The sequence below is a fragment of the Populus nigra genome, chromosome 15 (assembly GCF_951802175.1).
Source record: "Populus nigra chromosome 15, ddPopNigr1.1, whole genome shotgun sequence".
Lineage (NCBI taxonomy): Eukaryota > Viridiplantae > Streptophyta > Magnoliopsida > Malpighiales > Salicaceae > Populus > Populus nigra.
In genome coordinates, this window is record NC_084866.1 from 12018675 (window position 1) to 12088936 (window position 70262).

General features: G+C 34.0%; 8 protein-coding genes across 13 annotated transcripts in view; 2 read left to right on the forward strand and 6 right to left on the reverse strand.

The window, feature by feature from the left end:
* Positions 1–7564: 7564 nt before the first annotated feature.
* On the reverse strand, positions 7565–20300 carry LOC133674911 (probable cyclic nucleotide-gated ion channel 5). Its single transcript, XM_062096206.1, has 8 exons — positions 20054–20300; positions 19413–19505; positions 17569–18151; positions 16410–16622; positions 15636–15928; positions 10711–10822; positions 9399–9635; positions 7565–8476 (listed from the first exon to the last, which is right to left on the reverse strand). Exons 2-8 carry the CDS (start codon positions 19475–19477, stop codon positions 7775–7777), a joined length of 2205 nt encoding a protein of 734 aa, XP_061952190.1. The 5' UTR covers positions 19478–19505; positions 20054–20300; the 3' UTR covers positions 7565–7774.
* A 2009-nt stretch (positions 20301–22309) lies between these two features.
* On the reverse strand, positions 22310–26199 carry LOC133673758 (APO protein 2, chloroplastic-like). Its single transcript, XM_062094649.1, has 4 exons — positions 26043–26199; positions 25797–25951; positions 24011–24363; positions 22310–23311 (listed from the first exon to the last, which is right to left on the reverse strand). Exons 1-4 carry the CDS (start codon positions 26068–26070, stop codon positions 22480–22482), a joined length of 1368 nt encoding a protein of 455 aa, XP_061950633.1. The 5' UTR covers positions 26071–26199; the 3' UTR covers positions 22310–22479.
* A 1845-nt stretch (positions 26200–28044) lies between these two features.
* Positions 28045–29392, forward strand: LOC133674721 (aspartic proteinase CDR1-like). The gene is made up of 2 exons (XM_062095930.1): positions 28045–28272; positions 28382–29392. Exons 1-2 carry the CDS (start codon positions 28045–28047, stop codon positions 29390–29392), a joined length of 1239 nt encoding a protein of 412 aa, XP_061951914.1.
* Positions 29393–29590: 198 nt separating this feature from the next.
* LOC133674552 (transmembrane 9 superfamily member 9-like) lies at positions 29591–33641 on the reverse strand. Its single transcript, XM_062095730.1, has 7 exons — positions 33309–33641; positions 32126–32290; positions 31923–32032; positions 31727–31835; positions 31527–31639; positions 31258–31411; positions 29591–31148 (listed from the first exon to the last, which is right to left on the reverse strand). The coding sequence occupies exons 1-7, from the start codon at positions 33435–33437 to the stop codon at positions 29991–29993; spliced, it is 1938 nt and encodes a 645-aa protein (XP_061951714.1). The 5' UTR covers positions 33438–33641; the 3' UTR covers positions 29591–29990.
* A 4458-nt stretch (positions 33642–38099) lies between these two features.
* On the reverse strand, positions 38100–41512 carry LOC133674194 (uncharacterized). Of its 2 annotated transcripts, XM_062095212.1 has the most exons (8): positions 41330–41512; positions 41079–41172; positions 40744–40785; positions 40088–40170; positions 39877–39979; positions 39560–39773; positions 38690–38784; positions 38100–38617 (listed from the first exon to the last, which is right to left on the reverse strand). In XM_062095212.1, the coding sequence occupies exons 2-8, from the start codon at positions 41098–41100 to the stop codon at positions 38349–38351; spliced, it is 828 nt and encodes a 275-aa protein (XP_061951196.1). In that variant the 5' UTR covers positions 41101–41172; positions 41330–41512; the 3' UTR covers positions 38100–38348. The 2 variants fall into 2 exon arrangements, with proteins under 2 accessions (XP_061951196.1, XP_061951195.1); XM_062095211.1 differs by having other exon boundaries at positions 41079–41512.
* A 1361-nt stretch (positions 41513–42873) lies between these two features.
* Positions 42874–48341, reverse strand: LOC133674406 (leucine aminopeptidase 1-like). Its single transcript, XM_062095491.1, has 10 exons — positions 47936–48341; positions 46909–47323; positions 46625–46819; positions 46225–46450; positions 45822–45948; positions 45552–45647; positions 44720–44797; positions 44375–44435; positions 43704–43891; positions 42874–43204 (listed from the first exon to the last, which is right to left on the reverse strand). The coding sequence occupies exons 1-10, from the start codon at positions 48167–48169 to the stop codon at positions 43076–43078; spliced, it is 1749 nt and encodes a 582-aa protein (XP_061951475.1). The 5' UTR covers positions 48170–48341; the 3' UTR covers positions 42874–43075.
* Positions 48342–57446: 9105 nt separating this feature from the next.
* LOC133674779 (uncharacterized) lies at positions 57447–62398 on the forward strand. Of its 4 annotated transcripts, none has more exons than XR_009835266.1 (6): positions 57447–58795; positions 60244–60301; positions 60413–60496; positions 60651–60792; positions 61497–61931; positions 62226–62398. XR_009835266.1 is itself a non-coding variant. In XM_062096012.1 (6 exons), the coding sequence occupies exons 2-6, from the start codon at positions 58300–58302 to the stop codon at positions 61857–61859; spliced, it is 1143 nt and encodes a 380-aa protein (XP_061951996.1). In that variant the 5' UTR covers positions 57447–57699; positions 57757–58299; the 3' UTR covers positions 61860–62139. The 4 variants fall into 4 exon arrangements, 2 of the variants coding, with proteins under 2 accessions (XP_061951996.1, XP_061951995.1); XR_009835267.1 differs by having other exon boundaries at positions 62235–62398; XM_062096012.1 differs by lacking the exon at positions 62226–62398 and having other exon boundaries at positions 57447–57699; positions 57757–58795; positions 61497–62139.
* Positions 62399–64609: 2211 nt separating this feature from the next.
* Positions 64610–70262, reverse strand: part of LOC133674567 (probable WRKY transcription factor 32) — a 6083-nt gene continuing 430 nt past the window's right edge. The window contains exons 2-5 of one of the 2 annotated variants that reach the window (XM_062095754.1): positions 70152–70201; positions 68427–69130; positions 68153–68308; positions 64610–65244 (exon numbers count right to left, since the gene is read on the reverse strand). In XM_062095754.1, coding sequence (XP_061951738.1) covers positions 64881–65244; positions 68153–68308; positions 68427–69130; positions 70152–70201 — 1274 coding nt within the window. In that variant the 3' untranslated portion in view covers positions 64610–64880. Of the gene's footprint in view, positions 65245–68152; positions 68309–68426; positions 69131–70151; positions 70214–70262 lie in introns of both variants that reach the window. The other variant, XM_062095753.1, reaches the window with a different exon arrangement.

Genomic DNA, 70262 nt, shown 5'->3' on the forward strand with positions numbered 1-70262 from the left:
CCGTCAAGTTAAGTTTAATAACCATATTTTACGACCTAAATTTTATATATAAAAAAAAACATTGAACCACCCCCGCAACATAGCATGTACCGGGAAACTATTATCCTCTACATCGTGAAGAGCAAACTCTTTCGAGATTTTATGCTTACGATGAAGACTCCAATAATTAGAGACGTATTAGTGAAGTACAACCACTTGTATGGGGAAAAACAGGATGCGCTGCACCAGGGCTTCTAGCCCAGCTGCAGAGGCAAGGTTCTTGCCTCTGTCATTTGGGTTCGAGCCCTAGTGTGCATGTCTGTTATTCCCGTGGTGTCTTACATGTTTATTAGGCTTGCAGGGTGTTCAGTGGATCCGGAGATTAGTTGTGGTGCGCGTAAGCTAACCCAGACACTCCGGGTTACCAAAAAAAAAAAAACAGGATGCGCCTCCATTTCATCGATCAATCAATATTCTTTTCCGACAGTTATTTCCATATATTTCAGAAGGATTTTGTATGCTTATTGTTCTCAAGACTTCACAATGCATTTGATTATTTACAGCGCTTCCATCGACCGTTCGTGTCGTAGGTGGTATAAACTTGAAATGTTGGAGTTTTGTACAAAGAAAAGAAAAGGGCACAACACTCACACAATTTCTTCGAACTCTCTATTTATTAATGGCTTACTTAGACAACGTAGAATACATCGTATTTACAGGCTTATTTGAAAATGCTAGTGGTGATCTTACAGAAAAAAGAAAAAAAAAACTGATTTGAATGTATTTTTAATCCGAAAACAACGTAGAACACATATTACTTTTGTTAATATTCATATTCATAGAATAAGTTTAATACCCAATGGTTGAAAAGGGACATCTTCTGGAGTTTGAAGCAACCTCTTCATTGACGTCGAGGGCAGTAAAAAGCTGCCTCTTTCGAGAGTGTTTTTCCGAGATCATGAATGCAATAAGAAAATGTACCGAAAATATAGCTCACAATCATCCTATGAATGTGTAGGAGTATTCTTGTATATCAAGAAATTCCTTATTTCGATGAGGATTTATCAATTAAAGATATTGTATGCTAATTAATAGATATTAACAAAAACTTATACCTCGGTGGGAAACTACTGTAAAAATATCTTGATTCATTACGAATTAAAACAATTAATTTATTTTTTTTGTTTTTTTTAAAAAAACTAAACTATCTATTAAGAGATAACAAGGTCTTTTCATTAGATTCTTTGTCCATTATGGAATTGATGACGGAAGCCTTTTCTTTTTATTTTTTTTTACATAGTATAATTATTTAAATATTCTTAAAAACAAAAAAAAAATAAAATTAGCAGAACGTAGTAGTGTTTTCAAAATTTTACTTTTCACAACATAATTACCTTTAAAATCAAAATTTCTTTAACTTATCTCTTAGAGCTTATTCGTATTTCATCTTGGTTTTTTTTGCTATAATAAATATATAAAACAAGAAAAGTAGTTAGTATGCGCAATACAAGTAAGTCATCTCGTCATGTTCAGGCAGCATGTTTGGTGGCTTATGGTGGCAAAAAACAATCTTTCTTAGTGTTTTCTGAATCATCATGACAGGGCCACCTCCCTAATCAGTGCTTTTTGGGTAATTCTCTCTGGTTGGGTGCTGATTGCTTCTTTTTTTTTTTCCTTGATTTTGACATCCGACCGCCTAAAATTTCAAAGCAGTCTTTTAATTTGTTTTTCCTTCAGTTTTGACCCTTATATTTTCAATTGATATTTTTTTATTTGAATTCATTTATAGAATTAAAACTTGTTTTTATTTTTATCCTCCTTCAATTTTTTTATTGGTTAGATTTACTTTTGATTGATATTTATTTTATTCGAGATCATTTTTAAATTTGATTTTTTTTGCAATTTCATCCTCTATTTTTATTGCTTTTTCTTCTTTCTATTTTGTCAAATTTTTTAAATTGATGTTTTTTTTATTTCATCCTTCAATGTTAAATTGAGCTTTTTAATTGAGTCTAGGTCTAGGATTTAACAGCTTGTGAATTTGAAATATTAACCCAAGTTTAGAAGATTTATACAGGTTCATTTTCTTTCTTTCTTTGAGTTTGTGTATTCTCAACTTCATCCTTCAATATTTGATTGAATTGGAGAATGAGCTCCATTATTTTCTTACTTGCTTTCTATAATATTTTGATACTAATTTTGAAAATAATTTATATTATCTCAGGTCTTTTTATTTGTCACTTTGTTAAATTTAGTTTTTTTTTATAAAATTTCAGTTTTGAATTAAATTAAATAAATTGCTTAAAACACTACCATCTTGTGAGAAAATTTTTTTTCATATTAGAAACAATTTGATCTAGCCTGCAGCGCAACATAGACCACCCATCTAGGTTTGCTTTATTCAATTTTCCTGGGTTTTTTTTAATTGAATGTTTTTTTTTACCCTTTAACATTTGGTTGATTGAGATTGGACTTTCAATTTTGTTTTGATTTGGGTTCCATAGGGTTATCACAATCTCATACCTCAAATCACGGGTTTTGCATGGTTGACCCGGGTCGAGTCAATGTGTTGTTGTTTTCAATATTTGTTTTTTTAAAAAAAAAAAACATTCTATCCATTATATCACAATCTTAATATTTTAAATGTATTTCGTCTTGTATACATTGAATTTTTTACTTTATAATGAAGCATATTTCACATTTAAAGAGATTGTTGATGATCAAATGGTGAAACTGATGAGATAACATGTTTAGTTAATCTTAATGCACGTATTGGATTCGGTTAATATTCTAGGCTCAAAGAGGTAAAACTAAGATTTTGTTTCCACGACACTCATAGGCCATAGAAGAATTATGCTTTTATGATTTTATGCTCATTATGAATGGTAGAAGTTTTGTATTGAACAACAAGGAACTGAATTGTTATCACGGCGAGGATCGTTTTGTGAAGTATTATGCCAAAAGATAACCTAAAATTCCAATATTTACATTAAACCTCAAAATATCAATCCTATATATGTAATTATTAAGTCTTAAAGATAATTTGCAAGTTGATGAAGATCTATAAGGTTAATTAAGTGAAAGTGTCTTTAAGTCAAAAGTTAAATTTTTCAAGCACAAGTGAGCGTTGAATTAATTATGAGGCTCTGCTGTCTTGAAACAAGTTGGTTCAACCAAATCTCAAAGAATCGTCATGGATCGAGTAGAATGACACCTCTTTTTTATCACTTGATTAAAGGGCAGATATATATATATATATATATATATATATATATATATAGATTTTTAAACTAATATTGTACAAGATTCTTCGGAACATTGATAATGAAGTGGATAACCTCCGCCATAAAGAACTGATTTTTGAAGAAAAGATATTTTGCCAGTACTGAAGGAGTTTTGGCGAATATTGGGCAACTAGCATAGACAGTAAAAAGAATAGGTGAACTAACACAGCTGCAAAAAATATTCTGGTAAAATAATATGTAGTATTAAACCATAATAATTAATTGATATTGCTTTTCAAAACTGCGATATCAATTAAATTTTGATCAATAGTTATTTCATGAAAATTCAACAATAAATTCTTTTGCATCTAAATGTAACAAAAAAAAAAATGATTTCAAAGAATAAAAGATTCTCTAATTTTAAAAAAAATTGGGTAAAATTTTTCTTGTTCAAGAACTATATATACTCAATTATAGGACTTCATTAATTTAAAATAAAAAAAGGTTCAATTTGTCTTTATATTGATTCATCACATATTGGAGCATCAACTTAGTTATAAATACTATAATATTATATTTGTATATATCAAAATAATTCTCTAACACTAGGTGATGATCTTGTTAAAATGTTAAAAGTTAAATTTGTTATTAATTCCATGTGGGATTTCTACCCAACAATTTCTTGGAAATCATGACGGAGCCCTCCACAATTCTCGAAGAAAATAAAGCAAAATAGCCTATCCAAAATTTCTTGTACTTGAAAACATGTTGCTTAGTTTTACACAAGTTCACGTGTTAAATTAATTAGATGCTAGCTTGACAGTGCTTGGGAACGCGTGTTTTTAAAAAATTTAGAAATTTTTTTATTTAAAATTAATTTTTTATATTTTCAAATCATTTTAATATGTTAATATTAAAAATAATTTTTTTAAAATAAAAATAATATTATTATGATATATTTCAAGGAAATAAAAAACTTCAAATCACAGCTATAACCAAACTTTCAAATAATATTAAAAAAGGATCGATCTTTCCATACATAGCCTCCTAAAAAGAATAAAATAAAGGATTGCTGAATCGGAGAGCACATTGTAGTTGAGAGAGAGGATGAGATATTATGATATTACACAATCAATTAATAAATGGAAGGAGTGTGCTCGCCACACGAAGGCCACCCTTCTCTCCTTATTTTATTAATGAAAAGCTGCTCTTCACCGGAGTGGGTGCGTCTCTGTCGTTCCACTTTTCAACGTTCCACTCAAACACGGCTCTGAGCTTTCAGTCGGTGGCTTCTGCAAATAAAGTATCCATTTCAGCTAATAACAGAGGAAGTGGGAGACGATACGCTTCTCTCAAAATCATAATATATTCGAGGCTATTATTTTCGAGATTCTAAATTGAATTATTGGAGAGGTTCAATATATGAAGCATTGACTACAAGACATTGTATGATCAAAAACTGTATGTTTTTTTTCAAACAACTATGTATTTTTCTGGAAAATAATTGTGAATATTTTACGCTAAATTCTCTTAACTATTTATTGACATCACGTTATTACGTTGTCAATTCATTATTTTCCTGTTGCGTTGGGAGGGAAGATAGCTGCTATAAGGCGATGGAGCAATATCACTGTTGCCTCTGATGGCATGCAGTAGTACTGTAGAAGGAGGTGACTGGTGAGAGAGATGACTGACATGGACCCGAGCATATTTAAAGAGAGATATATCGGAGTCTAATTCTGCGGGTGACTTGGTTTGCTGATGCAGGATTTACACCACTTGAGCTGGATATTGCCTTCGTGCGTATTAGCAAGAATTCTACAAGCGACCAGTTTTTCACAAACTTAAATAACTGTGGATTGAAACGATAAAATCACTACTTTGACTTTCAGAGAAAAATCATTAAGCCTTCTAAATAGAAGTAGAACGGTCTTTTCACTATATTTCAAGAGTCAATTTCGGATGGAACAGGAGCTTTTTATTTTTTTGTTTTTTTAAGTACATTAAAATAACTCATTAACTCTTTAAAGCAAAAACATTTAAGCTGACGTCTAAGGGATTTTATGTATTTTTATATGGTTTTTTTAATAAACAAGTTGATTAAGGGATATTTTAGTAATTGAATGCATATAAATATTACTTTTTTTAAAAAAAGATAGCTAGTATGTGTATTGCACGTGTCAGTACATGAAATGAGATCACACCATTTAGGTAGTGCATAAGAGTTGGTCTAGTGGCTAAACAGTTGCTTCCAGGAAAACTTTGAATTGTCTCGAGGACCACTCCATCCTAGGACGGCTTGCGTGGTCAATAGACTATTGAATTGGCACAAACAACCTTTTTTTTTTCTTTTTCTTTTCTCTCTTCCCTTGGATTTTCACAATTTCTCCTTCAATTTGTTTTTTCCTTTAAATTTTGTCCATTTTCTTTTTATTACTATTTAATTTATTTGAAATAATTTACAAAATTAAAATTTTTTTTCAATTTCATAATTCTTCAATTTTTTACGTCTATCATATTTAGTCTTATTCTTTTTATTGCTGTTTTTTTTGTTCTTTATCTTTATCTTTATTTATTTTATTTTTCAATTTCATCCCTCATTATTTTATTTTATTTAGTTTTTATACCATATTTGGTCCTCATTTTTTTATTGATATTTTTTATTATTTTTTTTCTTGATTTATTTTTTAATTTCATCCCTCATTGTTTTATTTTATTTAATTTTTATATCAGATTAGATCCTCATTTTATTGATTGCTATGTGTTTTATTTTTTTATTTTGGATGATTGAGAATTTTGCTTCATGATTTTTTTTGAGTTTGTCTTCTATGGGGTAACCCGGGTCATGGGTTTTGAAGATTAGTTTGATTTCATTTCATTTGTTTTTTTAGGTTTTTTTTATTGATTTTTTGTTTCATTTTCATCCTTCAACATTAAGTTATTGGGTCTTCATCTTTGTGATTTCAGTCACTTCCTTTTCTATGGGGTTATCTCAATCTCGTATCCCGGGTCGCAGGTTAGTCGAGTTAACCTAGGTTGACTAGGTTTTTTTTTATTTCAGTTTTGTCTTTCATTGTTTTATTCAATTTCTTTCATATGAGGTTATCCCGACCACACAACCAGACCGCAAATCTGACATTCTGACTCAAGTTTGGTTTTTTTATCCTCTTTTAAAATTGATATTTTTTAATTCATCATTCAATGTTTAATTTGCTAGTAATTAAGCTTTGATTTTTTTTTTCTCTTTATACAATTCTCATTCTCATTTAATTTTTGCTTTGTTATCAAATAATATCATTGAGACCTTTTAAGAATATTTAGAAGATATCTTTTTATAATATTGACAACCGTTTATTTTTCATATAGTTATTGTTGTTTTTTTTATTGTTTTTGGTTTTTTTATATAATCATATTATTAAATTATCCGAGGTTATTGAACTCATTTGAATCAATGACACAAATCTTTTATTTTTCTTGCTCATTTAAAAAATGTTGTCATCATTTGAAGTTTGAACATTCTCTTTTATGTTAAAAGAAAAAATTTGAACTCATCATACGACGACGTAACGGAAGCTACCTATCTAGTATTCTATCTAAATCAGATTTCGATGGTTTTCGACAGTGAGATTTCATTTTGCCAAGGGAACTAATTTAGTGCTCGGCTCAAAGAGTCATGTTTAAGCAGGTCTCCCCAGTGCTTTCTGCATGGCTATTGCCTGTTGGTTCATCCAATCAAAGGAAACGTATGGGCCATTGGAATCGTGGCATGACAAAATACACGGGCATGGAAAATACATGTTTAATGTTTCACGTCACTTGGAAACTAGACCAACCGATATAACACGGGAACGCATACATTAGGAAGAGAGGATTACTATATTTCATCCATCTATCTTATGTTTATTAACCCAGTTCAGTTTATGAATGATGTAAGAGACTTAAATCTAACAATTTCTCTTAGCTATGACCTAATTATGAGTTTATGTTGCACTTTCTAGGAATTGACTCAACTTTTGGAGGCTTGATCGACATGAAAGCACAAGGAATCTCAAATGGAATGAAGGTGAGCTTATTTCGCGCAATTGACTTCCCTGAATTACTGATGTTGAAGAAACTACAATTTTAAAACCATGGATGAAACAAGTAATACAGAGACACTTCAACAGAATCACCATGTAATTGACCAAGAAAACACCCGAAGTTGATCTAGAAAAACAAGCCAAAGTACTGAAAAACAAATGTCAAAATCGGTCCCCTCTTGACCTTTGAATCTCTTCTCCTTCCATGGCCTGTAAAAACCAAGTTTCTTTACCATTGCCTTCTCTGGTTTCTGATTCTGAGATGTACAGATTGTGGGTTGATTTCACGATTAAAAGTATATTTTATATATAAATTGAGAGGACGCTGAAGGACTAGTTGATTTAACTTGATCACTGCTATGAGGACAACGCGGGAGACGCTAGCTCAACCGCCTAGAAAGAGCATACATTGTTCTAGCCCTTGTGAGCAAAGTTAATATCAGAATAACAGTCAGTTGACAGGATTTAAAATGAGTGGTCATCCGTGACAAATCAATCAGCATCATCTGCAGTAAAATCAGGTTCTGGGGGTTTCTGTAGTTTCACTAATTCCCTGGCAGTCTTGGCGTTCCGATTCCGATGAACACCACGGAGAGCATTTGCCGCAAACCTGGTTGCCAAAAAGGTAGCCCCAATACTATATGAACCTCCTCCACTCATATTGCTACGGTTACCATCTGCCTCTGCTTCATCCTCTTCTTCCTTCCGACGAAGCTCCAGACTCTTCCTCTTGGAATAACGTCGCCATGCAGCTTGAATAAAGCACGCAGCCCAAGTCCTCCACTGCTGCGAGTAAAATCGGAAGGTGTGCTGAACTTGTCTGCTATGAAGGCGCCTGAACTGACTGGCTACAAATTTCAACTCTTCAGCTATGAGTGCAAAGGCCTCAACCTCTCTTAATGCCTTCACTGTCCGAGTAGAAGAGGGAAGGTTGGCACCGGATTTGGGATCCAGTGCCCAGGTCAAAAGCTCCTCTCCACAAAAATCTCCTTCCTTGAGTAAACTGCGGTTGAAGAAACCACTTCTCCCACCATCTGTAGTCACACTCTCCAGGCGACCACGTATGATAAAAAGCATTTCATCAACTGGATCTCCTTCTCGAACTATGTATGTGCTCTCTGTAAATAGACATGGTTTCAGCCGCTCACAAATGGCATCAAGCAACCTCTCATCCATGTTCTCAAATAAAGGAACCTACAAGTGCCTCAAATCAGTTAACAACAATTAACAAAAACAGATGCCAGAACCTCATATACTTAAAATATGCAACGCAACAGACCGGGAGTAGGGAATGGACAAGAATGGAATAATTCGTTCCTGCAGACCATGAACAAAAGTTCCTACTACCCATTACATGTTGAAGTATAAATTAACCAAAGGTTCTTAAATTATCCAATCAAATTCTTAAAGTCTGGGTTCTAAACTCACTTTAACTCTCATCTCTTAACCAACTGAATCCTAATGCACACTTCCCAAGGCTCAAAAACATCAAGGTAGCAGGAGATTCTTGTTCCTTTGTTTGCAGAATGATATATGTCCATGCAAATGGCCATAAAAGAAAAGCAAATTGTTCCATCCAAATTGTTCTTAAGGAACAATTTTCTCCAGAACACTGACTTGGTTCCCCCAAATGAACCTGTGATGGCATTTCCTTAACATATCAAGAACCATAGGAGATAGTTTTATATCTGGAAATTTATAGAAATATGCTTGAGCAAACAGTACAACTTCACAGAGCCAGTTCCCACATTTTTTTTATAACTTCATACTTTTACATGCAGGAAGATGTGACTAAGCATTGAAATTGATAATATTGTGTATTTTAGGAACCAAGAAAAAATAAAAGGGCATTCTGTCCTACATACACATGGCACAAAAATTTGGGAACTCTGTAAACAGAACTGAGCATAGTTTTGTGCTACATATTAATATTTAAGTTTTAAGTTGCAGGTGCCTTTTGAACAGAAAACACCCAACAGTATTTATTACTTGTACTTTACAAGAATGCATGAAATTTGTTGTGGCGCACCAGTTGATATAAACCCCCAAACTATCTCCTGCTAGCACAAAACTTAGATACACAAACAAGGGAGTGATAAGGATTAAGAGGACTTACCCTCCTCACCAAAGCCAAACAAAGATGTCGTTTGATATCTCTCCTAAGATCCTTTGGAAGGCTCTGTACCAAATTCTCTTCATCCACCCCACGTGTTTCCAACCATTTGTACTGGTCATAGCGTCTTACCCGTTCCCTAAGGTCTTGAGGAAGTAGGCGATGGTGCATCCACTGTTCTGAGTCGCGCCTTTTGACTCTCATTTCTTCTAACCGAATAGTAAGTGACTGAAGATAGGTCTGTCCCAATAGCAGAAAACAACAATTTCAGTATCATCAGGTCATATCATACTTACATATTACATATCTATTTAACAAGCAAGTAATACAGTGATTTTTTTATTCTTAAGGCAGCAAAAGCAGGAATCAATAGCAGAAACCAGCAATTTCAGTATCATCAGATCATATCATACTTCCATATTACAAATCTATTTACCAAGCAAGCAATTAATTACAGTGATTTTTTATTCTTAAGGCAGCAGAAGCAGGAATCAGTTAGCTGTAAATTAATTTGAATCTACTAAAAATTGGATAGGAATACATTAGCATGCAAAATTAGGACATGTTTTCCCTCATAGACTTTGGTAAACATTTGGTAAACATGAGTAAGAATATGTGTAAACCTATAAGGAAGTTCAATAATCTACCCAATGATTCAGATATCTGTATATATTTTCCCAGTGCAAGTCATCAAATAGATTCTGAAATATTTAATTTATCAAATAGAATAGAGTGATGAGATACGAATTCGTGATCAAGTAGTCAGCAAGGTTTTGATACCATATCAAAGAATCATCTCAACCTAAAAGATTAAGATGTTAGGTGAAGTCTCAAGATAAAATTTATATTATAATTTAACATTTTCAAGGCACGCAATAGATTACAAAAGAAAAATATGGAAAAAATAAATGGTAAAAAAAAAGAAGGTATGTGTCACTCTTGAACTTATTTTATCCTTAATTCATTTACTATATTGTATACACCATTCTTGAAATCACACCATTATGCAACTAGCTTGGTGTACTTCTACATGTCTCAGATACACTATATAATAATAGGTAGAGCAGGAAAAGAGATCATAAATATGATGGCTTCACAATCACATACATCAAAGCACAAAATTTTGGTTTCCTTTGTCTCTCTGATGAATTACAACTGTCAGTTATTTCTTTTTCCCTTGTCTAGCCTCCATGAATTACAACTGATGAATTACAGCCCTAAATGAAAGAATATCCTACTAATTAAGCAGCTATATCAAAAATTAAAAATAAAATAAAATAAAAAATAAAGAATACCACAAATTCGTTCTACTTACCTGCATGTTGCCAATCAGAAGAGCAAAGAGAATGAGTCCAAAAATGGCTAGTGCTATGGAGAATATAACCTCTCCAGGATAGGTGCTGGTTTCAAGCCCCTGGCCGAGTGTACTATGATGAAATTAATGAAAAGCAGTGTTAGTGTCTACATAATGCTGATGGTCCAACACTCGCAATGAAAACTATCAGAAAGAGCAACATATATTTATGAACTAATTGCTAAATAAGGTAGGCATATTGCCTTATCCACATCAACAAAGTTTAACACAGACCCTGACATGGAGAACTTTCTTCATTATTCTTGGCACAATCATGTTTATTGCATTATTTCATTGATGGCTAAGATTTTAAGGTTTTGATTAGTTTGTGAAAAGTCCAAGATGCGGTTTGGTAAAACAAATATAATTTTTAATTCGAGCATTGGATAGAGCTGAAATTTGATGGAAGATTCTAAAGTTATTGTGTAGGATTGTCTTTATTTACCTTGTTATATTTGGATTCTTTTTCTATTTAATTAGAACTTTTAATTTAATTAGTATTTTACTATTTAGAAATCCTAATGTTAGATGGAGTCTATTACTTCAGTAAGTTTTAATTAGAAATCATTTTCTATAAAAGATTTTAGATCTAGAACTAATATAAATAGGGGTATCTAGTTTATTTTGAGAAGATTCAGACTATTCAGATTTTTAATAAAATATCAGAGATTTTCTCTATTACTCTACAATGTTGTCAAAGGTGAAAGGTGCCAAGACTATATATATTTTCAACTAAGATTAGATCATTAGAAAATAAAATAAAAATATAAAATACCATAACATAGTCATATAAAGTTATATTTTTCACCCTTAAAACAAAATAAAGTAATTTAAAATAGTAAGTAGCCAAATAGATTAATAAGAAAAATTAAATATCATCATCATTATTCATTAATCTTCAAAAACATCTCCATCCATGCTTTCCTCTCCTTCACTTGAATCCTCCATATCCCCCATTTTATGATTATAATCAAAATCCTTTCTCTCAAACTATATTGCACTTGTTTAGGAAAAATTAAAGTATTAGATGTACAGATGTGTTGTTCTGACTCCCACTGTTAAAAAAAGAATGTGTGGTTGGTGTTTCTCTTCTAAGTGTCCTTCATTGTCTGTTTGTTTCCCACTTTAATGATTTTTTATTTTTTTACCATAATCTTTGTTTTTTACAAAAATAGCCCTAAGTTGTTTCGTGTACTAAATTAAAAAAATAGACAAATAGTTCAAAACACAAATCATTTTAAAAAAAATCCAACAGAAAAGGACAAACTTCAAGCAGGCACTAGCCTTAGCACCTTGCACCCACTCACAAGGCGGCGCCTCATTGAAATCCAATGCTTGAGGCTAATGAAGGCATTGGGGCCTTGCCTTGCCTAGAGTGCCTCAGCGCCTTTCAACAACACTGAGTGTTTATGGTTATAGCCCTAGAGCTTGAAAACCCTACCTTTTATCCACGCTATATGTCGCTGTGTCAATTGTTATCAAAGCAGGTTGGCCTCTTTGATGGACGGAGACGATATCGACCCATTCTGCAATGCAGAAGTGGAGGCTCTCTAGCTTTGCGCACTCAAAAGCAGAAACTAGATTATTGATAACAAAGTATTGATCGTTTGGAGCAAACCATAGCAGGTCTAGCTTGGCTAATACAAGACGCAAACAACGATTGTGAAGAGGAGAGGAACTTGCTAGGAGACTTACCTCGAGACAGCTCTAACCCTAGACCTATTTCTGAATTCGATGAGATTTCTTTCTATGATGGAAAGTTTTTTAAGAAAAGATTTATTAATTGATTGACAAAGTTGAGAGCTTACTTTTATTTCAACAAAATTTCTTGTTATAAAAAAGTATGGCTTGTCAATACATAAACTTTCTTGTCTAGAGAATGGTGATGTGAAGTTTTAGAATATAGAACTCGTACTGGTAAGCCTTTAACTTCATCATGGAAAGATTTGAGACAATCATTAATTGTGGAGCTTATACAAGATGGTTATGAAGAGATTTTATATTGGATAGATAAGCAAATAGATTGTTATTATTTGCCTTTTGTTCAACTTTCTTAAATAGCAATGCGAAAAAAAAAATGGAGGTATCGTCTCTTCTAAGTAGACAGGTTCAACATCACCTCAGTGATAACAACAACACTCTGGCAAATACTTCTCTACTTGGTAATGTTTCATCTACTAACAATGAAGAAGAAATCAAAGACGTTCCTAAATTAGCATCATGTAATGATTCTCAGGGTCTTGAAACACAAACAAAAGCCAGAACAAGTTGTTGGAATTGCTCAAGAGGCTGAAGTTGACATCAAAAAGGACTTAAATATAGATGTGTCGTCCAAACCAAGCTTATATATTTTGAAATTAACAAATCAGTTGATGGTCAAGACATTGTTGTAAGGGATGACCAAACACATTAACTGAAGTTACCATCATCTCAAAAGACAATTTTATGCAAGGTTGATTTTTTTGGTCTTGAGAAGCTTTGCCTATATTCAAAAATTCTACACGATATATCTTTGCTAAAATTGGATTTATGAAATTTGGAACAAGCTATCTCATGTATCAATTGGTGACAATGTTATTTTTGAAATATGTATTTATTTGGGATGGTTGAGTTCAATTTCTGGCGGTTAACTTGAGGCTAAGTTTTTTAGAAGTAGAGAGGATTGATGTCGAAAGTTTCTTCGTTATTCTTAGCATAATCATATTTATTGCATTATTTCATTAATGGTTAAGATTTTTAAGTTTTGAGAAGAGTCTAAAACATAGTTTGGTAAAACAAGCATAACTTTTAATCCGACTGTTAAATCAAGCTAAAATTTTGACAAGATTCTAAAAGCCCTGTTTCATATTGGATAAATTTCATGATGATCAAAAACCGGGAAGGTCTTCAAATAAAGCTCGGAAGTTACTGTGCGAGATTGTTTTTATTTACCTTGTTGTATTTGTATTCCTTTTTTTTTTATTTAAATTAGGACTTTTATTTAATTAGTATTTTACTATTTAGGAATCCTAATGCTAGATGGATTCTATTATTTAGGTAAGTTTTAATTATGAATCATTTCCTATAAAGGATTTTTGGCTGAAAGACATTTCTAGTTTATTTGAGAAGATTCAAACTACTCAAACTTTTAATAAAATTTCAGAGATTTTTCCATTCTTCTACAGTTTTTAGGGCAGTAACCTTAAAAATTGAGAACTCTACCCCTTATTCATGTTGCATCAGACCCCTACAGCAAGGAGCAAGGTGCGCATAGGACAAAATTGTGGGCATGTTGAGCATGTAAGGAGTTTTGTTTTGCATAAAGAAGGAAAACCATATTTTGTTTGAATTTTTTAATTCTAATTATTATTCAAGGAAACATCCAAAATATGGTTATCAACTGGGTGATAAAGAGATCTGAAAGTGTAATTCCCAGTTTCCAGCATGGACTGTGCAAGATTTGAACTCATTAACAATATGATTCTGGATACAATCTAGTTTCATTTAAGTGGACAATCAAGAATCAGAGTGGGATCTTGGATAAGAGGTTTTTAGCATTTCTACATCAAGATTTTGGCTTACAAAAAAAAAACAAATAAATAAAATAAAAGCTCAACAGATAAGCACAACAGGAACATCAAGCTAACACAAACAACCAAATGAAAGAACTAAATACTAGTTCAAACAACTTATTTCAACCCTATTTAAGGCTAGCATGACCAAGCAACAACCTTGTGTTCCATAGAATGGTTAGTGAGTGATGAAGGATGAGGCAAGATAGTGAATATATTGAGGTGCGTGCCTAACTGATTTACTTTATGAAACATGATTTAGGAAGTTGTTAATTCAAATGAGCAGGTGAGATTTGATAGAGTAAAGACCAGAAATAGCATTGAGTAGAATGAAAGGCCAGATCTGGTAAAGAACACATATAGCATGAAGCAGTAAAGAGCAAGGAAGAATATAAGCTTGAAAATTCAACAACCCTGCTTCGAAAACACAACCTAATATGACTTTACAATCACTCAATTTCGTAGTCAGGATCCATTGGTAAATGAACCAATAAGCAGACAATGACATGATAACATCCCCCTCAAAGATATTCCATGTTCAAAAGTCCTCCAAAACCCAGATGCCAACATAACAACCTAAGAAACATGAGCTGGTCATTATTTTACTACACGCCAACTTGTGCCAAAAAAAAGTACTGCTGCTACATGTATATTAATGGAACAAGGCAAGGGACTATAATGGATTGGATGTGGGAAAGTGATATTTGCAAAAAGACATCTATAGAGCTACATAAACTCAGAAAAGGTCAGCCATACCCATGCCAGACAACAAGTCAGAGTAGTGATCAATTAATTCATTTTACATTTTGTGAAGTACATTCTTTCATTTTATCATAAATTTCCAAATGCATAATGACCCGACACTCACAAAACTTTTCCCTGAGTATATTTCCAGGGAATCGTTCTCTGCAATCAATACCAGCAACCTTTATCTCAAATTTGATTAATTCACACACTGTCCTCTAGGACAACTTTCTATTGATTCCAGGATTTTGCTCCTTATTTAGTGTTGGACTCTTTGGAATTGGTGTTTTGGGCTGAGTATACAGGCACACATACAATGAATTATATTATAGCCATTTAATACATGAAAATTTGAGTTCAAGAAACATAGTTTCTTGAGGAGTCAAAGATCTCCTTATGGATTTCAAGGCGCAGTCTACTGAAATATAGGAAGCCTAATAGAATATAGGTTTTCTATCACTCACCCTAATTCCCTGTTCTTCTCATAAGTCTTCCTTAAATCATATGCTATAAAAAATGTCATGCCATACTGAAGTTCCACATAAATGGAAAACATATACACAGTATGCTGATACAGAAGAATTAAGTTACCTCAAATTCTGAAGCCCCCACCATAAACAGAAACAGTACTTGGAAACGAACTTCTTAGATGAAACAATGCCAGAAGACAAAGCATTTGAGTAGATTCCATAATCAAATTGGTTATTATCCTCTGCTGAGCAATTTGACTTAAGAATGGATCTGTTCCAGGCACGATAATCTTCCATACCCTGATTGCCACAGTACAAGAAATCTTTTTTGCATTTTACAGCAGCAGTACAATTCTTCTGCCAGCATGCATCATTTCGCTCTACTGCTAACAAGTACCAGAACGAACCAACTATCTGGAAAAAAAAACTCAAAAAATAGAAACAAGTGACAATCTTTGCATCAATATTTTAAAGGATTAGTGTTTGACTGCAATTATGAAAACATAAGAATTCATATTTATTTTTTATGATTGCATATCATAAACAAACAAAGAATTCTTATTCAGATTATAACTTCTAAGATTGGAATTGAATGAACAAACAATCAAGACAGTATGAGATATTATTCTATCCAATAGCATGAGAAGGATAATATTTTTTCCAGGTCCAACTACTCAAAAAAAAGGTCTAAGATGAGAACAATGGCATTCTGATGCTAAAAGAGAAATAAGGATTATGCTGGTTAAAGTGCAGTTTCTATGTGAAGCATACTTATACCTATACTCATGCTACAGAACAACAATGCCAATATAACAACATGCTAAAACTGAGAGTTCCAATGAACAGAAAATAGAAACTGCTGAAAGAGAAGGCTATTGAACCGAACAGAACTTACATGACTAGCAAGCATGTATAATAGCAAATAATATGCAGCTCCAGCCCAGGCTGTTTCGGCAAAGACACCTGCTGTCCTTTTTAGTTCTGAAGTTAAGGGCAAGATTCGAAAGAATCTAGGAATATATTGAAGCAGGATGATGTAAAGCAAGGCCTGTTTTGAAGCCAAGACATCTGAACCTTTTGACCTCAGAAGAAACCTCCAAACCACAATCTGCACACAAGGAAAAATAATCAAAAAGACTAAGAGTTGTTTGCATGTTGCAAAGTACTTGTTAGCTTGTAACTACGATATGATGAATTCAGCAGACTAAAATTGCAATCCTCTTCCATTATTAGTTACAATAGTTCTCAAAGTAACAACGCAAAAGCATTCTTATAAAAATGAACACCAAAGGAACACCATAATTTATAAAGTCCCTGTGATGTGGGGAAATTTCTTTCATGTTCTTGGCATAATAATGTCTATTGAAATATTTCATTAATGGTTAAGATTTTTAGGTTTTGAGAAATTTAAGAAGTCCAAGACAGTTTTGTAAATCAAGCATAATTTTTAATCCAACTGTTGGATCGAGCTGTAATTTTGATAGAAGATTCAGAAGGCCATGTTTCCAATTAGGTAAAAAATTTCATGATGATCGGAGATTGGGAAGACCTTCAAATAAGGCTCGGAAGTTACTGTGCGAGATTATCTTTATTTACCTTGTTGTATTCGGATTCTTTTTTCTATTTAGATTAGGACTTTTGATTTAATTAGTATTTTACTATTTAGAAAACAATATCTACTTCTCTGTAATTCACATTTCCAGTGGTACAGTATACAGAAGTGTATAGTGTATAAGAAAAAGATATGATCCCAAAAATATATAGTGAAAATAGTCAACCATCATAAAGCATGTATAATAACCAAACGAGAAAGAGGAATTGATAAAATTTCAGTAATGCAATTGATGTAGCTGTCATGGAAATGAAGAAAACCAGCATCTTGCTCAGGTATAATATACAAGTCTAAACAGCGGGGGGGAATCAAGGGTAAAAAGGGAATAAAAAAAGGCAACAGAAAGCATGAATTAAGGTCCAAAAGGATCAGAACAGGAGGGAGATATAAGTTTTTTTTGCAAAAGCAAATCAACATACTGAGGGTGCCACAGTTTCTGTACCTGTGGTAGGGGAAGGACAGAAAGCAAATCAATGATGAAATATCTCTGCATGTACCGCTTGGCTATTTGTGTGGGATCTATAACAAGTTCACCTCGCCCAAATACCCGAGAAGACGGTGCAATGTAAGCTGTTCGGAACTGGAGAGCCATGCGTATAAGATAGAAAGCATCAACAATTGTTCGCAAAGTTGTTGCTATAGTTGCTAATTTGCGATCTATTCCAAGACAAGTCTCTGAATCACTAAAAACTGGAAGATAAAAAAATAGAGGATCCACAGAAACCGCCAGAATACATGATATGAGAAACAGTTTATTGCAGAACTGGAGGAATTTATCTTGAGGATCAAAAATCTTCTTTTCTGACACTTTAAGATCCTCTGGAAACACTCCTCGTGGGACCCCGAATCTAAGTGACCGACCAATAGACTTGAGTCCCTCAGACCCTTTTCTGATTCCTCTCTTGAAAGATCTCGATGGTGTATCTGCTCCTTGACCAGTACGTCTAAATCCTTCAATACCAAACCCACAATTTCTCACTCCTGCACTGGAAGGCGATGATAGCCTAGAATCCAAGTCATCCAATCTAAGATACAGAAAAACAACAAAACCGAAAAAGTCAGATGCTCAAGGAAAAATAATTCATACTACAGAACCCCTAGAAGCAGGAAAAAGTAAGGTTCTCAAAATGGTAAGAAGGAAGTCCTAACATAATTAGAAAAATAAGCCTTTAAAATCTATTGAAGGAACCTCCAACTGGGTGAATAATGCAGTCCAACATTGGATTCAAAACTTTAATAATTTAAGTATAGATTTTGAACATCCCATATACTAGAACTTTAATAAATCAAGTGTTAGATTCTGAACATCTCACATAACCAGTCAATATTGGAGAATGATTACATAAACTGAGAGAACAGGGTACATAAAGCTACATCAGTGCATCACATAACCATACAATGGGTAAATGATAATTATATAAAGCAAATTGTTTTGGCTGGGTATGACAACAGAATTGTTCATAAGCACCTTTATTACATAATAAGATTTCAAAATGGGAAAACATCACTCTCACAGCATCTTCCACATAGCAGAACTTGTTTTCTATGATACTTTACCAGCATAAACTATAGAATAGTACTAGACTAGCAGATACTGATGTTGGCCTCATTTTCTGATCATATATAAAATCATAAGATCCTAAGTTGCGTATTATTAACTTATTTCAATATCCTAAAATCCTCCCACAAGCCAAGAGTAGTACAAACATCATTGAAGCAAACATAAAACATTAACCACAAAAAGAATACATATATTGCAATTCAACTAAAAAAAATGTTAGAGCAGATTTTACATGACAAACTTTACAGTTGCATAGATAACACCAGCGCTCTAAACTGATTCTAATTCTACAGAAAGAGATGTCTTCAACCATATATTGTGTTATCAACAAAACCATAAGCACGAAAATTAGGTTCAACTGATCAAGAGAAGAAGCTAAATACTCAAACTTGGATAAGGGCAGCAGCAACATATGCAAATAGTTACATCTACCCCACCACAATTTTGAAACTCGTGATCATGTTTAAAATTTCAAGAACCTATTCCTACCACAACCATTTCTTCACATAGGCGTCTTTTCATATGCTTATGAGGAGGCTTCTTCTTCTTCTGTTTTTTTTTTTTTTTCATTTCAAACCTCACTAATGACTTATTGATTATCTTTCTTCTTAACTTAAAATTCTTTGTGAATCAGGGAAAAAAAAAACGTCTTCAATGCTTAAAAATAAAACAAAATATTCCAACAAACACAATGACCTCTAACAAGAATTTCATTAAAACTTTACCTGACAAACTTGTCTCTCTGACCACCACCTAGATATTGCGATTTCGAACCACAATCAAACATCATTCCCAACTTCTTAAGACAAAAACATCACCTGCAAAGCTCCCAGGAGAAGAGTAATGATAATTTATTAAAAAGCATTCCAATTTGCAACAAACATCAAAATTACACTACTTCGATTAAAAAATCAACAACAAAAAAAAATACTAGCAGTAACTTTAGATGTATTAGATCTCCAATAACAGCACTGATTTTAATTATCTACCGTTGACCACTAAATTCATGAACTACAAGAAAGATTCCTAAGATTAAGAGAGAGAGAGAGAGAGAGAGAGAGAGAGAGAAGTAACAATCAAAAAGCAAGAAGAATACAGATTTAAAAAAACATAAGCCTCGAATTTCGAAAGATAGAAACTAAATCAAAGTCTAATGGCAGGCATGCAACAGAATTCCACTGAGAATCTACTAATACAAGGAAAAAAAAAGTTAAACACGAAATCAAATTAGAACTGTAAAGCACTGATTTTTTAAACTATAAAATTTGATCGATCGATTTGGCACTAAACGAGAATTCGGAAATAAGGAAATTGCAAGAGAGAGGGAGAGGGGAAGAAAGGAAGAGAGAGGGAGAAAGTAACTTACAGTGAAATGGAAGTTTGGGGTTTAGGTAATTAAGGAGGAAGATGAAGTAGAAATGAAGTTAGACAGAGAGAGAGCGAGAGACTTGAGTTTTTACAGGGAGAGAGAGGGAGAGTTGCAATTAGGCGCGATTATTTAGAGAGGAAGAGAGGAAATCGGAGATATTTTTTTTTTTACCGGAAATTGACCCAAGCAAGAAGAGTACATACTGAAAGACAGAAGGCGAAGGAGTCAATAATGTCTCGCACTTTTTCAGTTACTGAATTGCCCCTCTCTTCTTTGGCAGCTCATCTGCAGTCCGCTTGCTTCTGGCAACGGCAAAATAAAATAATTTTCGAGTCACTTTTAAACAAAAGAACAAAAGGAACCGGATAAATTTATACTTATTATTTCCTATCAAATGATTAAGTTGGGAAAAGATTTGGATTGTTAAATTATTAAATTAATATATGAATTATTAGATTAATTATTTTTATTGTTTTATTTAAAAAAAATCATTTATATAACTTGACCAAGATTTAACTAAAAATCTATTAAGTAATTCAATTTTATTTTTATTGTATTAATTTTTATTCAACTTAATTAAAAATTCAATTCGAGTTAGTCTTTAAATTCTTGACTGACTATATTAACTCATTGAACCAATTATGATTAGCAAGTATTAAATTTTAAGCTTTTTGTTTGAGCAGCCTAAAAGAATATATATTTTTAAATTATTTTGATGAACTAAGAAAAATAAATTTTTAAAAATAAAAAATATTATTTTAATTTATTTATAAATAAAAAATACTTCAAAAACTAATATCATAAATGTTGAAAATAAAATTAAAAAAAGATGCTCGCATAGAATAAAAATCTTACTATTCAAAAAAAAAAAAAAAGCATAACTACAAACCAGGCCCCTGCCTATATGATGATTGATGAATCAATTCCCAGTCTTCAAAGGTTTGCTAATTTTTTTTCTCACCTTTCTTTGGTTTAAAAAGTTTGTTTTCGAAGATATTTAGAAATATCATAAAAATTATTTTTAACATCATTATATTAAAATAATTTAAAAATTAAAATTAAAAAAATTATTGTTTTCTCATAGCATTACTGAAAGAATATTGTAAAGATGAACACAGAGTTACACGTGGCTTTGAGAGAGAGAAAGACTTGATTTGGAGATGTTTTAAAGGTAAATTTAAAATTTTATCTCAAAATTAGCGTCAAATAAAGTACTTAGTGATAGTTTGAAACGTATTTTTAAAAAATTAAAAAAGAATTATTAAAAATTAATTTTTTTATGTATTTTAAATCATTTTGATGCAGTAATCTCATTAATCTTAAAAATAATTTTTTAAAATTAAAAAAATATTATTTTGATGTATTACAAAATAAAAAATATTTAAAAAAAAAACCGTAACCAGACTCCTAAATACTTACTTCACTTGCTAATATGTAAATTTTATTACACGTTTATTTTTTAACCAGGATGTCTAAATTAAATAAAAGGAACCAGAAACAAATAGTACTATTATAACATTTCGATTTTTTAAAAACGAGTGTATATTTAAATGTACAACGTCCCTTTTTAATAATAAAAACTGAAGGAACAATAACAAAAGATCTAGATGTTAAAGTACGTAGATGTAGAGTAATCTAGTTGCGGGTATGTGGGTGTTAGCTGGGTCAACGATACCAGCTGTGACTTTGGAAACGTCTAATGCAGAGGCTTCAGGCTGCTTCTTCGAGTACAAAACGAAGGAGCCAAGAGTGGCGACAAGAGCAACACCACCAATGGCCATTTTCATTGGACACAGAGACAGTTTGCGACGGTGGTGAAGCACCTCTGTTGAATGCTGTGCTGCTTGATCTGACCCGGCCATGTTTCTCTAGATTATCTTTGTTGGTTTCTTCTCTTTTATCTTGTTTTTGGCTTGTGAAAGCTTTAACTTCCGTCTGGTGATTTGCTGTGAATGTTGCAAGTTTTAGACATTGAAAGAGGAAGCGAAAGGAAAGGGTAAATGGATATGGAGAGAATGTTTAGTTGAAAACTTCGGTGTGGACAAGTGGCATTGACCCATTATGACAGACGATTTCTGTGTGAAAATGAGCAACAGAATAGTTCCGATGTTAGAGAAGGGTGCCCAGTCTTGCTTACAATGTCACTCAACATATATGACATATTGTTGGACTTCATTATTTCTTGCTCAACAATTATTAGTGCTGGACATAACGTGTCCTTGCCATCCATGGTTCGTGTAGCAGTGCATAGAGTTTGTAAAGCAATAGTAATTTTGACCATTGAATAGAATCAGAGATAGTCTGCGAGAGCCAATGGCCAAACTCAAGAAAACTGTTTCCATTTCCCGAAAGAATCTACGCGTGGTATTTCCTTCCAATATTTTACTTGCACTTTGCTACTTAAAAGAGTTGAGAAAAATAACTTAAACAGCCATTTCAGCTTCTTTAACACTGGAAGGGATCCCAATATCCAATCTCATCGTTGATTTGTATTGGTCTGGTACAGCAGCACCAGCCTGAAAGCATATTTCCACAACAGCAGGGGCTTGTCCATAGAAATTCCTCAGCTCCCTTCGCAATGGTAGCCCAACCACATCAGGAACATGCCACACATATCTTGGCGGTATCAAGTCATCGAGCACTGCAGACTGCCAACCATGCTGTCCATTCCGTTGTTGGTGCTTGTGGGCCCCACAGTTCTGTGCCTTGTGCCCACTAGGTCCCACATGCACCTCTGGGCAATATCCACAAGCTCTCACCCGGTACATCTGCATTAACCTCTTGGCTCCTTTCCTCATCTTTTCCCATGCTTGTAGTGTTTCCTCAGCAAGCAAGGTTTTTTCTTCTTCATTAGCTGGGGCTACTGCTTCTGAGATGGATATTTCGGTTAATAATGGCTTTAGAGGAACCTCTAGGAGAGGTTCTGGCAGATCACTTTCATCTGCATCAGCAAATTCCCTTTTTCCAATGCGAATAATTGGTTTTCTCCTCCTTTTTGTTGGATATTCAGGAATGTGAACTCCAGCTTGGATACAGAGCTCCATTACTGCAGGAATTTGGAGGATCGAAAATCTCTCCTCATGAGTAATTCGTTTTCCAAGGCGGTCGTAAAGGTGGTAGGCTTCTACTGGCACAAGTACATCTTCAATGGCTGCATTTGTCCACTGATGAAGGCCATTGCGGAGGGTAGCACGTTTGCCTTTACACGACTTGAATGGATGTCCTTCCAGTCCCACATGGATTTCATCACACCACCTGCAACAGGTATATAGTAACCACTATAATATAGTAACCTTCAAACCATGAGAAGAAAGGTAAAGCCATATTCACCAAGAAGGTTGAATTTTGACGTGTGATAATCCTTTATCCAACCAACTTCAATGCATATATGCACAATAAAGATAAGAGTTCTTTGTTTCACGCAGTTAATTTACCAACAAATTGTATGTAGTAACAAATTAACTTATCAAAATTCACTATTACCATTTGCCTGCAAAGCACAAAATTCAAGATGCTTCATATCCATGCTAAAACTCCAAACACAAGTACAATATACAATTCCCTTTTATCTCTTTATATCATTTATTTCTCATTTGTCACTGAGAGCAGATGGCACCAGATCAACTTCAGTGCACAATGAACATTGACAAGCAATAAAATCTCCTTTAGATGCAGTCATCTATAAAAGGACCAACAGAGACAACATATGACACACGAACCTTGTATATTTCTTTAGCATGGTGGGGCCAGAAGTATATGGAAGGAACAGCATGAGTAAACAGAATTTTTTTAGCCATACACAAGATTGCCCAACATGGCTAAAATTGCGCATGGGAGAGCAAGACATAACGTTCACTTAAAATAACCATTTTTCTGCAAATAATGATTGATTGGATTACAAGATTGTAACCAAGAGCCATTGTTTTCAGAGACTGAGAAGAGGAAGAAAATTACCCACATGCATGCACGGGAACCACTTTTAACAGTTTCCTGAGATTGTTAATCAATGTGATCCTTGCATTGAACACATCATAAGCAAGTGGTAAAAGGCTTTGAACGATCAACCCTTTCTTTGGAGGTGGCACCCGTCCTTTAGGTTGACCTTTACTCTTCCTGAGCCTCTCCCTTGCAGCTCGTCTCAACTCAACTATGGGTATTGGAAAGGGCTTCTTCTCCTTTCTCGAATAATTCCGAGGGAAATCAGCATTTTGAGGATGTTCATTTGAAATAACCAGTGCATGTGGTTCATGCAACCTTGTTGGTGTTATTCTAGGATTTAATGAATGCCTAACTTTTACATTGCTATGCTGCAGAGAAAAAAGAAAATTCTTTTCAACAGAAAGAGATAAATTACCAAACAAAAAACAGAATTTGGCACTTCAGTTGTAGAGTGAGCATTAAGATGACTGATTAGAAAGTCAAGTATACATCATACTCAAGAAACACTGTTTAAGGCTAAAATTGATATAGAACTGTGCCCCTGACAGGAGCGAAGGATAACAGGGTTTGTTATAAGTCGAAATTCTCAAAGACCAAGAACACCATAACTATGGAAGACTCTCAAAACATTTAATTTTATTCATCCATGTCTTCTTTGTCAAAAGGCTATGACAACCTTTTATATAGAAAAAACAAAAAAATGCTCATAATACTGAATATGAAAAACAAATTAGGAAAACTATGCCCTTTAAATAGAAAAAAAAAACTAGAAAAGCATAATAATACAGGATAGAAAAAAAATTGAAAAAAAAAATAACTAAGAAAAATATCTATTTTCCTGAAAAAGTTCCACACCAAACTGTAGCAAATTAATATTGTTTATTGGCAACCCTTTATGGTGTTGATGACTACCGATGGCTCATTTCAAGTTGATCTAAGCTATTTCACCAGTCAGTTGGGTGAGATATATTCATTGATAGTTTATTTCCGCAGGACCTTAGGTGCATGTGTGCAATCAAAATCATCATCTGTAGCCTTTACTGATGAAGCTTCAATCACATTATCCATATGGACATAAACATTCATCAGTCCACATATTTCATCCACCAAAACACATAATTGATTGAACCAATTTCCCATTAAAGCTGCCAAGGCCCATAACTAATACGGTCACATTTTTCCATCAATAGAGATTAAAAATATTTGTCAACATGCAACATTTTGATGTATAAGAATTTTAACTGCAGAAGATGAAACCATTACTTTTCTCAAGCAGCACTTTTGTTTGCAGTGTAAACAACAGTGCAATCAATCTTGCAGATTTTCACAAGAAATAATAAAACTAAACAAAGCCACACCTCGCAAAAGCTGAATCAGGGGAGTGACAACTAAGATTACAACAAAGTAATTTCAATACCTAAACTGATCCTAGAGTTGTCGAACTCCGAAGCAGTCAAACACATTTCTCTCACTACACACAACTTAAAAAAAAAAAAAATCAGAGGCCATGTATAATATACCATAAGACTAGCCTCTTCACATACATTTCAAACAAGTGAAACAAATGTTCCTAATTAGCATGGAAAACCAATGAGCTAGAACAAACATAATAGCCTAATGAAATAAAAAAGTATTTAACCGAACAATCCAAAGAGAATAAAACACACCATCAAATTTCACTTGCTTTCTTGTTTCATGGAAGAGAAGAAACCCAATACAGTAAAGTAGATAATGACTATAACTCATAACGAAAACCCAGATTAGCCAAGCATGAATTAGTCATTACAGCTTCATGATATACCTGAAAAGAATGGAGGTAACTGAGTTTGAGAAACTCTGATCTCTGGTCATAAGAAACAGTGAAAGGCTCCATTTTGAGAGAGGAAGCCCTCAATTTAGAATGATACAAAGCCATGACACATAAAGGGTAGTTAGAAGAAGACCCACAGTCTTTCCCTGAAACCATGTTTTCCAACAAGTTTAATTCAAACCAAAAAACAAAACAAAAATACTTTCTAAAAATTTGAAACTAGAGAAGTGTACTTACACGTTGCAACTGAAGAGGTAATTATCATTTTTATGGTGGGGGAGACGAGAATCAGAAGAAAAGTTGGGTGCTTTAAGCCATTGTCTACAAAGAAGGAATTGCTGGCTAGCTCTTAGCCAAAGCTCTCTCCTGCAGACATATATCATGAGAGATGGAGATGAAGATGATCTTTAAATGGGCCAAAAGAGTCCAATTTCATAGCTGAGCTCCAGATTAAAGTTTCATGGGCCAGATCAATACAGTGGAGAAGCTTGAAATGACTCATGTGAGCTAGACTGGGCTCGTGAATGGTTACAGATTAAAATTTAATGGGCCAGATAAAGTAACAAAACTGAAATACCAATAGATTAATTGATAATCATATCCCTTTTTATCTTTATTTTTAATACTATAATTATAGAATTTACGATTTTAAATTATAAATTCACTCATCGCTCGAGCTTAAAAATCTAGGAACATTCAATACACATTTTCTTTCCCCAATAATTTTTTTTTGTTGTTTTACAAGCATAGTTTATACTAGATTATTGCCTGTAATATCACTGCAACCTAGACAGAAAAAAGTTTTTAGAATGTAAAAAAACATTGTTCACTTTTTAAAAAATTATTCCAACTCTTTTATATCTATAAAAAAAACTAGAAAAACCATCCCTTCAAATAAAAAAAAATCTAGTAAAGCATATAATACATAGAGAAATATAAATAAAAAAACATCAAACTAACTAAGAAAAATGTTTATTTTCCTAAAAAATTACCATCATAATTTCAACAGCACAATGGGCTCATAAAATAATATTTGTGTTAAGGTTTGAGTCTTGCTAATATAATGGTTACTGGAGGTTTACATGATCGTTAATTTTAAAACTCGTGGGATTACTCGAGGTACACGTACATTAACCCGAATATCCACTTTAATAAATAAAAAAAAAACATTTGTGCTATCGATCAGACGCAACATAAAGGTGCCATTCATGTGAATCACTCTAAGAACATGATATTTCTATCGTCTTTTTTATAGCAGCATTCATGCTTAGCCTAATTGGCATATGTAAAATCGACAGATAAGATAGTCAATATATAGAGTTGCAAAGCACCACAGCCATGCCAGCAGGACCAGGTTTTCCTAGAGAGAAATCATCTGCATTCCATTTGAGAAAAAACCTGTGCTAGAAGAACCAAAGGGATGCAGGGAAGATCTACCACAGTAGATCCACCTCGTGACAGTCTTCAAAACTTACAACACGTGACAACCAGTATAGGCAAACATTGGATAAATTGCCTCCAACCAAACAGCTAACCTCATGAAGAAAACGTTCTCAATTTATTTCTGTATTCTGTGATCTGTTTATTTCTGTAGGTTTCAGCCATTCAAAGGAAATCAGATGCCAAAATAGGTCTAATATTGGTAGCTGTTACTGTGATGATCAATGCCCTGATGCATGCTCAAAAGCTTTACGTGCAAACCAGATCCTACTGGTATCAAATATTGTTGCTGCACTGATCCATGATCGTCAGCAAATGTGGTGAGTCAGGCGAGGCCTCCCTCTCTCATAGATGAAGTGAATGCAAAGACGTAAAACCATACTGGGAAAAAATTATGTTAGCCATCATTCAAGTATCGAAGGCCAGAGCTTAAATACCAGATGATAAGTGAATTTATTTTTATTTTGTCATGTAAGGTTTGAAACTTAAGAAAAGAGGCAAGAAAGAAGGATGTTAACTACACAGATACAGCAAGAAAATGATTTGAGCATGTATGGCATAAGAAAAGCTTCTTGTCTTTCTTATTATTCCTCTGCATTTTATAAAATATCCACGAGATTTAAATGCTTTCACGCTCATTCTGTTCCTCTCCCAATACTAACCTAACCATCATCTTTCTCCATGATCCTTTTTTCTTTATACAGCTCTGATCATTTGGCCTGCCACAGCTCCTGCATCACAAGCTTCCTTTCTACTAGTGTTAAGGAATCCCAAGTCGTAGCACCCAAGAACGGTCACCATGGCAGCAATAGATATTGCAATCCTGTTTGTAGCTTTCACAAGTCATTTTACCCTAACCATGAGCACCACCATGGTTGCACTTGCACCTGCCATCCCCAAACCTAAGCGATTGGTCACCAAACTAATTCATCGCGACTCCATCTTTTCTCCCCGTTATAATGCTAACGGCACCATTGCTGATCGTGCAAGACGTGCTATGGAAACTTCAGTTGCGCGTTTTGTTCAGGTGTCGGCACTAGTCTCGGATAGCCATGACATTCGAACCACTTCTCCCTAGCCAGCCCAGTGAACTATTCTACATAAATTTTTCGATCGGCCATCCACCACTTCCACAGCTAGCAATCATGGACAGTGGCAGTAGTTTTCTATGGATCAAGTGTCTTCCTTGCAGTCCTTGTTCAAGCAAATCACCTATTTCAATTTTTGATCCTAGGAAGTCTCTCACTTATTCTAGCATGTCATGCAGGAGATATAGGTGTAACCATTCCAAATGCAACTCCTATAATGAATGTACTTACAATATAACATATGTTCGAGGTCCTGGATCGACCGGGATCTACGTTTTTGAACAACTTTCCTTCGAGACGATAGACGACACGAAGATTGTGGTGCCAAGGGTACTTTTGGGGTGTGGTCGAAATCTTGAAGTTGATAAAGGTCAATACAATGGAGTATTTGGACTTGGAGTTGGCAGAGAGACATCTTTGATAACTCAATTAGGTTCTCAATTCTCCTACTGCGTTGGTAATATAATGGATCCTCATTATCCTTACAACCAGCTATCCTTGGGTGATGGAGCAATAATGGAAGGTGATTCAACACCTTTAGAAAGCAGCTATGGCCGCTATTACGTAACACTTGAAGGAATTAGTATAGAAGGTAAACTGCTAGAGATAGACCGTCGTATTTTTGAAAGGACAGCCATGGTTGATAATGGAGTGATCCTTGATTCAGGAACTACATATACTTGGCTAGCCCAAGATGCATATAATGCACTTAGCGAAGAAGTTCGAAGTCTCTTCAGAGAGATGCTACAACGGTACAAAGGCATGCCAAACCAGCTGTGCTACATTGGGAGTGTGAGGGAGGATCTTAGCGGGTTCCCGGCAGTAACTTTCCATTTTGCGAATGGAGCACAATTAGTGCTCGACACCCAAAGTATGTTTCTTCACATAGCTCCAAGAGTGTTTTGCCTGGCCATAGGTTCTAGTGCTGTCAATGGAGACAACTCCAAAAATTTGTCCGTCATTGGAATGATGGCCCAACAGAACTACAATGTGGGTTACGACATTGGTCAAAACAAGTTGTACTTCCAAAGAATTGATTGTGAGCTTCTTGAGGACTAGAGCATGAATTGAAATCAAAGTCTCCTTCTCTTTTCTTTTTAGTTCTCAGCATACGAGGCTTACAATGTCCAATGATCGAATATTTGTTATGACAGCAGTAACACTCTTAAGCACAAGTGGGCAAACAAAACAAAATGGCCATCATGAGTGTAGTGTATTATAACAGAGGCACTGCCATGCAAAGAACTAAATGGTGAATTAGAAACAGAAAATTAAGCATGAAAATTTTATTGTGGACAGTAGATGGTTTATCAGGGAATAGTTTGTTAGGTGGGCACAAGCACTGATAGTACAAGGATTGATTCTCATTTCTAGAATGGGGAGTGCAGGGTGGCTGCTTTACAATCCCCCTAGATGTCACAGGAAAGGGAAACATCAAGACAAACCAGGAAAAAACTGTAAAAATAACTAGATCTACCAAACCTGTGTTTAAGATGCTAATAATATTTTCCTATGATTTAAGACTCAAAAATTAACCCAAATGGTAATTCTGAATGTACCTCTTTCCCCCAATTCTGATCCCAAGTCCCAAACGAGGTATTTGCTCTTTATATTGTAAAAACAAACAAGCCAATTCCTTTCAGGCTGCACCAAACAATTAATCAATCTTCACTGATGAGTAGATGAGCCTAGTAAACCAGAAGCAGGCATAGAAGCCAATTGTGCCAGTAAGCACAAAGAAAGCATATGAGGCAATCAGCATGTAGCCAAAGTATAAGATCCCAGACACTGGTTTTGTAATATCAAGCTTCGTGAAGAAGTAGAAAGCAGCATAGAGGAAGAGGTAAATTGCAGAGGACCCTGATGTCAGGTAAGACCTCCACCACCAAAGGTAGTCCTCACCGCACAGCTGGAAGTAGCAAAGCACAATTGTGATCTCGGCACAAGTGACAATAAGGATGACAAAGACAATGAATAGGAAACCAAAAATGTAGTAGAACTGATGCAGCCATATTGATGTAAGGATGAAGAAGAGCTCGATAAAGACAGCTCCAAATGGAAGAATGCCTCCAATTAGAATAGAGAAAACTGGTTTCATGTACCAGGCCTGTTCTGGAATCTGCCTTGGGATCTTATTCGTTTTCACTGGATCCTCAATTGCAGGCTTCTTGAAACCAATATAACTACCAGCAAAGACAAGTGGAACTGAAATGCCAAACCATAAGAATACCAGAGCAAACATGGTTCCAAAAGGCACTGCCCCAGATGATTTCTCACCCCATATTAGAGCATTCAAGACAAAGAATATGGCAAAGATTGTTGCAGGAAACATGAAAGCCGTTTTCAGAGTAATTTTCTTCCATTCTGTTCCCTTGAACATCTTATAAAGACGAGCTGATGCATATCCAGAAAAAAGACCCATAAATACCCAGAGAAGGAGCATGGCTGTCATCAACCCGCCTCGATTCGATGGAGAAAGGAAACCAAGTGCAGCAAATATCATAGTAACAAGAATCATCCCAAAAAACTGAACCCCTGTCCCAGCATAGACACAGAGGAGGTCTGAGTTTGTTGGAGGCCGGAAAGCATCCCCATGGACCAATTTCCATCCTGTCTCCTCTTGGGCTTCTTCTTGGGTCTCCAGTTGGTTGTACTTGGAGATATCCCGAAAAAGTGTCCTCAACATGATCATAGCCACCATCCCCGAGAGAAAAAGAACAATCATTAAAGAATTGACAATTGAGAACCAATGAATTTGATCATCAGCCATCAAAAGATAGGTATCCCACCGAGAAGCCCACTTCACTTCACTTTCCTGCAGGGTAAAACAAGACATGTGCCAACAGTAGAAAGCAACACTATAAGCTAGAGTCATAGAAGCAACCAGCAAAAGTCACTTCTTTACATGAAAGTACAGGACTGACCTCAAATGCAACATCATATGTAAATATCACATCCTTCTTATCCTCAATCACTTGAGGAGATTCAGAGCTAGTAACTGCACGCCTTGCGTGGGGATCACAGGTTGTTAGGCGTGTATTCTCATTCTTCCACTGACCATCATAATCATGTTTAACGCTGGATTCATTTAAAATGATAAGTCTTAGAATAAAAGAGCGGACTGTCATTTCACAGACAAAGGGAAGTTAACAGAAAAAATGCAATTTAGAATCATAGAATCAGAGAGAATGACCTGAATGGTTTGACCTCAAACCCAACAATCCTGGCTAAATTTGACTGAGAGTCTTTGTGAAATTTGACAGTAAATGTCAAGTGATTGTGGATAAAATGTTTTTGATCTTTGCTCTGCAAACAAAAATAAATTGCTTCAGTAATCGCTATTCAGCATTCAATAATAATAATCAAAACAGATTAGACAGAGCAAGAACTTACCCCAGCATACTGCCCTTTAAGACCAACTTGGAAGCCATGTTGATACACTACCGCATTTTCCTGATCAAACCTTGGAATGGGCACAACAAGTGGAAGATTATCCAAAATCCTGTTCCATGCAGCATTTACCAGAAAGTCACAAGAGATGTTATTCACCAAAAAATCATAACCAAGAGTGTAAGGAATTAGCACTCACATGTTGACCCGGTAATCATCATCAATCTTTTCCTTGAATTGTTTTGCTGTTTTTGCATCAAGGGTTATACGACATAAAATTTGGCACTGTTGCGGTTCTCTCATTTGAAACTGCAACAAAACATTTATGTCAACTACACAGTAGCCACAGGAGAGGACATATGCAGAGAGAACCGACTAGCAAGCTATATTAAGACAGCTTACCACATAAGGAGAGTTTTCAATACGATCACCACGAAGAACTTCTCCAAGATTCTCTGCACTGTCAACTATACGATCTGGAGGACAATATGGGAGGGAATAGTATGAGTACGGAAGTTGTGTTTTTGTAGAAGTCAGTTTGTTTACTTTCACCTTTAACTCAGCCCCCTGTAATGGTAAACAAAATGTTGGAACTTGGCAGGCATAAAAAGATCAAAACAACAATAGATAGAGCTCTTCTTCATTAAATGGAAAACACATGCAAAGCATATAAAGAAACTATGCAGGAGACCATGCTTGATGTATCGACATTCCACGATGAGAAGACTGAATTAAAATCCTATCATCATAATTCATTGAGGGTAACTAATGTCACAAGCACTAGGACATTCACCTTGGAAGCATCACCACTAGCCATTTACAAACCACATAATGCAATGTTAATGGGTATAAAAGTACATAAACATTCACGCATTGAAATAACAATCAATATTTGAGAACTTGGCTTTGATGGTAACAAGGAACATACCACACTTGCTCGGTTCCCTCCCCCAACCCCACCCTCTTCTCCATACACCACAAACACTTGGATCAAACAACACGATCATTATACATACATGTGGAAACCAGATAAATTCAAGGTCCCAAATTCAACAGAACAACATTCGCAGCAAAACTCTTTGATCTCACTTAGTTTAGAGAGATAAAAACGAAGCGAGTGATGAAAAAACACCATCCACTGAAACACAGTTAATCACAGAAAAGCTCACTTGAACCTTCTAAGTTACCAAATTTCCATTGCAAAATCAGATTTCTATGATTAACCCATTATTTTCACCTCCAGATTGCAAAATCCCAATCTTATTTTTTTCAAAAAAGGAAACAAACAAACAAATATTTACAAATCATTTCCTTAAAAAAAAAAGCAAATGTAAAATTAAGTCCATAAAATCACAAAAGAACAAGAATCAAAAGTTGTCAAGAAAAAAACATTAAAAAGAAAGAAAAGAAAGGGAAAAAACAAAAAAAATATATCCCATGCAAACAACAACAGAATCGGTAACAATCCATCAAGGGAAAAATAAGAAGAACTAACCCAAAATCTTCGATTTCTCTGCAAAAGCAGCATAATTCTACATGCATGCATGCGTATTTAATAAGTGAAGAAAGGTGTAGAGTAAATTACAGTAACGAAATCCTGAGGGGCGACACCAGGAAGATAGAAGGAATGGGATTGATAGGCTAATAACAGCAAAAGCAAAGAAAACTTCATGAAAGAGATTCCTAATCTGAGCGCGAGAGAAACTCCCGCCATGGCTGTTATTGCTTGCTAGCTAGCTACCTAGCTAAATCAGATCTCCTGCTAACCTGATTCTCTTCTCTATCTCTCTCTCTCTCAGTTTTCTTTATTCCATCTCTGTTTTCTTCTTTGGTCACAAGAAATGGAAACGGTAGTGGAGGAGGAGATACGTGGGTGTCTGTGTGCGTGGGCTTTGTTCCGTTGTTTTGCAGTTACCAAAATGGATGCCAATTAATTAATGTTTTTTTAGTTGGTGATTAATTAATTATTGATTACTTATTAGTACTGGCTATGTTCTTTTAGTTCATAAGTTTTCAAATGGGAGATTATTGATTGTTGATGTTCTTGTTTTTTTTCTTGATGTGAGGTCGAGATTGATTGTATCACGGAAATTGAGGGTCCTTTCTTATTATTTTCTCATTTTATAATAATATTTTTTTTAGTTTTTCTTAGAAAAAATAGTGTTGATTACCCTCCTGTTTTCATTATAAAGTGTGAATTTTGTAGGACGATTGAGTTTTTTCTTAAAAGTATGATACTTTTAATTAAAAATATATATTATTTAGAGTTTTTTTATTTTTTTATATTTTTATATTGAAATTATTGAAAAATTCTTAAAATATATTAATTTAATATTTTTTATCTTTTCAATACTGTGAAATGTATTTTAAAAAGTAGGTTATGCCAAAAAATATCTTCATAATAAATACACAAATTAAGCTAAATTAAATTTAAAGGTGATCTTGTTTTTTATATTTTTAATAATCAATAGAGCTATAGTATTTTGTTCAAGATATTAATGGTGTTGTTTATTTTTGCGGTGTGATTTTTTAAAATTAATTTTTTATTTATTTTAAAATATTTTTTTGATTTTTTTAAATTAATTTTAATATATTTTTAAGTAAAAAGTATTTTAAAAAGTATCCGCTACCATTATCCTAAATACTACATCAAGTAAGATACTTTATTTTTTTTTTCATGTTTTTTTCCTTCCTCGTTATAGTGCTAGTGAAATTCTTCTTTTTTTTAATATTACTAAAGTTTACCCAAGTGGATTATGCTTTGAGAAGAGAGAGGTGTGCCTAAATTCATTCTCAAGTTTTCGTTTTCACTATAAACTATAAACTATTGGATAATATAGATTTTATCAAGTAATTATATTATTTGATTTTTCAATTAAAGATTTATGTTTGGAACCATTTAACATAAAACATGAAATTACCTACATAATGACATAGTTTAAAAAAAAACAAATTGAAAAAAAAATCTATTATTTTAGGTTTTCTAATTTATTGAATTTTTTAAAAAAAGTACTTGAAAAAATATTCAATAATAAATTTTGAATTAAAATTATACACCAAAGATAGATTTGATATCATTTTATAAAATTGCAAAAGTCAAGAAACAATAGCTAGGGATAAGTACCAAACATCAATATCTAATAAAAGTTATATGGGACAATATCATGCCCTAGCTATATATTCTTTGGTTTTAACACAATGTTCTTGCACAAATAGCAAGTAATTATTTCTAGAATTAGAATCATGAGGAAAAGAAGGGCGTAGAAAAATCAATCCTTCTTTTTCTCTGGCTGCAACAAACACCAAACAAAGGAATACACATTTTGAGAGCGTGTGGGAGCGACCTTGCAAGATTGTGGAGCACACAAAAAGAGAGAAGGAAAAGGTGAGATCGTGGAGTGGAAGTGGATCCCCCATGATCCCGTCACCACGCAACCACCTTGCTAGCAATGTTCTTGGGTTATATATATATATATATATTGGCAACTATTTCCCCTTTCTTTTTTTTCTTTTTTTTCTTTTTTTTTTTTGGCATGATCTCATCCCAGGAGCCTGTTTGCCAAGGAGATAGCTTCTGTATTTTGAGTAAAACCACAAAAATAACATGTGAAAGTGGTGGTTGATACTATGATAATAGTTGTTTTTTAAATTGTTTTAAATTAAAAATATATTAGATTAATATTTTTATTATTTTTTAAATTTTATTTTTAAGATCAGCACATCAAAATATCTAAAATGATAAAAAAAATTGAAGTAAGAACAAATTCAAGAATTTTCAAATATTTTTTAAACAAAAAAACAAACACACTTACACTTAGCTCTTGTTTGAGAGTGCGGCCCAAACGAAGATTGATCAAAAATGTTTTTGCTTAACATTAGTTTTTTTTAAGTTTTTGGATCGTTTTGATGTGTTAATATCAAAAATAAATTTTAAAAAAATATAATCTTAATATATTTCTAAACAAAAAACACTTTGAAAAGTAATCATTGTCACACTCTTAAACCCCTTTCTAAAAAAGTTAAAAGAAGATTGCGGTGCCTTGGACAATTTTATAAAAGTATTTTAAAGAAGAAAAAAATAACTATTGTATCTAAAAACATTTTTCTATAAATTTATTTTAAAAATATTACTTTAAAAATATTACAAGATAAAATTTATTTCTATATCTTTATCTTTATCTTTTCTTTAACTAACATGCTTTTATCATCATTGTCTTTGTATTTCTATCCTACGATTGTAAACAAATAGATAATGACCATCAAAATGCTTATTGTTTTTAATAATTATCAAACTCGCCTTAAGGTCTAACCTAGTTATAGACTTGAATCATGGGTTGGTTGAGCTAATTTAGGGTTTGTTTGGCAGTGTGGTTGTAATTGCTTTTCAAATAGCTTTTCGTATCAAAATGCATGCCAATGATTTTTTTTATTTTTAAAAAATTATTTTTAACATCAGCACTTCAAAATGATTTGAAAACACTAAAAACATATTAATTTGAAGTTAATAAAAAAATAAAAAAAATTCAAATTTTATTAAAAACGCTTTTGAAACGCAGAAACAAACATGTCCTTATAGTCAATGAGCTAATCTAGATATATCCCAAAATAATATTATTTTCATTTTTTTATATAAAAAAATTAGAAACATTATTGTTATATATATATATATATATTTGTTCTTTATATATTTATGGTTTCATTTTTCCTCATCATTTTCTGTGTTCATCACTTGTATAGTATCATAAGATTTCAGGATGTCAGTCCATGAGAGTTCAGATTCAAGTCTTGTCAGTATCAGCCAAATCCACATGAACATCAATTTTTTAATTATAAAAACCAAATTAGAACATTGGAGTAATTAGAAGGAGTAGAATATGGTTTACCTTTTTAACTCCAAGTCAAGAGACTTGCTTCGTCTTGGGTTCACAGATAATTTAGTCCATACGCAATACCCAGCCTCGATCTAGACTTTCTTAAGTTATTTCGTAACTAACCACAAGCTAGTCATTAAAAGAGACTATTTATCTTTTTAAAAGGGACCTGGGAGTATAGTTTAACTCTCTACTTTAAAAAAAAAAAAAATCTTTCTGTGTTATATTAAAAATAATTTTTAAAAATAATTTTTTAATTTATTTTCAAGTGAAAATAATTTTCATGTATGTTGTGTAATATGATAAAATTTATTTTTCAAAGTGTTTTTTTTTAATATATTGAAATAATTTTTATTTTATTGTATTTTTTAAAATTTATTTTTAACATTCACACATCAAAACAATTTAAAAACATTAAAAAAGTAATTTAAAACTAAAAAAAATTCAAAAGCTTTTAAATTTATAATTGAACCGCAATGTTAAGCTAACCTTCAAAAATTTAAATTTAGGTTGAGAACTCAAGTTAAATAAATCTATCATTTGATTTATGGTAAGTCAAACTCAACGCCATAAACTATGTGTAAGAAAAAAAAGTTTTGTTTAGATAGTCTTGGTCCATAAATATCATTATTCATCATTATTATAAAGAGTTTTATCAAAGTTTTTTAATATAACAAGTCACGATTCTACCTTATTTTTCTATATCAATATTGTGCTATTAAAAGAGTGATGTGTTTTTTATTCATACCACCAACAAAAATACTATTTTTATTTTTTTAAAAAAAAAAACTATAATTAAGCTAGTCAGCTTTAACCCACTCATTATGGCTTCCATATACTAATTGTCTTCTAGATAACTTGTTAGGTCAGTCACATACGTGTTTATTATTATTAATTAATTAATAGTAATTAGTCAATCACAATTACCAAAGAGCTTAGGTTATATCATCCAACTAATTAAATTATTCATGTCCTGAAAAATAATTGCTTACTATGCGTACGATGGTTTTTATTGACTGAATCCTAGTTTAGCAAGCCTTCGGGGGTAGAAGAAACTCGATTTTGTTAGCTCAGTGAGTGTTTTTTTATATATTCTTTAAAAAATATTTTCAGATTGTTTTTTATTTAAAAAAACATCCTTTATTAATAAAATCATTTTTATATCCCATAGGTCATAGGGTCTTCAAATTTTTTTTTCTAATTTACTATAGGCATATTAATTAACTGATGGATTTCTGATTTATTAACAATGGGCCATTTGTCTGAAATTTCCCCTCGGATTGTACAGCACATGAAAGATGATTTGCTTCTCGAAACATTCATAGCTGCTCATTTGTTATGTTCAGCTGAAAATCAGTAATCCTCCTTTCACTGCGTAGTGTACAATCCGAGGGAAAATTTCAAATAAATGTCTCCCTGATTCTAAGCTCCATGTTTCCCTGGTCTCCGTTTTCATAACTTCAACTTTCGAGAGATTCAACATAATTTATCCTTGGAATGGCCAATGCTGGGAAAGTAGCAGCTCAACGTAAAGGGCTGTCAATAATTTATGCTGTATGAAAAAGCTACAGTGGCTTTTGGATACAATCAAGAGTAAATCAGTGGAATATCCTTGTATAGCCCCAAAAAAGAATGCTGTGCTTGAAATATATAGATACCTAAATTCCCACTGAAACCAATGAATGACAGTTGATACTCTTACTGTTTAATGGGAAAGAACAAGAAGGGGAGAGGAGGGAAGGATCAACTTCAAATCAGACAGCAAGCGGGTTTTCTTCTGCAGTAAGAGGTGGCTCAAGCAGTCTCACGGAACGAGGAAGCATAAACTCGGCAAATATAGGGTAGTGTGAGGATGGATAGCGCCCGTTTATATTATCATTCACCACTTCGCACTGGACAGGAATCAAAGATCTACCTCTGAAAAGAATCCAGTCTACGTGCAGATCCTGTGTTTGGCGGTCCCAGCAGAGGCAGAGTGCCCTCAAGATTAACTTGAAGAACTCAAGGGCTCCCTGCTTGTCACCTGACAATACTAAATAATTGAGTTTTGACGGGATTCATAATGAATGATCATTACAGAATGGAAAAACGATACCTTTGAAATCATGGAAAGTGTGTACGAGGGAAACATTTTTCCTCACTTGGGCATTGGGCCATGTATCTCTCATATCTCCCACTACACCATGCTCGCTGCAGAGGAAAAGCCAGTAGCAAGCAACTGAATCAACCCCTCTTTTTCTTTTTTTTTACTACTGAATCAATCCCTTAAACAATCACTAAGAATGAAAGTGAAATGCTCATATATCCTTAAGCAGCGTTTCACAAGATGAAAGGAAATAACTTGGTAATGGAAGCCTCAATTCTTAAACTAGCCATTTCATCAACTGTACTACTACAGACCAAGATACAACAAACTTTTAACCCGTCATTATGGAAAGATTTAAACTTGTAATCATTTTGGTCAATAATAAGACTCTTGCACGAACCATTTCATTCTAAAATTTAAATTGTTAAATAAGACTCTAAAATATAATTTATATTATTCTCTCAAAAGAATCAACTAATATTACAACACCACCTATTATCTAAGGAAAATGTTAGAACTGATGGGGCTGAATTGAGATTATCATTCATATTATATACACAATGACATGAACATTAGGTAATTGATCCCAGTCTGTACAAAAAAGGCAAGGTCTAGAAAGGACCCGTGAAAGGTCTTAATCCTTCATTTTCAGAAAAGAAGTCATATGACAGTTTTGTAAGCACAAGCATCCTATTCTAGGAAAAGAAAAAAAGAACTAGTTCTTTGGTTCAGCTAATTGATTAGTATTATTGGTATCTATAAGAAGGGCAGTTTCAAACTTGAAACATGGCTGTGGGTTCTTCATATAGATATCAAGCAATAACCTAACACGAGAAAATTACAACTTAAAAAACCCAAGTGTAAATATAATGAAGATACCTTGATCTCCCAAGAAGAAAACGTCCTGTAGTTGATTCTTTGTGTGTGTTAAATCCTCCACAATACAAAACTGGCAAGCTAGGAGGTAAGGATGCAATGTGTTGCCATGTGAGTAAAGCACTTCGTCTACGTGCACGAGGACTAAACTCATCCATGTTTGTATTCACTATCTGCAATGAAAAGCCTGGGGGCTCAATCCCTTTCAATTGGAATGTGTGACATCATGTCAAAGAAACATGGAAGAAGACACCTCCAAAAATCCAAATAAAAAAAGGGACTTGGCCACAAAATTGACAAGACTAGTGTTGAAAAGGATATAGCCCACGTTGCAATACATGGAACTGCAGCACCCCATGACATGCTTCCTGGGACAGAAGGCGACTCTGATAGCCAAAATGTTCCATCTTCTAGCAGCTCTACCTTCATTTAATAAGACAAGAGCACATGAAGAGTGGCCAAATCCCATCAATATCTCCGTTAAACAGAATTGAAAATCTCAACCAGAATGAAGAGCAAGTCATTTCTTACTTTTTCCTTGTCATAGAAGATACTACAGTGTTCATCTAGGCTGTCTTGAGATCCTTTTCTTGATATTCCAAATTGACCATAACCTAACAGATATAAACAATCAACCCAAATATAAGCCTAGTTTCTGGTTAGCTAAAAACGAGTTTGACCGCTGCATACATTTGAATGCCAAAACACAATACTATCAAGAGCAGAAACATTGAAAAGTCTAACAGCAGAAAATAGAAACACAAGTATGTTGGGATTTATCCCTTCCATATTTTATATATTGGTGATGGTCCTGCATAAACCCTCAGGATCATGGTTCTATTTAGGAAACCAAAATTATAAGATTTGCAAGAGTTTGGCAGTTCAACATTTTATCTATCCAGCAAAACGCTAACACCGCAGGAATATGGACCGATTTTAATCATATGGCCTTCATAAATGTCACAGAACCCAGTGACACTAGTCAATTTGCTGCCGTAGGGAGATTGAATAGCTTCAAATGGTATTAAGAATTTCCAATGAATGTGTCGGCTACAATAGCAGATAAAAATGCATCAAGTGACATAGCAGCACTATTGGTCGAGAAAAGATTGTGCAAACAGCTTGTCAACTACGTTTTACTGCATAAGGTATGAAGCCAAATGATAAAACCATCGGAAAAAAGTTACCTGGCAAGCACTGCTGAAGATAATCCAACTGTGTTTTCACACCTGAATCCATACACAGAATAAAAGGTAGAAATAAACAATAAGAGATACCAATAGAAACCATTCAAATTCCAAAAGAAAGACGATAAGATCAACAAGGTGAAGGAAACACTACAATATACAACCCACATAGGCATTGAACAAAAATCCCCTATAAAAAACTCAACTACAACCCAAAGGAACCAAAACCCATCTCCAAAACAGAAATAAAAAGACACCAGATCATCCTTTGCAAAGAAAACACAACCAGAAACAATTTCACACACAAGCGCACATGTAAAAAAGGAGCAACAAACCTTGTTGAGTACAAAGAATCATAGGAGAATAACTAGTGACGACACTAATACACAAATCCTTCCTCTTCTCCCATGAATTTGGACTGTCTTCAGCCTGATCATCATGAAGATTAAAGGTCATCATCGTCAAGGAAACACTCATTTTTTTTCCTTTTTTCATGAAATATAAACCAGCTCTCCTTTTTTATAGTATTTGTTTTTCTTCAACTTCAACAAATATTACATGGTTGGTTGTTGATCATGAAATTTACCAAAAAGAGCTAATAAGCAATGGTGTACCATGCTTGTCAACAAGCTCAGGCTGTGTAGGTTTGTCTTATTAACTGGATTCAGGGCAGCTGTACTGTGCAGTATATTCTTTTTGGATTTGGGGTTACCGACCTTTTTCGCTGTGCAAATGTGAAAGTAGAGAACAGAGAAACGCCGTAGAGACTGCGAATGTTGTAATAAATTATTATTCTTAAAAAGTGTGGACTGTAAGAAAGTAATTGTTTCTTTCTGCGTTGAACAAATACTGGCAATTTTTTTTTATTCAACTTCTTTAAAAGTTGATACAGACATGTGTCAATTCATTACTTGAACCACAAGGTAGGTAAATAATTAGATTTAGCCAGGTTAGATCAATAATTAGATTTAGCAAAATTTAGATGAGACCCGATTGTATTAATTTTCTTTTAAATTATTTTTTTAAAATAAAATCATTTCAGATTTTTTAAATTTTATTTAAAACAATGTAATTTGATGTTTTTTTAAAAAAAAAAACAATATTGTTTTAAAATAGACAACACTTAATCCATAAACCTACAATTCATATCTTGAATTAAGTTTGATAATTATGTAGATTTGACACTATATTATCACATTTGCAGTGTTTTTTCAAGTCAAAAATAGGAGAATAAATAAATAAATATATATATATATATATGAAGAAAAAAAACTAAAAAGAGTACGTTTGCTATAATTATTGTTAGTGTTAAGGATATTATTGAGATTTTATTAAAACTATAACACGAATATTAAAAAAAGAATTATAAATCATAGAGATGAAGCAGAGATTTGTTGAATCTTCCTTAAAAAAATAAAAATATGATATAATTTATCATATTAAAGTATCCAAAATGTTTAATTAAAGCAGGAAGTGGAACAGTGGAAGTTAAAAACACCTTCAACTTTAAAGACATCAACAAAATTCCCGGTTTTTTTTTTTTGGATTTTATCAAAATTAAAGGATTGTATTTTTGTTTTCTTTTTAGATCGCGCGGTCCATGTTGATTTGTTTTTCAATCATGCGGTCTCTAATAAATATTCACCAAATTACCGAATTAGACTCGATATAATAGGCATGGGTATAATTTAGTGCTATTTATAAAAGTCAAGGAGAGAGATGATTCAAAAAGTTAATTTGAATGAAACCAGTCTTGAGAGATTATTCAACAAGGTTAATCTATATTAACTTATAATCTAAAAATTCTTTAAAATAATATTTTAAATATTGACCTAATTTAATCTATTTAACTCGTGAATTGAACCTTGTGCTTAACAAGTTTGGTATGACCTCTCATAATAGTAATGTTGCCCTTGTGTTATAGTCCAATAAACCTCATATTTTTATGAGTGCAATTGATGAAGTAGATTGCCTAACAAGCTCAAGAACATAGATTGCCTCTACCCTGTATAATTGGAATCCAACCTTCAAAACCTTGCTAAGAACCTCAATTTAACTGATTAGGGATGACATAAGATTTGGATTAAATTCTTGGGCGAATTGTGCATGCAAAACTCATGGAAGAGAAGATTATAAACTAATGGATGCCAATTGCAGCTGCTGATGCTTTATATCAAGTTCAAAAACCAGGAACTATGATTTACAGTCATGGGGTAAAACCAAGCCATGCCTCAAGGCAATTCCATTACATTTCCAATATCCTTTTTTATTCATATGACTAACAGTACCACCAAAACAGCATACAAAGCTTCCTTTTCTCCTCTTGTGATATCTAAGAAGAGTGTTGCTGGACCCACTCCACAAGGGTTTGGATGCCAAATCCTGTTGCAGTGCGCTTCTTCTCGTTCCAAACAGGGCCAGCGATGTCAATGTGCATCCATTGAACCTTCTCATCAACAAACTGCATGATCAAAGATAAATTTTCAGGATTTCCTTGGATGTGAGATCATATGGTGCCAAGAAACCAGCGCTTATGACCAGTAAATTATCAAGTTTTCCCTTTCCCCCCTCTCATCGGTTCTCCATCCAAAGATTGGTAGACAACATTCCCTGCCAAAACATGTGGACAGTGGATGGTGTCTCTGTCCAGAAACAGCCAGCATTCGTTCTGGATGACAACATGCATACAGGAAAACTTTGAGAAACCTCTTACTGTTTGGTACATTACCCAAACACTTCACTTTGAGGTGCCCAAATCCAACTCTTCTACATGGATAGGGATATAGTTGCTGTAGAGAATAATGGAAACTCTTCCAAGTAGCTGAGCTCTACGCATGGTTGCATACCAACCTGGACACTGCTTTGCATGTCCATCTAAATGGGTAATCTCATTGTGATGAGCAGACATGGAAATAGGAACAAAACTATGAGAATAGGCACAGATTGCAATGGTCACACACCTGTTTCAAAAACAGAGCTGCAGTGATAGCCCCACCCTGACGGCCACCGGTGTTTACCATATCAGCTACTCCTGACTTCATGGACTCCCAGTAACTTTCCTCCATCGGCATCCTCCAAAGTTTCTCTCCGCTGGCTTCTGCTGCTGCAAATACCTCATTCGCTAACTCATCACTGGGTGTAAAAACACCTGCATAAAAAAAGGTTTTTCATCTATTAAACAACAGGCAATTGAGTAATCAAACCAAGCCTTGAGAAAGTGTCAATTCTACAAGTAACAACAAATACCAAGTTTAATAAGCCAACACGATAATGTCTTTGAGACACTTGAAGACATGAGTTTAGAAGTTGTAAACAGTGTTCTAAAAACTGCAAACACACCCAAAGCATGGTGACATCTTTAGCTGGTGATAGACCTCATTTGAACCTTTCAGAAATTCTTAAGAGCATAAAAACCTCATGGTATCTGTGCGTCTTTGTTCAGCTGTCAAAAACTTGCTTTTCTGCAACCCCCACCACTCCCCTCCCTCAACCATAGAAAACAAAAATGGGGAAAGAAATTCTTAAAAATAGATCCCCACCAAAATCAGACTTCCCAGCATGATTAATAAAAATGTGTTTGTAAACTTGCATTTCAGCACAACCCTGCAGAAACATGAATGTAAGTGTGTACCTGCAATTGAGGGCCCAAGAGCAACTACGCAGGCTCCTGTTAGCGTTGCCAAGTCAATTATCTACAAAATAATTTAAAATATTAAGCAGCATTCTAAATTCCAACCAAACGATTATATAACTATCAGCACGCAGCATCCTTACCATGTTAACTTATGAGATGATAATGTGAGGTCATACAACTACTATTTTCATTGCTGATCAAATATCAAGGTACAAAAAGTTCCAACTTATGGAGCAACTAAAATCAACAACTTCTACCCAGTAAACATATATTTTAACATGGTCATTCCAAGGCATACAAAATTTCTATCTGATTTGTCACAATACTATGTTTAAATGATACCTTTTCTGCACCCTGGTTGCAGGCATAAACTAAAGCATCTGCAAGTGTAAGCCTGCCTTCAGCATCAGTGTTATTGACCTGCAATGGAATTATCCAGCAAGAGATTACATATCTAGTTGAAAAAATTAAATAATGTTATCCAACCCTTGAAAGATATGAAGGACAGAAGAGATTCTAAATCCTTTTGAACATAGTTCACTTTGCCTCGTAGTTAAACCACTTAATTACAACAATAGTAAAGGAGCTCATTTCTCTTGCGATGCTTCTATTTTTTTTTCTTTTATTGTTCCTTTCTTATGCATTGACAATAAGAAACTAAATACATCAGAAAAACCTTACAGACAACAAAAGGCATCACTAAAGGAGTCAATGACAATAGGACAAGAAAACCAAACAGGAATGTTTTCAATTAACAGACATGCCAAAGCTGCCTGACACAAACAACAAGTCACAGCTAAACTTTTCTGTTGATGCAAGAGAAAGAAGCATATGGTCCATATGATAAAACAGACTGGGGATTTGGACATGCCTAATTCAATTAACTCAAACCTGAATTATTGCTATCTCGACTCAACAATGACTAACAGAAAATAAGCAGGACTTGCTTTTTAACAAAATGTCTTGATTAAATTATTACAACATTTCATGATGCATAGATAGCAATAGCGAGGTTACAACTGTTGGGTGGTGATGGTTGTGGGGGGGAGTACTGACAAGCAGACTCCTAAATGCATGTCTAAATCCATGCAAACCACAGCACTTTAATCGTATATAAAAAAAAGGCCTTGTTTTTTTTTCACGCCTTTTTCCCTGCAGGATGACAAAGCCATACCTCAATCGTCTTTCCATTTGAGGCTGTAAGTATATCTCCTGGCCTCATACCAGTTCCACTAATCATATTCTCACAAGCTGCAACGATGAAATGGACCTGCATAACAAAATTTCTGCTAAGTCTTGAGGGCATTTAAACTTGAAAAAAAAATGCATGTAATTGCACAAGAATGGTAGAATAAGGGACAGGGAGAAAACAAGACCTAAGTAGATTGATAGGGACCTGGTTTTAGCAATGACTATGGGAACTAGGACAGCACGGGAGGCTTACCTCAACTCCAGGAGGTTTAACTTGACCGATGGCTTTTGCTGCACCTAAAACTGCTGCTGAACCTCCCATATCAAATTTCATGAGCTCAATGCAACAGCCAGGTCCTGTCTTGATGTTGTAGCCACCACTGAAAACATAAAAGACACAGCTTTTAAGAACCCCTACTGACATCCGAAAAATGGAAAGCATAAAAGAATAGAAGCACCACATGCAATAAAAGGGAAAAACACATGCTGACAGAGTAGTCAGCTGCATGACCTCCTCCTTGACAGGGCATGAACAAGACTTGCAGTTACATGAAAGATATCCAAATGATGTTACATTACGCCATCACACATTGAACATCCAAAAGCACACCTTATCCCCACAGATGTTTTTAGAACTGGCAAATGTATATAATCACCTGTCAAAAGTCAATCCTTTTCCAACTAATGCCAGCTTGGCTTTAATAGGTCCACTTGGAGGCTTATAACACAAATGGATGAAATGAGGAGGATTAGCAGAAGCTGCAGCAACACCCAGATAGGATCCCATTTTCAACTCTTTGCACTGCTCTGCATTCAAGATGGTAGCTGAAAGAACATCGCTGTACGTGGAAGCAATCTTTGTAGCTTCTTCCGCCAGTACCGCTGAAACATAGAAATCATTGCAGACAATTAAAGCTGTGATTATCTATGTATTGGGATGGGAAAATGAAATTTGGCCCATTAAAACATTAGTTCAAACACAGGAAGCAGTCAGGTGGTAATTGTAATTGGTGCATTGTGCCCGTAAGCCTTGAGGGGAATGAAGCTATTACGAACCAGGGGTGAGTACATTGGCTGGTGAATTGACAAGTTCTTTTCCAAAAATTATAGCAGAAGAAACATCTTCAGCATATTTGAGCTTCTTCTCTAGCTCAGGTCCAGTTCCAAAACCAAGAATATCCACAGATTTAAGTACAGGTTTCTTTGAATCTGACTTATACCTATTATCTTCATATGTCCCCAGCACAGTCCCTGTCACATTTTAAACCATTCAACATAAAGTATTTCCAACTGTTAATGCAAACAATTGTCACAATGCTATTAGTTCTCAATATTAGTACCAGATGCTATCGCTGAAGCAGTATTAAGTTTTGATTCATTTGCGGTGCTTCCAGTTGAGGCAAGCACAATGCCAACATTACAGGCTTGAGCAGTCTTTGCAGCAGCTGCAATGGCCTCACCAAAATTGCGAAAAGCATATGTGTTCGTAGCAGACTGTCCAAGCCCAATCAAGCCGATTCTTTTGGAACCAAGACCTGGAAGTCTAAGAACCAATGACTGGCCAGGTTTTCCTGTGAAATCCTCCTCGGAAGAGGCTTCACTTAAGTGACCACCCAGCTTGGCATCTAGCTTTTTCAAAAGAGAGTTCTCAAACCTCTTGCTGTCATCCTTGGTCATATCTTTCTCTGTAACACCAACAGCAAGGATATCTCCTTTCCATTCTGCCACGTCAATCTCTTTTGCAGAGATAGCAATCTGTCAAAGATTACAGAAATACATCATCCACCTCTTCAGTGCCCAATAGATAACAATCAAAATGCAAATAATCACAAACTTCACCAATTAATATTTTATCAAAGCACATTTCAGAAGGTAAACATAACAAAAAGACATCCCAGTACAATGCTGATCCATATAAAACTAAATCAATCAGGTCACATACATTTAGCACAACTTCAAGCCATAAATCACAGACGGAAATACAACACCAATAAGGTTTGAAAGCAAAAACTAAAACCCCATCAACAAAAAAAAAGTTCAATTAGAATTTTAACCCTTGATAACCAATCAAAACCACAACTTCATGCATACAAAAGCAAAACCACACGCCAGTTTCAATTATTGTTACTCATAAAAGACATTCAAATCTATAGCTGGCTTTGAAAACGAAAACCCATTAATAAAAATTAAAGAAGAATCTACAAAATTCAACCCCCAGAACACGCAAATCTGTGATTAACTTTACGAATATAAAACCATCATAAGAAATCAACAATCGTCATGATCTAACCACAAAAAACAAAGAGACAAAACGTTGGGGTAAATTCTTTTAGAGGAAAAATGAGAGGGAGGGGGCAGAAAAAAAACCTTAGGGGCATCGATGTTAGCAGGCTGGGTAAGACCAAGAGTAGCACGAGCTAAAGAGTGAGCCATGAGTTTGCCGCCTCCTCTGGAATAAGAAAAGGGTGAGACTGAAAAAGTGATTCTAAGACAAGGTGCCGACCACAACTTGGTGAAAACGAAGGACGAGGAAGATGAGAAAGATGATGGGACAACGGCAGCAGTAAGTGAAGTGGCCAAGGATACCACTGTGGCGGCCATATTTCAGTGTGGGTGTCTCTATCTATTTATAATAAACCCATCCACCAAAAACTTAGTTTAAGATAAAGATAGACATGAATGGCGCCATTGACATCATCTCTGACCGACCATTTGGATTTTAGACTTCGGCTTGGCATATAGACATGGCCGCGATTCAGTTGGCTACTGATAACTCGTTTGATGGGTAAAGTATGTGCTGTTTGGTTACGTTGTTTTTTAAATTATTTTTTATTTTAAAATATTTTTTATTAGTTCAAAAATATATATAAAAAATAAATTAAATCTATAAAAAAAATTAAAATTTTAAAAAAGCAATACTTATATATTTTATTCATTGCTTTACACTAGTATTTGGCACTGTAATTTAAAAGTGTTTTTAAAAAAAAAAAATTATTTTTTATTTTAAATTAATATGTTTTTGATATTTTTTTATCATTTTGATATATTTATATTAAAAATAATTTTAAAAAAATAAAAAATATATTATTTTAATATATTTTAATATAAAAAATACTTTAAAAAATAATTATTACCATACTTTTAAATATCCTTTAAACAACAATGTCTTTATCATGTCACATGTCCAATGACCTTTACCTAGCAAAGTAAAAAAAAAATTGGATTCTTTGTATGAGATAAAGTTTTTAATTTAATTATAAAATAATTACCTAGACTACAAAAAGTGGATTCTTGATGGTAGCCCCTCACTTCTTTTTATTTAATTGGTCCTTGGATTTTTTTCACTTTTGATTTCATGCTCTTCCTTTTTTAAAAACAAATTAGTCCTTAGACTTTTTTATCCTCTTGATATGATTTTTTTTGGCATATTTGTACGAGATAAGGTTTTTAATTTAATTACAAATTAACTACTGTACTAAAACAAATTGAGGTTTTCTCAAACTTCATTGTTTCGTATGAAAAATAAAGAAGGTGTCCTTTTTATTTTTTTAATTCTATCATCTTTTATTTTTTTGTTTAAACTTTATCTTCCGATTCTTTTTTATGTGGATTGAATGTTTTTTTAGCTTTTATCCTTCCAATCACATCCCTCAACATTTTAAATTGATAATCATAATTTTTTTTGCTTGTTTTCTTATGAAACTATTGTAATCTCAAACAAATATTTCAACATCTAGTTAGTAATCAATTATAAAAATATATATTTTTATAATTACATAATTAAAAAAATAGCTTTTAAACCTAATGGAATCAATGAACCGGGTTTTGCTTTTGACAAGTTAAGCTACAAAGCCTAATTTGATTCAATATATCGTCATCTCAGTATTAAAAAAATATATATATCATCTTGAATTATTTTTTTGACCGGACAACTTTTTTACCGGTTATTTAGGTTGTCTTGAACACGCCAAGTTAATATGGTCATGTAAGGGCAATTCTCATGCAGATTAATATTAAATCCAAGTCAGGTAAGGATTCCAATCAAGAAGTTTCAAGGTTGACCCGTTAGGTTGAGTTTAAAACAATGTCAAATAGTTCATTAAGTTTAAATTCCATCTCTTATTTTTTTAATTGAATCCTTTTTGGCTTTTTTTTTCCTTTGATTTCATCCTTTAATATTTTATTTATTTTAAATTGATTTTTATAATTTGTTTTGGTTACTTTTTGTAAAGTTATTGTAATCTCAAACAAACATCCAAACGTTTGGTTGGTATTTAATTCCACAAGCTTTTGTTTTTGTTATCATATTATTAAGTAAAAGGCAGTTAAAAAAGTTATTAAACCCAATGGAACCTATGATTTGGGTTACGAGTTTGGTGAGTTAAGTCGCAAAACTCAAGTCAATCTAATATGTCACCATTTCAATATTAAAAAAAAAAGATGTCATCTCAAAATGTTTTTTTAAGACAAATCAAGCTTCTTATCGTTCATCTAGGTTAACTTTGAACCCATTAAGTCGACTAGGTCAGGACAACTCTCATGTGAACACTACCAGAAAATTGATAAATACAAACGGAAATACCGAGGGAATATTTTTGTAGGTAAATTTCCGAGGGATTTTACCGATGGAAATATTCCCTCGGTATATACCGATAGAATTACCGTGGGAAAAAAATTTAAAACAAAATAATAATAAAAAGATGACGTGTTATTTTTACCAACGGAATTACCGTCGGTAAATTCCCTCGGTAATTCCGTCGGTAAACTGTGAACACTGTTCATCATGTCAATTACAAAGGGAATCACCGACGGAATTTTCCGTCGGTATTATCCAGAGAGTGTTATTTGGCGGTTTTCTGAAAATATTCAATTAATTTAAAATTTTCATTTAAATTTTACAGACGGAATCACCGGCGGATTGAAAAACCGTCGGTAATTGTTGGCGATTTTTGAAAAAATTTTACGAAATTGAAAATTTAAATTAAATATTACCGATGGAATTACCGACGGAATAATTAAAAATATTAATATTTAATTATCCATCGGTAAATTCGTTGGTAACGCGCCCCAATAAAAAGTCTGAATCCCCTTATTTCACAAGAGACAGACTCATTTCTTCTCCTTATTATTCTTTCTTCTTCTTGTTCTTCTACTTCTTCTTCTTCTTCTTCACTGTATGTAAAAAAACATCAATATATATTTCTTTCTCTTCTTTTCTCTCCTCATCTCCTTCTCTTTTCCTTCATGCTTGGGTATGTCTTCTTCTTCTTTATTCTTTTATCCTCTTAGTTTTTTTTTTTCATTAATATGCTTAACGAAATTTTTTCTCTTTCCTTAGCTTCACTTGCAACTACATTAAGGTAAGATTTTTCTTTTTTCTTCTTTTTTCATGATTTTTTTCACTATATTTGTTTTTTATTTTATTTTTAATTGTTTTTGTTCTTAATAATTGTATAAATGTTGTTGTGAGATTTTTTTTTCATATGAGATCAATTTTTAGTTGATTTATTTATAGAATTTTTAAATTTTTAGCAATTGCAACTTTATTTTTTTCATATGAATTTTTTTAGTTGAATTTATTTTTTCGTTTTATTTATTTGTTGCAAATTTGTTTGAGTTGATTTTCTTATTCTTTTTTCCAAGCATTTTGAGTATATATTATACAGTGTTAATTTATGCTAATTTAATTATTTTATAATTTTATAAAATGAATTTTTTTAAAATGTTTTTAAATAATTACCGACGGAAATTCCATCGGTAATAAAAAAATATTATTACCGAGGGATATACCGACGAAATGAAGCGGATAAATTTATTTTTTTATTACCGATGGATTTACTAACGGAAAAGAAATTACCGACGAAAGATTCACCGACGGAGCATTTCCGTCGGTAATTAATTTACCGATGGAATATGTGTCTTACGCCGACGGAAAAATTTCGCCGGTAAAACTGTTAAATCTGGTAATTAATTTTAAATCCGAGCTAGGTAAAGAGTCGAGTCTAGAGAATTTTAATGTTGATTTGCTAGGTCAGTTTTAAAAACAATGGCAAATAGATCCTTTAGTTTAAATCTCATCTTTCAATTTTTTTATTTTGATTGAATTGTTTTTTTTTTTTGTTTTTTTTTTCAATTTCATCATTCAACATTGATTGATTTTGAATTGGTCTTCAACATTTGTTTTATTTTGTTTTTTTGATTTTATCACAATCTTAAACAAACATCTTGACATTTGGTTGGTATTCAACTTTACAAGCTTTTTGTTTTTGTTGCACACACATATATAAACAAAATTATTAAATCCAATGGAGTCCATAATTCAAGTTGCGGATTTGACGAGTTAAGCCGTGAAATCCAGGTTGGTCTAACATGTCACTGTTTTTATATTAGAAAAATATATCATCTTAAAATTTTTTTAAAAGCAAATATTATTTTCACTTACGGGTTAATTTTAAACTCGAGTTAGATAACAAGTAAAGTCAGGAGAATTTAAGATTAACATGTTGAGTTAGGTTTAGTAATGATATCAAATAGTTGAATAATTTTTTTATATTATTTTTTTTAATCTGACTCGCACCTGCAATGCTAGTTTTGTATTTATTTTTCCACAGCAAAACACAAATTAAAAAGCTCATTTTCTCATCAATTTGATTTTATGGGTAATTATTTGCTTTGAATTTAGACTTGGTGCCAAAGTTTCATTCAACAAATTAAAAAAACTTCAAATGATTTTGAACTTCTCCCCATTGTTGATTTATTTAAAAAAAAAAGTTTGATTAAGTCATGATCCATGTCTTGCAAAACAAGACTCAATTATAGAATATATGATTTTTTTTTTTATGTAATGAACAAAAAGAGAAGAACGAAATATTCTTTTGATTGTTGTGGATGAGAATTTGTTTATTTTGTATAGCTGGTGATTCTTGAGTATTTATACACTATGTATTTGCATCGTATAGGATCGCATAAATTTACGCCTAACCTACATAGGGATCATATGTAATCACATAAATTATTCTTTATTTTCTTCTTTTCCTCCCTATTAGGGCTCCCTCACCTCCTCGGTAACAAGGCCCAGTGTTTCTTCTTTATTTTCTTCCTTTTCTCCCAGGCTGCCCCCCCTCGCCTCCTCAATCAAGCCCTTTTTTTTTTATTCTTTCTTGTTATTCGGATGGGCTTTATAAGGCTATTGGGCCTAATTGGGCTTCTTCTGTTCTCCTTTGTTGCTATCTGGTTGGCTTAATGGGCCTCTCATGGTGCTATTCGTTTGGAACTCATGGTGTTGTTCGGTTTAGGCCTTTTATTGTTCGATTTAGGCCCTTGTTGGGCTTATTTCGGCCTTTTATTCTCCTTTCCCCTTACTATTTGGTTTTCACTCTCCCACTCCTCGATTAGGCCCTTTTCTTCTCCTGGGCAGTTTGTTAGGCCTAAAAACTCGCGTGCTTCTAATGTTATGTTGTCTAAATTATCAAAAGAAAAAAAAAATTGCTTTTACTAGAAACGAGAATGAAGTATTTTATTTATTTAATGATAAATTATATTTTTGAACTAGCTTGGGATAATTTCATGGATACAAGGTTAAAAGTGTGTGGGTTTGAGAGTGTGGCAGCAATTGCTTTTTAAAGTGATTTTTATTTTAAGATATATTAAAATAATTTTTTTATTTTGAAAATTATTTTTAATATCAGCACATCAAAATAATTTAAAAATATATAAAAAAATTAATTTAAAACAAAAAAAATTAAATTAAATTTTTTCAAATCATCTTAAACACACTTGATTTTCTCCAATAGCTCATATTATCAATTAGGTTCGGGGTTTTGATGTCAACTTTTTGATTCTATTGAGGAACATGGATGAAACAGTATTTTTTAAAATTTTAATTTTTTATATTTTTAAATCATTTTAATATGCTAATATTAAAAATAATTTTTTTAAAATAAAAAATAATTAATTTAAATAAAAAACAATTTAAAAAACAACTATTACTACATTCTCAAATACCCCCTTGAAGTAATAACTGTAATGTGTTTCAAAGATTGAGATTTTCGTCCATTAAAATAGTGAGTTGAGTTCGAACCTATAGAACACGGTTCTATGTATATCTAATGTAGGCATAAAAACATAGTTATTTTTATCCAGAGTCATTAAAGTATCGTTTACATTATCATTTTGGCATTAAAAATTGTTTTTTCAGACTTCAAGAATCAAATATTGGTGTAGCAGTTAAGATGCACGCACCAATTTCTGTGACCTGAGCTTGTACTGAGGAATGTCTAAATAACACCTTGCTGCTAATTCAATTATCTTCATTTTATCTGTTTTTTTTAATTAATGTGGGTATCGTGTCAGCTTGTGCGCATCTTAACTAATTCTACGAGCTTTGAACTTAATGGCCATGTAAGCTTTTAGTAATTTTAAAGTTTGTTAGATTCGAACTGATAATCTCTATAAAACAAATATAAAACCTAACTAATTTAGCTATATATATATATTTTTTTTTCTTTTTCTTTCTTGCTATATGTGTTGTCTGTGGTTCTTGTCATGGGGCATGCCGGGGACGAAAGGGAGAGAGGGTGAGCTCCACCTTGGCATTTGGATTTTGAGGGCACAAATTCATTCATGGGGCATGCCGGTGCATCATTCTTTTTAAAATGTTTTTTATTTAAAAATATATAAAAATAATAAATACAAAATACACACACACACAGAGACATGATAATGGTTCTATCTGGGATGGAAACGATGAGAATAAACGGAAACGTCACATGTATTTTGCTTATATGATATTTCCTGGCATATATATACTTTTGGTTCTTGAATTCTTTCATTTTCTGCAAAAATAAATAAATAAATAAAAGGCCAGATTTTCATTATGATAGACGTCCTCCTCCGTGCTGACGGGCCTCTTTTTATCACTATGATTTCCTTCCTGTTTGACTTTGAAGGCAAAGGCCCTTTATTTGATAGGGATATATCGTTGTGTTTCCATTATCTGTCATACGAGTATCAGCAATTTTTTTTTCTTCAAAAAAATAAAATAAAATAAAAAAATAGCGCATTGCGAGAAAATATTGCTAAAAAATATATTTTAATATATATATATATATATATAATTAAGCATGAGGTATGAGATTAAGAAGATATGGTGGTGGCTCAGTGGTAAGAGTTTGCGACTAAGAGGTTTGATTCTTCTGTGGTTTCAGGTTCGAGCCCTATAGTTACTCATATGATGGTCACTAGAGCCTGGAGGCTTACATAGTCGTTAACTTTAGGGCCCATGGGATTAGTTAAGGTGCGCGTAAGCTGGCCCGGACATCCACGTTAAACTAAAAATAAAAGATGTTTATTAGATTACAGTAAAAATTATTTTTTATTTGGAAATATATTAAAATGCTATTTTTTTATTTTTTAAAATTTATTTTTGAGATCAAAACAACCCAAAAATATTAAAAATAATTATTTTAAATAAAAAACAATTAAATTTTAATGAAAAATAAACGGGTCACGTAAGAGTAGAGTTGGCAAGGTGGTTCCCTCTGCCATAATGGATTGCATATGACAGATATTAATGTCAGGGTGGAGTGTAGCAAGGAGAGTTCTTCCATCTTTCTTCCCTTTTCAATTCTTCCTTGACGAGCACGCTATCATTGTTTATATCTGATGTGATAGAGCTCCAGACTCTGAGCTAACATGCCTCGCTGATTAATGCTATTAATATATCTACAGACTTTGCTTGATGGTTTGGTTTTTTCTTTGCTATGGTCTATCCATTTACGGCTCTCTTCCCACTTGCAAGTTACACCTTGCGTAGACAAAAATTAAGAAAAAATAGCATAAAGATCCTGTTCTTGATTAAAAAAAGAGTAAATAAATGACGTTGTTAGCCTGATTATTACTGAATATAGGGGCTCCTTCAACTGCAGGCTGTAGAAATTATCTGTAAAAAGATATGGGATGACTTGGTGGCCTTTCCTCTTTCCCTCCCCTGTTTTTCCTCTCTTTTACCACCTTTGCTGTAGCACTGAATTTAACGTTAACCAGATGTGAATAGCAGAGTAGACAGGAGATTGATTGATCTTGCAAGCATTTGATTGTCCTGCGACGCCCGCGTTTTGATGTTTCAACTGATAGCCATCGTTTAGCATTTGCCATGCATCAGGCAGGTAGTTTCTACAGTGAACTGGGTAAAATTCTCAAGTCCAGTCACTTCCTGTAGATTTCCCAAAATCTTTTCTGAGGCAGATCTAAATTGTCTGCCAAGAATTAACCCGAGCTTGTTCCTCTCTTGATTGCTAAAATATAGTAAGTACCACAGTGAATCCTGTTGAAATCTCGCATGAATAAAGAAATCATTGATCAGCTTCAAGTCTAAAAGTTCCCTGGCTCGGCATGCTTGACTCTCTTTTGGCTTTTACTCTCTGGAGTTTGAACAGATTACCTTGCAACCTTTTCCTTTGAATTACATGACAAAATAAACCTGCTATAAAGTTGCGGTGACAGGACATTAGAGTAAGATATAGCTCTCCTAGTAATAGTAATGCTTTTTCTTGGATCAGTGAAAGGAATGTTGAAGCTGTTTGCTTTTGGGTAGTTGGTAATGGACAGAAAAGGGACCTCCCCAGCTGCCTGATCATTGTACCAACATCTTTATAAAAGTTCGGCAAGGCAAGAAGCATGATGAAAAATTGTTACGTTTATTGATTTGTTGGCCATTCACCCAAAAGATCATCCAGAAATCCTTTTTTTTTTTATTATTATTAAAACCCGACCAGCATGATGGTTTAATCCATTTCTCGAGTGATCTGGAGTAACTGAAATCTAGATTAACTCAAGTTTTAACAAAAATAAAGGGAGTATTAGTAGTTTTTTATAAATTAAAAAATTAGTACTTTTAAAATTAAAATAATATAATTTCAAAAATAATTAGCAAAATAATATAATTTATGCTCATTATGTTTTTAAAACAAGACATTGTAAAATATTACATTCTAAGTAAGAAATTGTGATTCTAAATCACAGCAAGTTGTGAAATAAAATTTAAAGGGTGTTTGGAATAGAAATATGGTTAATTTTTTTTTGATAAAATCCACATAAAAACATGTATCTTTTATATTTTTATAAGAAATAATTTATCCGAACCAAACACGTCTCTAAACCTCACACACAGTGCCCCGGCTCAAAAGCAGCCCCTTTCTCTTTCTCTTCAACCACCGCGCACACAATCTCTCTCTAAAAAAACTAGTCGGGATCCCCTTGTCGAAGCCTTAAAACATCCAAAAAAATCCATCAATTTACTGTGGATTAGGGCTTTTTTCATATCTTCAGTCTTTGTATTTCAGAGAGTCTTCAACATTTAGCTCACCGGAGATAACTACAAATTTGAGTAATCATGCTTTGTATGGTGGCGCCGAGAAGGGCACTATGGAACATGAAATAAAGACTAAAATAATGGATTATTTGAATATTGGTTAACCAATGCTTTTAAATTCGGGATTTTTTGTCACTTTTATGGACAGGAAGTGTCATGGAGAGAGAAATAATGCACATAATTTAATTCTTTTGGTTTGTAATATATTATATATAAAAATAATAACATCATTTCATACAATTTAAAATTTTAGCTGTTTAACCGACAATGTAAAGTATAGCTTTTCAAATTACAAAGAAAAAATAAAAAAAATAACCAAATTATTTTTATTTAAAAATAAATTATAAAATATATATTTTTATTTTTTAAAATTTATTTTTGATATAATAATTTAAAAAAAACCATTTTTTTTTAAATCACTTAAACTACGGTACCAAACCGGGCCTAAACCGACTGTCCCGGTCAACATTCCTCCTTCCCTCACAAAACTAATAAGAAACCCCAATCTTTATTCTCTCTCTTTCACTCATTTGCTCTTTCCTTCTCTCTCTAAAAATCTCTAGTGAGAGAAACTTCAATTCGCTTACAGTAGTAATACTTCACATTTTCTCTGAAACTTTCCCTTTCATTTTCTCGAGAAAAAACAAAACAAAAGAAAAGAAAATCTCGAGCTTTGTAGAGGAATGTGTCAGCCTTATTTACCATGTGGTGGAGGGGTGACTGAAACGACACAGTTTAAAAACCCACCTTTTCTTAGGAGGTAACAGTAGATTTCTCTCTCTCTCTCTCTCTCTTCATCTCGTTTTTAACAATGCAGAATGGAATCTTTATGCTTCGAGGCTCGTTTTGAATATACAATGGAGGGCTTTTTGTAGTTTTTTGGGTTTTTTTTTGTAGCGTATAAAAATCCTGTCTTTAGTGAATAGTTGAAGCTATTGTGGTGTGTTTTGAAGGTGGTTGTTTTTAAAAGGAAGTTTTTTTGGGTTGATTTGAGGGAAAAAGTTTAAGGGGTTTTTTTGTGTTTTTATGTGAGGTTCAGTTGAGTGAACCCTAGTGGTGGTTGAAGTATAAATTTGCTAAAAAAAAGTATGATCTTTTTGGAAGCTTCAAGTTTTGGTTGGTGAATGTGGGTACTGGAAGTGGAGAACTGAAGTTGGTTGTGATATTTAAGCGTTTTGTGCTGGTTTGAGCTTCAGTTGTTTGGCGGAATGGGGGACTCGGTCAATTTTCTTGGTGGGTTCCGGGTGATTTTGTTTAATTTAAGGAGGATTTGAGGGGAGCTTGGTAAATTTGGGTGGCTTTGAGGGAACAAGGTGAAGATCTCTTGAAAAACTGTGTTAAATTAAAGGTGTTTGGAACAATGTCTGGAGCTCCAAGAGTGAGGTCAATGAATGTGGCTGACTCTGAGGCCAGGTCTGTGTTAGGACCTACTGGAAATAATAAGGCAGGACCATTGAGTGCGCGGAAACCTGTTTCAAAACAATCGAGGAAGGTTGAGAAATCAACGGAGGAGGTTAAATTAGGGGAAGAGAAGAAAACCCTTACAGTGCCCGCTGTCGGTACTTTATCCCCTAAATCACATTCTCTCAATATTTCTTCAGTGCTTCGCCGCCATGAGCTGTTATTGCATTCCAATTTGTCACTAAATGCTTCTTGTTCATCTGATGCCTCCACTGATTCATTTCATAGCCGAGCATCTACTGGGAGGTTGACTCGGTCAAATAGTGCAGGGACTAGAAGGAAGCAGTATGTTTTAAGGCCAAGAAGTTTTGTTTCTGAAGGGGGTTTAGAATCTCCACCATCTCCTGATGATTCACAGTCCAAGAAAAGCTGTGCCTGGGTGACACCAAATACGGGTATGTTTTCGCATCTTAGATTTAAGATTTTTTATTTTATTTTCATGAAAGATACATTTGAATACTGCCACTAATTATAAGTAGAGCCTCGCAAGCTGTATATACTAACTGTTATTAGTTTGTGTTTCTGAACCGTATAGAAAATCTAACAGAAAATTCATTTAAGCTTAATCCTATGATTGTGGTATAGGTTGGGTAGTTTATTTTTGAAGTATGTGCTGTGTTACATGCCCTTCTAAGTTCCCAGCACAAAAATGAAGGTTATTTTGGAAGTGCTTTTTCTAATACATATATAGAGTTACATTGCAAGGCGAGGCTTGTAGATGAGATGCGATGGTTATGATTGAATAAATAATGCAGCCCTGCTTCCTGCTGCTCTTCTCAATTGTTGCTTCTGAAAGTTGGTCCAGACTTTCAGGTACCCAAGATTTCTACCTGGAATTGACCTCATTAAAGCTGGTTCAGTTACCCAGTTGAAACTCATTTTATCTACTGGAGGCTGAAGTGTTATTCTTGAAGAACTGAGCTAAAACAGCTGAAACTGGGCTTGATTCATTCTTGGATTGTTCTAAAACAACTGCTGAGTTAATAAAACAACTATAATTTTGACGCTACTAGTACTTTGTATAGCTTGATAAGTGCTCTCTGCTGTAGATTTTAAGATTTTGATGTAGTTATAGGGCCCATAGCTAGTCATTTTTACTTTCCTTCTTTCTGGTGCATTGACTTGGATTGTTCACTCTAGATTTGCAAGCTTTTGCCTTTCAATACGAACTATTTAATATTAGATGAAGTGGAGCATATAGTTCTTCTGATTTTGGGAAGTTGACAAATCATGGATTCCTAACTGTATGTTTGTACGTTAAGTTTTGTGTTTTGAGAGTAAATATGTTGTTTAAATAACAAAATTATGCAGTTTTTCATTCTCTTTTCCTCTCTGTTGTATGATATGCCTCATCCCATGTTTTTATTTATGTTAGTGTTAGAAAGGAATTCACAAGTCTGTTAAATTGAAATTACCTTCATGTTTCATCATTGCAAAAAAATAAAATAAAAATGAAAGGCAATGTGCACATGCTTTTATCAATATTGATTGGATTCAATTTCATGTTTGATGTAGGTATCATCTGTTGTATAATACACCTCCCATGTTTTTATTTATGTCGGTGCTAGAAAGGAATACACAAGTCTGTTAAATTGAAATTACCTTCTTGTACCATCATTGCAAATAAATAAAAAAACCGACAATGTGCACATGCTTTTGTCAATATTGATTGGATTCATTTTCATGTTTGATGTAGGTAGCAATCCAAGTATATGAATGTCACTTTGGAATTGTTGTGTCATGTGTTACTCAAGCATGTCAATTTGCTAAATAGTATTGTCCACATGCTTTAGCTATGCTTATTTTGGATTTTATTGCTGATCCGTTTTGAAATTGAAACCAGATCCATGTTACGCCACTTTCCATGATGAAGAATGGGGAGTCCCAATACATGATGACAGGTATGTAATTGCAATATTGTTTGCATCTGTCTACTTGTTAAAAGATCTGCCATTCCTAGTAAGATGATCTGTTTTAACGGCTATTTGCTTGATACTTTTATCCTCATGCAGGAAGTTGTTTGAGCTTCTTGTCCTTTCAGGTGCTTTGGCTGAACTTACTTGGCCTACTATTCTAAGCAAAAGGCACATTTTTAGGTACTTTGCCTATTCAACTTCCATTATTTTCAGCTGCTAACATGCTCATTAATAAACTCTGACCATCGCATCATTTGTCCTTTCATTCGCAGTCTCTTCCTCCTTGCAGTAATTGTATTGATAGATGTAGTTTATAAACAAGTTTCATTTGCAGGGAAGTTTTCGCAGATTTTGATCCAATTGCTGTCTCAAAATTTAATGAGAAGAAGATTCTTGCACCTGGAAGCACTGCAACCTCCCTATTATCAGAACTTAAGCTCCGTGCTATTGTTGAGAATGCACGCCAAATATCTAAGGTAGATTCTCGCTTTTTTTAAGCTCTTTTTTTATTCTGAGCAGCAGAAACATTCACTTGCATAGGGCACTGTAAATTTTTCTTATCTGTGGAAGATTGAAAGATCAGACTGGCTATCTAAGTAAATCCAATTTATCCTGGTTTTTTTTGTTACCCTCAGTTTAGCCAAGTGTCAAAATAGCTTTTGGAGAACTCATCATTTTCTTCATCAAGTTGGGTTTGTTTATGCTTCAATGTCGTAGTGCTGATTACCTTAATTGGATCAATGCATTCGTATTGGGGACCACTCATGATCTCGTGTTTGTGAAAGTATTCAAATGGCACACAACGTGAGCTTAATGATCATTTGACCAGTTTGGTTTGGTGAAAAGTAGTTGAGTGGTGGTCATGATTTCCCCTGCAATTTTTATGAATCTTATTGGACAAATTATAATATTACAACCATACAGCTAGACTTCGGTAAGATTACAGGACAAACTATAATATTACAAGTTTAAAACCACACAGCTTGACTTTAGTATCTTTAACTTACCTCGAGAGTTGCTCATTCAACCTAATTATTCGTTTTCTTCAAGATGCCAGCTTGCCTGGTCGGTAACTCACAATTTATTTATCTCACTACGACTTGCAGTCATTAGCCACTTAACTTTGTTACTGAAGTCGGTTGTGATTGCACTAACTTTTTACAGGTTTTGTTGATGCCAGGTCATTGATGAGTTTGGGTCATTTGACAAGTATATTTGGAGCTTTGTGAACTACAAGCCTATAGTTAGCAGATTCCGGTATCCTCGACAGGTTCCCGTGAAAACTCCCAAAGCAGATGCAATTAGCAAGGACCTTGTTAGAAGAGGATTCCGCAGTGTGGGGCCCACAGTCATCTACTCATTCATGCAGGTGGCAGGGATAACAAATGATCATCTCATTAGTTGCTTCAGATTCCAGGAGTGTTTAGAAGCTGCAGAAGGGAAGGGAGAAAATGGCATCAAGTCTGAAGGTATAAAAACCAACGACGTGATGGAATCGAAAATATCCATAGCTATTGATGAATTGAGTTTCTCCTCAGAATGACACTGGCGGCACATGGAGCTCCAGGTTCAGTGACTAGTTTGCCCTGGTGACTGATTCTCAGCTGCTCGTCAGGTAGCTGTGGAGATGCCTTTTTTGTATAAATCTTAATGAATTCTTATGCATGCTACGGATTCTTAGATTGTAGATTACTAAAAACGAATTGAATCAACTGATGATTGTGCTGTAGATGGGGCCTGTTCGAGTGAAGCCATAAAAAATTAATGTTGATTTTTTGTACAGTAAAAATACCCAGTAATTAGAATATCATCACTTGATCCCAGCATGGACATCAGGAAGCAGAATTTACAATTTACCAGTATCATACATTGCACCCTCTGATTCATGCTTATGGTCTTGCATGCATAGGGTGGACAGCCTCAGCAGGTGCTCGACAGCTCAAAAACTTTCAACCATTCAGTCCAGTTCTACTCGAAATGGGTGGCATTTAAGGGCACACAATTTGATGTCCCCTTAGGACAAGACATGTTTGTAGGTTACACCTGTTTCATGTTTAAAGTAAATTAAGGCCATGTTTGTTTCCTGGGAAATCACTTTCCAAACTTTCCTGTGTTTGTTTGCTATTAGAAAAGTTGGTCAACGGAAAACATTTTCCGGTCAACGGAAAACACTTTCTGGTCAACGGAAACACTTTTCGGTCAACGAAAAACACTTTTCAGTCAAAGAAAAATTTGGTTTGGTTTCTAAGAAAGTGTTTTCTCTTTTAGCTGTATTTATTTTCCGGAAAGTGGTTTTCGGGAAACCACTTTCCAAACTTTCATGTGTTTGTTTGCCATTGGAAAAGTTGGTCAACGGAAAACACTTTCCAGTCAAAGGAAAATTTAGCTTGGTTTTCAGGAAAGTGTTTTCCTGAAAAATTTAGGCGGAAAACACTTTCCGGAAGTTGTGAAAAATTTAGAAATGTCATTATTTGCTGATTATATCAAATTTGATCCTCAAACTTTTGATTGCTATATATAATTTGTTTTGAATATTTATTTTTCAATTTCTTCTTTTAAAATTTAATTTTTATATTAATTTTGGTCTTTATTTTTATAATTGCTATTTGCTTTTTTCTTATCATTTTTTTATTGAAATTTTTTATCTATCAAATTTGATCCTCATTCTTTTGATTTTTACTTATTTTATTTGAAATAATTTATGAAATGTTAATTATTATTATTTTAATTTCTTCACCTTTTATTTTTTTTTTAATTTTTTAGATTTGATCTCTATTATTTTGATTATTATTTATTTTATTTGAAATAATTTATGAAATTATATTATTTTTTTTAATTTCATTCTCATTCAACTTTTTAATATGTAAGATTTGTTCCTCATTATTTTAATAAACTTGAAAAAATAAAACATTAATAAGTTATTTTCCAGCTTATTTTCCATAACATAACCAAACACTGGAAAGTGTTTTCCAACTTATTTTTCATTACACTACCAAACATCGGAAAATACTTTCCCGAAATTCACTTTCATGGAATTCACTTTCCCAGGAATTCACTTTCTAAAAGGAAACTACTTTCCTGCAAACAAACAGGGCCTAAGTGATGACTGATGGATACACGGCCTTGGATATCTTAGCGTGATTTATCTTTTGTGGTTATGATTAAAAAAAAAAATGCATGTAAAATAAATAAAAAATAGATTTTTAGCTTGTACAAGATTTGAAAATTGGTTTTTTTTCATTGTTGTCGGATAAAAAATAAAAGCATATTCTCTTAGATGCCTGGATCTAATTTATACCATCCTCGCAGTCTGGGGGAGAAACTAAGACTATAATTGATGACGTGGAGGCCTAGTCTTGGAAATCTTTGAAGTTTTCCACTCCTATATATTCTTATTTTTTATATTTTTTTAAAAAATGACCAGGGGGGGACAGGTTTTAGGATTTGTGGTTTTCTTATTTTTTAAAAATTTATATTTGTTTTAAAATGTGTTGAGCCTATCCTTAATACTTTCTTCCTCCTAAAATCAATTTTGTTTGTTTTTTATTTCAAAAATATTTTTGAAAAAAATTAAAATTATTTTAATATTTTTAAATATTTCACCGTGTTGATATCAAAAATAAATTTTAAAAAATAAAATAAAATTATTTTAATATATTTTTAAATAAAAACAACCAACATCATAATATCAAAACAACTTTAAGGTTACCATTTCTGAAGTAACATCTCTACCCTCTGGGGAGCAATACAAATGCAGTTTCTTAGAAGTTCGCAAATTTAACACGGAATTGGTTGGGCCTCATGACTTTATGAACCGAGCCGAAGCAGCCCAAATGAACATTGATCTTGAGAGGGGGGGAATTGACAAAATCAACGCAAAATCAAAATCGAAATCCCAAAGGATGCAGCCAACACAACGAGCGAATCAAAATAATACAGCTGGACATTAATTGCTCAGCGGTGACAACCATTTCATCAAGGATGGATGTGTGGCGCCCCTTTGCAGCAACCTTCAATGCGATGCTTAGCTCCTCAATTACCTCTTAAAATTGGCACATCTACCATGTCTACCACTAGGGCTAGAACCCCAGCAAAAGCTTTGGTTCTCAGGGTGCTTGATTGACCAATGACCAGCGATGCCATAAATAACTAGCCGATCGATCACTCAACAAATCGGCACCTTTAAAGCTGCCACCTACCTCTCTTAATAGTCTGAGATCCACGGCAGGAAAATGAGAAAGCTGCTCCAGAAATGGAGATATTGAAATGGGTCCCAATCAAGACAAGGAAAAATGGATGCCAACCAACTCTCTGTTATCCACTACTATTAGCCTGTTCCAAACTGAGCTGGGAGGGTGTACAATACCAAATATACAACTCTTACTGAATGACTGCAGGAATACGGTAAGTTAAGGGGGGGAAAATAGATACAAAAAAAGAAGATATCCTCAAACCTGGTAATGTATTTTGAGAGCTACATGATTTTCATAAAATGATGGCCATCACCTGGTAATCTTTATACTGTACCCTAGACAGAAAGGGGTCTCTTCGGCTTTTCAAATTTTCAGCAAGGTTTGATTTCAAATCCAATGCTCAGAAGGGTCCGAGCTGATTCTATTGCCTTCTCCTTCTCACCCCCGAGATCAAGGGTTTCACCATTTAATTCGCCTTCCTTGCCAACCGACCACTGGGTTGAAGTAACTTGGCCTTGCAATGCATCGGCTTTCTTAATTGGCAAGTTGCTCATGGAAGCAGGAGCAGCTGCAGCAACAAGTGGAGCACTTGGTGGGCCATGTCGCTTCTTCGGTACAGGCATGTCATGGTCATGTACTCCCTTATATGTTATAATGACAGCATTTGTGTTATCCACTGCTGTTTCAATGTGCTTTCGGACAGGACATCCAGCTGAAGTGCATCTATAATAGTTCCTGTAAAATTCATTCAAGCAATAGGTCACAAGTAAGATTTGATGCACGAACCAGTTGATATTTGGAAGTTATAACTCAGATTAATGAAGGAAACGCATAATGTAAAGCTTTTGAACTGGTTTTTATCCTGGAAGTTACTCCCTCAGTTCAATGAGGTTGAGATTCCATAGAGTCACATCTGTGAATATTCTAACACGATAAAAATTCTTGATCAGTCTCTAAAACACCTACTCTAAAGAATCCTTTAAATACAGCAGGATGGATATGTGCATGCAAAAAAGATGTTGTAAAGCACATGCAGCTCGGTGGTATTCAGGAAGCTAACTCAAAAGTACATCAAGAAGCACAGATAAGTCATAATCTGGAGGAAATGAGCACAGGACCAGTTTCTATCTGGCGTATGCCTACTTTACAAGACACTCACATGCCATGCATTGCAGGATATGCAGTTGCAGGGTTAAGAGTTAATTACAATCCCAGTGAGTATAGAAGTTTTGGACTTGTTATTGATTGATAAACCAACTCAAGTCAACATGCAAGATTAGTGATTATATTTTCTCACAGGAAAAAACTATAGCCCTGAAATGATATCAGTTACCAGAATAGGTACATAATTTTTTTTATTCTTCCAACTACGAAAAACCATCTATTTTATATTAAAAATAAGTACCTTCTAAGTTTCTGAACTTGGATTCTTGGAAAAGTTCGATTGGAAGTGCCTCTAACATTTACATAAAAAGATAGCTGAGGCCACAAGTGTTGACCGAAAACCTAAGGTTCTTATAGAGTTTTTATTTGAGCAGGCTAAAGATGCTATGATCTTGTGAAGAAGGGATTGAGTGGGCCGAAATACATCCAAGATATAAAAATTACAATGTATCAAATGAAAAAAACAATGGGAGAACTAAGGAAGATCATCTTGCCCTTTGTAGAAGGAACAAATGCTGAGAATAAGAGAGGAAACGTCTATGCCTGAGTCCCAACTAGGCATGAATTAAAAAATATTTCTCTTCATTTAAAGAAATGAACATTCACATCATAATTACCCATTTAAAGCCACGAGAAGCCTTATGAAAAAGGTCAAACTGAGGAAGCAATATCCCTCATGATGTTCCAGATCCTCTATGAATTACTGCCAGGGAACCAACTTGTAACTTGAACATAGGAGTCCAAACCTTAAAGCCAACCGGTCGCTGTATTTTACCTATCTGAACACCAGAAAACCACCTTGACATCTTAAAATGAAATGATGCTGTATTCACTGTTCATAATACATAAATGACGGGGAACTGGAAATCCTTGCAGGGTGTTAGTCATGAACTAGTTATATTTGAGGCTTGCTCTTTAATTGGCATATAAGGAAGCATGCCATGAGATCATAAAAAGGGGCATAATCCTACAAGAGACAATGCTTTCAGCAACTTTCAAGAGTGTCCCTTTTCCTTCTTGTTTTCCAGGTATCATTTCGTTTTTCAGAATTAGAAGTGCCATCAACCAGTTAGAATTGAGGCTTACTTGATTCAAGTTGAGTTACATATTTCAGTTTTTAACTGGGAGTTTTGGATGGGTTTTGAGGCCTCTAATGAGCTTTACCATGAAGAGTGCTCTCCAATTGGATTAGACGAGGAATCAGGGCAGCCATCAAGTTTTAAGGGCATTAAATTTGTAATTCAAGCAAGGGTTGAAGATGTGTTTGGACTTTCAAACTTTAGAATAAGCTAGGACAATACAACCCATGACAATAGCATACAGAAAATGAGTGGGTCAAAACAGTATTAACCGACAAAGATCATGCCTAGCTTGAGCCATGTCCAGTAGCACTATTGTGCATAAAGAGCAGAAGACATTCCAACCCACCCACCCCAACAAAAAGGGAACACAAGCTGTCAGAACTCTATAACTTATCAATAGGACAGCATCAAAGATGATGAACCAAGTCACCATCACAGCAGTGCTCATGAGAATCTGCCTCACTTTATATCCACAATCTGAACACTTAGAAGAACAGTTGTTCACACAAAGCATGAGACCTTCAAAAATCACATTTTTAAGCCTCGAAACTGTCTTGTCAAACAGCCCCTTACTTTCAAAACTCATGAAAAAAAAATCAGGCAGGTTCACCTCGAAATTTAGCATCTGAAAGTGGCTCATAATACAACTCCACTGCCCTTTACTCTGCAGATAATCTAGAAAGAGACCTCAAACACTACTTCTTAATCCTCAAGCATGAACTTCATGCCCCCCTTGTGCCCGTTCCTCCTACCCCAATAAGAAAAGTAAAGGAAAAAAAGAGGAAGAAGCAAAAGAATCACCAAAGGCAGTCGCTGCACTGTCACTGCATATCAATCATACAATCAAGCCATCAAGGGGACGGAGATGCTGAATATAGCACAAGTCCCAAATTCGTTCTTGACAGCCCTATTGAAATAATTGTGGGAAACACCTTAGCATCTTCGTTTGGTTGTTCAGTACTGTAAGTGCACCAGTCATGTTACAAGGAATATACTACCACAAATACTGATCTAGAGGACATGAGTTTACGAGAAACATCCTGTATGCCATATTTATAGGTTCGAAAATAATTTCACATCTACCAAATTTAAATGCAACTCAACGTATATGTCATCTGAAATTGGCTACTTGTTGGCCAAGAAAATGTCTGCTAGCAACGAACAAAAACATGGTGATATTATAAGGGTTCAACCACACATCATCAAACCAACTGAGCACCTAGTAACATAAGCACTACAAAAAAAAAGAGAAGAAAAAGAAAAGAAAACAAACTAAAACTTTACAATGCAAGATCACACTGGATTTTACATAGCATTGTCATAAGATAACATGCTATTGATTTATTAAGTCAAAATTGTCAAACATACATGGAAAATTCAAGAAATAAAAACCGAACCTGGGATGAGGATTTCCCTTCACCATCTTCTGTCCATACTTCCGCCATCTATATCCATCACCTGAGATCCCCACATCACCTGCTGCATGAACGACGAATTTAGGTTTTTTTCCAGGTTTAAGGACAGCTTTTGAGCATTCTAAGTTTCCCTTCAATCTGGCAGAAATGAGCAAAAAACGTTATCACCAACACTGCCTTTACAGAAGAATAGCAAAAAGTGCTAACATCACTTAGAATTAAAGTTTGAGGAAACCAAGTTCACAGAAAAGATTGCCTTCTTTTTGGCTCAGGTTCACTGGTATTCTCCTCTTTTATTTGAGTTTCCTTGTTCTCATCTGAGCTGCTTGAACTCTGTCGTTTTCTTTCAGATATTGCGGATGTTTCTTGTACAAGTTCAATTGACAATGTGGCAGGTTCTGAGTCTTTGAGCATTCTGACAGTATGCTCAGTTACGGTGGTCTGCAAAATAGGCCCAACAGATAATCCAGTCCTGCTTTTCCTTGTGCTTTTATTCTTCCGAGGTGGATCATGACTGTGCATTCCTTTATTAACAATCTCAATCACATGGCCTGAGTGATCAGAACATTCAATCTTTTTAGCACAACAGTCAAAATAAGTGCACTTGTAGTAACTTCGAGAACCTCTAGGACTCTTCACTTGCTTCTGACCATATTTACGCCAGTTGTATCCATCTGGAATAGATGTCTTCGCTACAGGAACATAGAGAGCCTTAAGCTCGGCAGAACTTTGGTTCCCTGCTTCTGATATACATGCATTCTTAACCTCTGGGGGAGACAATTTTTTTACTGGAGGAGTTGGACTTGGAGCAGATGATATAGGTTGTGTAACAGAAGTTGGTGACAGTTCTGACAAGGAAGTTGGACATACAGAAGGCTGAAGCTGATTTTGGGCCTGGGCTCCAGAATTCTTGTCTGCTACACTTCCCAAAACTTCCTGGTGCGACAACCCTACTTGCTCCTATGAAAAATGAAAGAAAATGCATAATTAAAAAAATTGTTCATTTGACAAACATTGTACCAAGCAGCTAAAAGTTTATGAATATGGTCTAATGTTCTCACTTGTGGGAAATTTACAAGAGCATACACCCAGTGCTTTATTGGAAAGGCATAAAGTGCACCCATTGACTTATTGTGAGCCAGGTTCTTGCCTCAGAAACATTGTTTTATATGTGATCCAATTTGGATTCCACAATTTTATTCCAGAGAGAATTTTCAACAAAGGGACAATCATTTTTTCTTCTTTCTTGGACAATATTCACTACCCAATGCAAAGAGTTACAAGCAGCATAAGACAACAAACAACTATTAATTCAACTTTGCAAAAGCAAGTCAGTCAAGGTTTAATAAAGTCTCTTCGTACATTTATGAACACTTCATTACCTCCACATTGCAGTCTGACCATTTGCTTAAATTCAACTTCCCATGCAGTTGACTTGCCCCTTTTCTCCTCCATCTCAATGAAGTTAAACTAATAAATCTAAAACCATTGAACAGCACTCCTATTTTTAGGGTTAATTAGATCCACAATTCCACCCTTAAAGCAGCACTTTATAAGTTAATGGCTCTCCCTTTTTCTTCTTCTTCTTTCTTTTTCTAACTGCGGGAAGTGGATTGTTTTTCACAGAATTTACCAACTAACAAAGTGTTCCCCCTTTCGTTTCTGAAACAACCACAAGACCCGAAAATGAAACTTTCGATCAGTGGCATGTGAACTTAAAGAGATACTCAATCATCTATGTTAAGCTTTCAGTAACAGCAATAACTTCCACTCAGAGAACCTAAACCCCCACTCAAAATCACTTCATCAACTCCATAAACCCTAGAACAAAAAACTACGACCACCACCAACAACAACAAAAAATCACGCATCAATACTCTAAAACTTCCATTTACCAACTAGAAAAAATAAATAAATAATTGAAGTGTCACAAATTGATAAGCAAGAAAATGAAATAAATAAATAAGCTTGAGCTCCTAACCTTGTATTCAGCTTCCACGTGCGTCTCTGCCGCTGAATTTCCTTTCAAACCTGCAAGATCATCTACAGAAATTACAAAAAAAAGAAAACACTATATATATATATATATATA

Bases quoted from the DNA above. Each gene is read 5' to 3' on its own strand.
- LOC133674911 (XM_062096206.1), bottom strand. From the start codon at position 19,477: ATGATGTTTGATTGTGGTTCGAAATCGCAATATCTAGGTGGTGGTCAG. The intron at 16,623-17,568 runs GTACAGAAACTG...CCTTGTGTGCAG, and splicing joins CTGTCCTTCCCCTACCACAG to ATTGTGGTTTGGAGGTTTCT. The intron at 15,929-16,409 runs GTAAGTTCTGTT...TTTTTTTTCCAG, and splicing joins TATACATGCTTGCTAGTCAT to ATAGTTGGTTCGTTCTGGTA.
- LOC133673758 (XM_062094649.1), bottom strand. From the start codon at position 26,070: ATGATAATTACCTCTTCAGTTGCAACGT. The intron at 25,952-26,042 runs GTAAGTACACTT...ACATGGTTTCAG, and splicing joins TACCTCTTCAGTTGCAACGT to GGAAAGACTGTGGGTCTTCT. The intron at 24,364-25,796 runs GTATATCATGAA...TTTTCTCTGCAG, and splicing joins GTTACCTCCATTCTTTTCAG to CATAGCAATGTAAAAGTTAG.
- LOC133674721 (XM_062095930.1), top strand. From the start codon at position 28,045: ATGGCAGCAATAGATATTGCAATCCTGTTTGTAGCTTTCACAAGTCAT. The intron at 28,273-28,381 runs GTGTCGGCACTA...CCACTTCCACAG, and splicing joins CAGTTGCGCGTTTTGTTCAG to CTAGCAATCATGGACAGTGG.
- LOC133674552 (XM_062095730.1), bottom strand. From the start codon at position 33,437: ATGGCGGGAGTTTCTCTCGCGCTCAGATTAGGAATCTCTTTCATGAAG. The intron at 32,033-32,125 runs GTAAGCTGTCTT...GTTTTGTTGCAG, and splicing joins TTGAAAACTCTCCTTATGTG to TTTCAAATGAGAGAACCGCA. The intron at 31,640-31,726 runs GTAAGTTCTTGC...TTTTGTTTGCAG, and splicing joins TTAAAGGGCAGTATGCTGGG to AGCAAAGATCAAAAACATTT.
- LOC133674194 (XM_062095211.1), bottom strand. From the start codon at position 41,238: ATGAAAAAAGGAAAAAAAATGAGTGTTTCCTTGACGATGATGACCTTT. The intron at 39,774-39,876 runs TATCCTTTTCAA...CATGATGTCACA, and splicing joins ATGTATTGCAACGTGGGCTA to CATTCCAATTGAAAGGGATT. The intron at 38,618-38,689 runs GTATCGTTTTTC...TAGTATTGTCAG, and splicing joins CACTTTCCATGATTTCAAAG to GTGACAAGCAGGGAGCCCTT.
- LOC133674406 (XM_062095491.1), bottom strand. From the start codon at position 48,169: ATGGCCGCCACAGTGGTATCCTTGGCCACTTCACTTACTGCTGCCGTT. The intron at 47,324-47,935 runs GTTTTTTTTCTG...AATCTTTGACAG, and splicing joins CTAACATCGATGCCCCTAAG to ATTGCTATCTCTGCAAAAGA. The intron at 45,648-45,821 runs GTAAGCCTCCCG...TTTGTTATGCAG, and splicing joins TTAAACCTCCTGGAGTTGAG to GTCCATTTCATCGTTGCAGC.
- LOC133674779 (XM_062096011.1), top strand. From the start codon at position 58,300: ATGTCTGGAGCTCCAAGAGTGAGGTCAATGAATGTGGCTGACTCTGAG. The intron at 60,302-60,412 runs GTATGTAATTGC...ATCCTCATGCAG, and splicing joins GTCCCAATACATGATGACAG to GAAGTTGTTTGAGCTTCTTG. The intron at 60,793-61,496 runs GTAGATTCTCGC...TGTTGATGCCAG, and splicing joins ATGCACGCCAAATATCTAAG to GTCATTGATGAGTTTGGGTC.